Source organism: Apodemus sylvaticus, chromosome 5 (assembly GCF_947179515.1).
Source record: "Apodemus sylvaticus chromosome 5, mApoSyl1.1, whole genome shotgun sequence".
Classification (NCBI taxonomy): domain Eukaryota; kingdom Metazoa; phylum Chordata; class Mammalia; order Rodentia; family Muridae; genus Apodemus; species Apodemus sylvaticus.
The window spans coordinates 121,489,411-121,561,499 of NC_067476.1; positions in this window are offsets into that span (position 1 = coordinate 121,489,411).

Sequence of the window (72,089 nt, forward strand, 5' to 3'; positions counted from 1 at the left end):
AATGAGGATGAGAGGAAAAGGAGGATGGGACATACCTCATCACACTCAATCCTCATGAGTTGTTGCTATATGAAGGATATTGCACCAGATAATCCATGCAGAGCCTACAGTGCTTAATGCAAAAAAAAAAAAAAAAGATTCACTTGGGACCTGATCATTGAATGTCAGCTACAGTCTTCTTTATCACTTATTAAACTCACTTAGTTTTCAGAACAACTCCACAAAAGAGATGCTGTAATTATACATTTTTACAGACAAAGCAGCTAAGAACCTAGACGGTCAGTTGCTTATCCAAGGTCACAAAATTCCTAGCTAGACATTCTTCATTTAACTACTAGGTTCTTTCCCTCCTGTTTCTTATAGTTAATGATAATTAACTACTATTATTAGCTATCATTATTATTGTGTCTAATAATGCTTTGTGCCATTCCCAAACAATAACCATTAGTTATGAGAGTATTGGCATATTTGTGCAGCATGTAACAGTTTCAGATCTAGAACTCCCTCCTCAGCATTTGCATTTGCTTCTTCCAGGTTTGTGTGTGTGTGTGTGTGTTTAAGCACCTTCCTTAGTGACCTTCATTAATGACCTTCACCCATGACTTCATCTGGAGTGTCCTTCATTTATATTCAAGGCTATGGTCCCTGACACATTTCTTAGTTGTGTTTGCTGTCTCTCCTCCAGGGCTGCCTTAGTCTCTCAAGAGCACTTGTGGCCATATGACTTGCATTTGGCCAATAAAATGTGAATGTGAGGAATCAGTGTAACTTCCAAACAGATGCTCTAAAGAGCTGGTGAAACTATGCCCTCTCTGCATTGACAATCACAGAGAGGTCCCTGAGTGACCATACTTAGAACTGTCATGCAATACATGATGAGAAATGTAACACAACTAACACAGTTTAACTTATAAATTCAGGAATCCTACCCCAAATGAGCTGAGCTTCAGTGTAACTCAACCAGACAGTACCAGTCCAGTTATGTTTCAGGGGTTGGTGGTGGTGAGAAATAGCTTCATAATGATATTGTGTAGCTTACTCTGTATATAGCATGGGAGGAACTGGTGCTTTTCCCCATATCATTCTCATGCAGGGACCTTATATGACACATAAACTGCTATATTGAAATCTCCTGGTTGCAGAGAGCACATCAAACCAAGAGTGACCTCATAATGATCTCCCAAAGCTAATGCACACCAGCACTTAAGAACTCATCCAACCACAAGAGAGCAGAGAATAGAAATTCTACCTTCATTGCAGGGAGCTAGGAGCACACAGGGAGCAGTGTGAATGTGCTGCTTATAAAGTGCCACCTTTTCTTAGTTTCTCTTTATCTACATCATCTAGCAGGCAGAACATCTGTACTATTAACTTCAACTTTAAGTTTGCATTGAAAAATATCTTGAGTATGGAAGCAATCACTCAGAAATTGGTATTTTACTTACAATGTTTTATGTGGAAATATATGCACATACATGCTATCTATATCTGTGTGTGTGTGTGTGTGTATGTGTGTGTTATATAATAGTTAACCAGAAAAAAAATCGTTTGTAGCCTGATGGACTTTTCTCAACTTTTATAGAAAATGTTAAGTAAGGTGACCAGGAAACAGTAAAGAAGAGGAGGTGGGTAAGAGAAGAGATAACTAATACTAATGATTTTTGAAAAAGACATAGAATAACCTACAATTTCATAAGCCTTTTAGAGAATATATATGCATATAAAATAGTTTAGATTAGTTACACAACATGGGAAATAATTTTTCCAGGACCCATAGGTAATCAAATCTATAGTGAGTGTAAGGTATGGGATATATTCTTTCTGGTTATTGGTCAGAGGTATGCCAGAGGCCTCCCCAAAATAATACAAGCTATTTTCATTGATTTTGATGGTATATCATAACTTGATAGTAAGGTCCTTTTGCTTAAGACAACATACACATTATTCATAGGACCTGGAGAAGTCAACCTATTACTGGAATGAAAGCTTTCACAGTGCTGGATAGCTTTCTTAGTATCAGAAGGAACTGTACACCCTACTGGGGGAGAAAAAACAGAAAGAGTCTTACCCAGATGTGAACTAAGTGAGATATACTAGTGATTGGCATGGTAAATAGACTCATGTGTGCAATGGTAGCATAAAAGTTATATAGGTAACCAATCACTTTCTCATTGGATTTATGACCTGCTCCATAAGTAGAAATACATACTTGTAGTTGAAATCTGTCATGACCCATGACTATTGAATTCTGAGGTGTATACTCAGAGATTAGTACAGTACTAATCAGAGAAGTACGTTTTCACAATGGACAGAAATCAATAAAGAGACTCCAAGTAATGAAAGCATAGAAAACAAGTGCTTTTGGAGTAGCAACATGAATGGGACAGCTGTACCATACTCTTTCATCCCAACCCTTATAAAACATCATGAAAGATAGGGAAGAAAGATTATAAGAACCAGAGGTAGCGAGCACTGGGACTAAACAGGGCCTTCTGGACATGTCAGGATAGTGGTCCTCATGAATTCACAGTGTTTCTTGTTACTGGCCCAAGACCTTCACAAGATCAAGACCTTCACAAGAATACCAGAGCATGGGTAGGAGAATGAAACACCACCACATGCTCCGAGTTGAAAAACTACTTACAGAAGATTGGAGGGGCACTTGGTTTTCTTATGGGTATAGGCCATGGTAGGTTGATCATACTCTGGTGGGTGGGTGTATGTCTATGTGTATATGCAGCATGTGTTGGCCTCAGTGGGTAATTGAAAAAGGAGGAGATGAATTTTGGAGGAAGATATTTAAGGATGTTAAAGAAGATTGAAAGAGGGCTATGGTGGATAGATCAGATTAAATATATGATTTGCACATATGAAAGTCTCAAAGAACAAGTACAATTTTTTTTTAAAAAAAGAAACTTACATTGTAGAGCAAATGAGATTGTAATTTCTGTTTTCTGGAATACTTTGTCACCAAAATCCTTTTAAAAATGTTAAGCCTTGGGTATATTTTGTTTGGATCCAAGGGCATTCAAAGGGTTGCTACACATGATTTTTTATGTTTTTACTAATTTTCTCTTTTCCTCATCCTCAATAATCCATGATGTGCTCACAAGAATGAGGCTACAATGCAAGCCATAATCAGCTTATTCACTGCCTGTTACGTGCACCTGACTACTGTACAAAGAAATGACTGTATGTTTAGATTTTTAATTTACAAGATGTGATCAATTGAATGTTGTTTTACTTTTCAATATAAAGATCTGTGCTCAAACTGTTTAGTTGTTTATACATGCTGCATGGATACCATACTTTTGACTAAAGAAAACAGACTTGGATGACTAAATGGAACACTATAACTGGTACCATCTCCGTGATCTTTCATTTTGATAGTGAATTTCTCTAGTGTCTGAATGAGTTCCCATATGCAACATTCATCTGTAATTTTCAATAATGTTACCATGATGCTTACACATGGAGCTCTAAGCCAGTTGAAGGCCAACAGCCTGTCTTTATAGAAAATTGTATTCTGCTCTCTAGAAAACACGAGGAACATGCAGAATGTGAGAATCAATGTAAATCATTGGCATATTGCTTGAGACAAATTAAAGCAGACAGAAAGACTGTAATCTCTCAGGGTTAATCAGGACCTCTGCAGAACCAGACTTTAATTCTTTGCTGGTTTTAATGAAAATGGTCTTTGTAGGCTCATAGAGAGAATGGTACCTTTAAAGGCTTGGCCTTCTTGGGTAGGTGTGGTCTTGGAAGGAATGTACCACTAGGGTGGGCTTTGTGATTTTAGGTGCCCAAGCCAGGTCCCATGTGGGTCTCTTTTTCTGCGGTCTGTAGATCCAGATGTATAACTCTCCATTACCTTCCCAGCTCAAGCTCTGCCTGTGTGCCCCCATGCTTCCCTCTATGATGATAATGGACTAAACTTCTGAACTAAAAGCCAGCCCCAATTAAATGTTTTCCTTTATAAGATTTTGCTCTAGTCGTGGTGTTACTTCACAGCCATAGAAACCCTAAGTAAGACAATTCTCTTAAATTCAGTCCCTGTCCTTCCTGTCTGCAATGAAGACTTGGCTTATATAATCCTGTAGTAGACACAGATATAGCATGCAGAGTGTCTGTCTGTGCGATGAAGGTCTGTTCTGCATCGGAGTTATTAAAAGGGTATAGAATCCCTAAAACCAACCTTTTTAAAGTCTCCTTGTGTTCCTTAGATTTTAGTAAGTCAGAAGTTGTAGCAAAAGGTCACCAGTAGACTCAAGCTGTATAGTTACTGGATGTTTCCCTGGGACCATGCTGCTAAGAAGCTTAGAGTTGAGCCTGTGAACTTTGACTATTTCTGAAGACTCCACTCTTGGGCCTTGTGACTAATAGTAAGTACAATATTTCTTCAGGACTTACAAGGTTTTCTGGTACTGCCTAACTTTTGTTAGTCTCCTCTTACCTCATGCAGGGCTCCTGTGAAGGTGTGATTTATACAAACAGATTGAATGAAACTCTTAGGGCTGAATCCAAAAACCCTAAAATTATAGTGATGTGACAAAGATTTACCAAGTATGATAGGATTTTAAGAGGCAAACTGTCTCATAAGCTGCAGATCCATAACCTTTAGTAATTGATGAGACTGATGAAATGGAATCTACTGGGGTTGAAGGCTGTTTAGAACTGGAAAAGCACTAATTTCTTTGGGAAACATTACCAGGCCCTAGAGAACGAAAAAAAGGACAATTGCTTTTTATGTAAATTATCAGAAATTTAAAACAGGTTGAGATATAAGTGAGTTTTGGTTTGGTTTTCTTTTTTCTCTTGTGATCATCAACTTTGAAAGTAGAAACTAACACATTATTATGCAAAGAAATGGATATGTTTTTCAGGTCAGTAAACTCCTTGAATTTGTTAGGTAGCCCACAACTTCTGGGATTCTAGGAAAGCCCACTTAATAGGCTGGGTCTGGGGCAAAGTTGTGCTTGAGTTATGATATTGATGTCATCTCACATAAATTGTACTATAGAAAAATGGCAAATATACGTAGGTATTGTCTGCAGATCATAAAGCACAGCTAAGCTCCTGGGCTGGTCTTCTATCCACCTATTCATCAGCTGCTCATGGGTCATGGAATCATGGAGGAGCCTCAAGGCAGTTTGGGTGTTGATGCTTAGAAACAGAAAATAGACCCTGAAGTCTGGCTTGCAACCAATGGCTTGGAACTATATAGAAAAGACTATTTTAAAAGGATCAAATGGCCATGTCTGGAGAAAGCATATTTCCTGTGTGTGTGTGTGTGTGTGTGTGTGTGTGTACACGCACGCATGCGTGCTAGTATAGCCCTACATTAATATGGAATTGTGATTACAGAAGGCAGGTGCGGTTGTTACAGTCACTTGTAATAGTATCTTTTATGGTAAGGAATCAAAAGATGGTATAGCATCTGTCGGGCAAAATATTTTCGAGATTTATATGAGTTAACCTGAATTTTTGATGTTTCATGATGTCATTACTATTACTACAATCTATGTTTTAGCTGGAGAAGAAACCAAGACTTGAAACATAAGAGTGACTTTTCTACAGTCAAGCCCTAAGTCTGATGGCTAGGATTCAGAGCAAATCAGATGGACACAGCATATACCATCTGGGCGATTCTGAAGTCTGTGTAGCACCGCCAAGGCACACTTTGCTCTGCTATTAGGATAAACAGGATTAGAAGGGACAAAAGATGCCCCTGCAGCAACCATAGGCTATGTTCAAATTTCCATCATGTAATACCAAGACCTATTTTCACTCTTGAATTCCAAAGATAAAATTAAACCCCTTTCCTGAAAATGCAGGCATATTTCCTTCTCCATTCAGCATCCTTGCTTATGCTAATCAGAGTCATCTGTGAACTCCCTGACTTGGACTGTCCAGACTGGCTTTTGGTCTTTATGTTGGCCATTGCTTCCACAGTGAATGACTGGGTGACAGGTATGACAAGTTTTGTCAAGATTCTAAGAACAATAATAATAATAATAAAGATGACTTTCCCCTATTTTCCAGGACCCTGGGCCCATGATGATTCCCTTAAAATATCGAGCACAAGGAACTGCTCAAATGACCCTGAAGGGTAAATGAAGTTTAGATTTTTCTAGTTAAAATAAGGTTCAACGAAACACTGTACCCACTTCACTGACACACACTCAGAAGCTGGATTTGTCACAGCTCCTGAGTACTGGCATAGCCACCAGTCTTGTCAAGACTCTGAATGATGCATTTGTCACAGGAGATCATGAGTAGGCAATATCATCTCTTTGTAATAGCTTGTAAAGGCCATTTATAGCAACACACCTTCAATCACTGATTTTCAATAGGCTCCAATTACAACTGACAAACTGTCTGGAGAGAATCTACTGGCTGGGAGGAATATTGCTGGTGGGTGGTATAAGATGGGAAGTACTAACTTTACTTAACCATTAAAACATTTTTAACATAAATAGTTGAAGTCAAGTATGAAGTAAGAAGAAAATGAAAACACTATAGAGCCCTTTTCTCCTATTGTGTTAAATTGTCTCTCCCCTCTTCTCCCTTCCCCTGGGCACTCAGGACCACAATTAACAACAATGGGGAAGGACTTAAGTCATGCTAATTACCTAGGAATTCTGTTGGCCTTTACTGTTATCAGGAACGGTTTAAATTCCAACTGAAGGAAAACAAAACAAAACAAAAATTTAAAAGCTTGTGGTGACATTTTAAATTTGCTAACAAAACCCAAGCCAGATCCCATGAGTAATACCTTGCATGTTGAGAGACCTTTTAAAATAAATGTCACATTGAACAGACAGGGCCTCCATCAGTTTAGTAAGCCCAAGCACTTTGCAGAAGACAAGCTATAGCTCTGAGGAAGAGATTTCTGAATGAAATTTTTAAGTGCCATCAGAACCTAGGCAAATGGGATTAGAACCTTCTAGGTGGAGATCATAGAATGACCGGTCAGGGGATCAGCTAGCTGGTCTCAGATGATGTGGATGACCTCACCTCTGTACTAAAAAAAGATACCTAATTAGAGTGGAATCCTTCAACGAGAGGCTGAGAGGGCTATCTCACCTCTGTGGGTCCAAGGTGAAGCATCTGGTGGTGGGCCTGCTATGACCAGCAGGATCTGTAATGATAAAGAGAAGCAAGGATGGGAGCTGAAAAGTGAGGCGGTGGGGAGTAGTCTAGACTTTTCTGCTCATCCACATTAACAACTCCGCATTGTGACCTTGATGGAGCAATGGTGACATCTTTGTCTTTCCATTGGCCAAGTATGGCAGAGACAGGATATCAAGAAACACTGATGGGACTAGGTGACAGATCCAGATAAAAAACACACAATGGAATAGGTCTCATGTGGGAATTTTTTTGGGCTAAGGTGGGACACAGAGGCAGCCTCTGGGAGAGAGAGAGAAAGAGAAAGGAAAGAAGAGAGAATGGGAGCAGGGAGACCACCGGTGATTTTTATTGGGCTAGTGGCACATGTGCAAAGGGACACAGGAACAACACTGTTGCCTCTTGGGCAGCTAAAGATGACATATCTTGTCCCTGGGTCCTTTGAAAGCTGGCTATAAAGATGGTTGTGTTTCACTTTTAGCTGTCTGTGGATGTGCCTGATTAGCAATAAACACTATTTCTAGAGTAAGCCACCCTGACAGAACATGGACTAGCACATTGATTCTAATCTCTTTTCCTTAAGGGTTCTGGTATTTATTTATTCAACAAACACATATTAAAGTCTAATCACTATTCCAAACATTAGTATATCACAAAAGACTTTTTTTTAGACCTTTACAAGAGAAGCATTAGACTAGTTCACAGAAATAGATCTATGAATAAAATTAAAGATATGTGCATAGTGTTATTTGGGAATACTGAGGAAGGCTATCTAAGGGAGTTACAGAAGGCTGTCCTTGGCTAGAAAATTGTAGTTAATATGAACCAATAATTCAGACAATAGATATGTACAAAAAAGAAATGAAACATGGTCCTATAAAGGCATAGATAGAACAGCATTATAAATAATAGTCACAAACTGGAAGCAGTCTAGATGTTCACCAACTGGCAAATTAACAATTTGTTTAGTTTATTTATAAAAATGTATGGTATGCAACAACAAAAAAAAGATCGAACTACTGATATATGTGATTGTGGTGAGAATTTCAGTTTCTTTAAAAACCCAGTTACTTTATGTGAATATATTTTTGTTTTGTTTCAGTCTCAGGTGTGGGACATGGGGCTGCTTCAGATTGTCCACAGGAGCTGACTATGATTTGTCTTATGCTCTGGCAGGGGCGTGATTCTGCCACCTGAAGATAGTTTACATTGGGAATTCTGGGGACTCTTGAGAAGGTAGAACATGACCAGAGCCCCAAGAGAGACTTTGGCGGCTTCTCCTGCTGCTGCTGCCCTCACTTCTACTGGTCTCTGCTGTTGCATTTGTTGTTTTGCTGCTTTTGCTGAATTGCTGCTTTGCTGTCTGCTGGACTGCTGGTTGGAGATATCCTGACAACAAAGATTGGACCTGCCCCTAGGAACTTGATACCTCTAATCAGCATGAAATAGTCTAAAGAGATCTCTGCCCCTTTCCTCTCCAGCCTCCTGACTCTCCTACCTATTGTTGGGGGGGGGGTTGGGGGGGTTGGAAGGGACTGGGTTAAGAAGTGTGGAAGGTAAAACAACACAATAAAGTAACCCAAAAATACGGTTACATGTAATAAACTAGATTAACTTAAAAATGGCACAGTAAGTAATAAATGCCAGAAATACTACAAGAAGATTTGCACTGGCTTGGGATGAGCATAGAATATAGTTTGGTCTCAATAAGGAAAATGATTTTGAGGCTGACATAAGTGATCTATCTTTACAGCTGCATGAGTTGAGTAAAATTTACTGAACTGTATACTGACAGTGTGGTAGTTCTGTGATATATCCTATGCTTTCTATAAAATTTTAAAAACAGTTCTATTTTATCACTAAGCCAGAGATGTTTTTCTAATCTTATAAAATTACATTTGTGTGCATGCATGAGTGTGTGTGTGTGTGTGTGTGTGTGTGTGTCTGTCTGTCTGCCTGTGTCTGTGTGTGTATTTTACAAGTGTGTGTACTGTGGCCAAGTACACTGACTCTAAAGGTTGCAGATAACAGCTCAGAGAGGTGGCAATCACTGGACTCCATCCATTGGCAGGCAGACTTCCTTTGAACTGTGCAGGGAGCCAGGCCTCTGCTTTCTGTGTCTGTTGCATTCTGATGTAACTTCTAAAGTTATAACTTTTCATAACTGTAGTCTAAGGGAAGATCAGGGGAGCATAAAGAACCACGCATGGAGGTGCGTTAAAAGTCAGCCCTACCTGACTGCTGTCATTTATAGTTAAGATTTGAATGTAACGCAGTGTGCAGAAGGCAAGGAGCTCAGTCTCTTGGCATCCCTGGGAAAGGGAAGACAGATCTGATGGTATGCTAACTAGCAAATCAGTATAGCTTCTACTTTTATTCTTTTTTTTCCTTCTTTTTCATTTGAGGTTTGAAACTGAGAAGAGTATGCTTGAGTCACAGGAGGATGTTTCTCCAGCAATGGACTAATTCCATGGTACCCACTGGCCAACAGAAGAATGGTACTGAGGCAGCAATGGCTTCTTTCCCCAACCTGTCTATAGGTAGCAGTGCTCATAGCAAGATCACACTGGTAGATGAATTTTCCATACTTAATCAACCACTACAACAGGACTACGGAAAGCTGCCCTTAGGATATTTGCTGGCTCTTTGCAAACTTGAGAGCTAGTATGTTAGAATCACTTCTCTATTTTGACTGGGACAGTATAGGGTGCACATAGGCTTTGAAAAGTCTGAATCCAGAGATGGAGCAGGGTCTGTAATGGCAGAATTTGGTTTGCTAACTGCAATGATGTTTATGATTTACTGGTCTGAGCAGTCTCCATCCAAGCAAAAGAATGGCTGTTGTGTAGAAGGCAGATCAATGCAACCACACGATATCAATATTCTAGCTCATTAGAGCTTCCCACCTGGGAACCACTGGAAGAAGGTCATAAAAACAATGGTGGCCCATTTGTTGACAGATCCTAACCTATCTAGTGTTAGCTCATCTTATTCTCTGTCTCATAAAGGAATTATCTAAGAGTTTAATAAAGCTTTTAGCATTGCCATAAAACAGTCATGGGGTGGCAAGAAGAGGATATTGATGGATTTTTCCATTATCACCAATGTGTGGGATCTCAGAGAAGAGCGGGATGCTTGTTTGTGGCTGCTGTTGAAGGAGCAGAGGTGCTTAATTACATTGAAGCGCTATTAGCCCAGCAGTGTGTCTGTGATGGCTATAAACACTTGAGATCTTTAGGATGAACTGTTCTGACTCAATAGTGGTAATTGACTGGAAAGAACATCTCAAATGCTTCGATTCTGCATGTGCACTTGGCTTAGGGTTTGAAGTGTTCCTGCCCCAACCCTTGACATACTACCTGTCCACATTCAAGTACCCTGCCTGGTTCTCTATACCCAGCTCCCTGTACTTCCTTCTTTTCAATCATTTCCTCTCTCAGTTCTCCTTTTACTGCTTAAATGTCCTGATAGAACATTAGATTAATATGGCAGGGATCTTTTCATAACTCCTTTTGCATGATATTTTACCACCCAGAAGAGTATTGATTATATATAAGCACAGAAATATTTACTTCTGAAATGAAAAGGAATAAAGTGCATATTACTAGAGCTCAGTATGGCAAGAAAGTCAGGCTCCAATGTATACATTCAGGAAAGGCTCAATGGTGGGCAGAGGGGTAAGGACACATTCGGAACAGGGAGAGCTGTGGGTATCCTCTGTTTTGAGGCTATTGGCATGTTGAGTTGGAGGAATGAATAGGTGGGGCTCATGTTTGGCTTTATCCTGCTGCTTTTATGTTGGACAAAGCACAGATTAGGCAAGTTCTCAGTTATTGACCGAGTCCTAGGCATTTGTGGGACATTTGTTGAGTTTGTGCTTTGGTTTATTGGCTGCATGTTTTAGGGTGTTGATCAGCATTCTATTCTTATGCATGGCTTTGTTGGCCATGCCTGTAAATTCAAGTTCTCAATGCGGATCTGTCACGTTGGGGCATTTCTTGCATTGGGTTTTCTTCTGGTTTTCCTTTTCTATTCATTCTCACATTTTTCTTTCTCTTACTCAACTCCTTCCTGTTCTCTTGGGGTTCCTCCTCTTTACACTCTCATTGACCATAAATATCTTTATTCTTTGGCCACCTATAGAGTTTGTGCCCATACTTCCTGCCAGATTACTGCAATGTTTAAATGGAAATATGCACAGATATAACCTTGTCTCTACAATCAGCATTTCTAGCCCTCCCCTATTGTAACCCATTATTTGTGTGTGTGTGTGTGTGTGTGTGTGTGATATGTGTGTGCATATGCCATATGCCATAGCATATGTTGCAGAGAAGTAAAAAGGCAACTTAAGTAATTTTGTGGGTATCAGTTCTCTATACTCTGTGGATCCAACTTAGGCCCTCAGTCTTGTCAACAAAAGCTTTTATCCACTGAGCAACCAATCTTGTCTGCTCTCATATTTCATTTTAATTGCATTCAAGGATATATAGGATCATAATATCTTTTCCTCTGTTGCTTTATTGGAATCATATTCAATGTGGGGTGTTTTCTGTAATATTTAGGTGATATCATTGTTTTAATCATCTCCCTTCTGTACTACCCCCACATCCTTCTCTTCCTCATTCCTGTGTCTTCTTCCTTTGCTTCATATACCTCTACCTTCTCAGTGCACATTTATTGTATAAAGTGATGGATGGATGTCATAATGACAATTTTCTTCAAATATAACATGTACTTTAACAATATTCACTTCCTATACCTCCATTTCCTTTCCCCATCTTGGTCCTCATCTTTCTCTTCTAAAATTGTCTTCTGCAGCACACACACACACACACACACACACACACACACACACACAACCTAGGTGCCACATATGAATGAAAACATGGCATTTGCCAGTCTAATTCTGCTATATTTTGCTTCCTGTGCTGATCTACACTTCCATCAATTGCCTACAATTGACAGAATTTCATTTTTTTTACATCAAAATAAAGCACCATCATGTTTCTATGGCATTTTTTTTTTGTTCATGCATCTATTGATGGATGCGGCCTGGTTATACACCTTAGCTATTATAAAATTCTGCTGAACCAACAGTGAGGAGATTTGCCTGTAGTATGCTGATTTTGATTCTGTAGTTTGATTTTCAGTGTTTTGAGAAAGTTCCATACTTATTTACATAGTGGATTTGTCAAGTTACATCATCATAAGCAATGTATAAAGATTCCTTTCCCCTAATATTGTTGTCAGCATTTTGTTTTTTAACTGATAGCTATTCTGTCAGGAGTGAAAGAGAAACTCAATGGAGTTTTGATTGGCATTTTTTGATGGCTGAGGATGTTAAATTTGTTTTTATGAATCTATTGGCCATCTGTATTATGATATTTGAGATAGAACTGTTTGTCCTATTTGCCACTTTATTGACAGAATGTGCATGTTTGCGCAAATGTATGTATGTATGCATATATGTGTGTATGTATGTGTGTGTGCATGTATGTATATTTGTATGTGTGTAAACTTTTAGCTTCTTCACATATTCTAGGTACTAATAGTCTGTCACATGTTTGGCTGGCAAAGCTTTCTTGTTAGTCTGTAGTTGCCTCTTCAGTGTTAATTGGTTTTGTTGTTTGCTTGTTTTTGAAAATTATTTCTTTGAGCTATTAAAGACCTTTCAAACTTTGACTATGTTTGTATCTTTATGTTTTTCCCTGGTTATTTAAGAGTCCTGAGTCTTATACTAAGGCCTTTATTCAGGCTTCAAAGTCAGTATGTAGCTCTGAGGACAATGGTCCTCATACCCATTACCATCTTAATCTTCATAGCCTCAGAGGACTGGTCTTGTTTTCTCAAAGAAAGAGAGTTGGGAAGGGTCTAATTTAACTACCCATTTTTTTCAGTCTTCCCACTCCCAGGCAGCATATAATCCTGCTCCTAGACATGGCCTTGAAGTGTCTGCTAGATTATACAGGAGGTATAGAGCAGCTGAAGGAGGCTTCACATATGGGTATGTTATCACACATGCTGGATGAGACATTTCTGTAGCATAGCTGTTTGGGGGTCAGCCAGTGTCAGTGATCAATCTCCTGTAAGTAAATTCCAGAGGCACATTGTTTCACCATGATGGACTCAATATCATAATTTCTTGTCTCTTATCAATGGCCAGAGAAAAAGAGATGATTGCTCTTTTCTCCTCAGAAAAAAACAATGCAACAGTAGCCCAGGCTGGCCTTGAACTCCCATCCTCCTGCCTCACCCTGCAAAGTGCTGGGTTTGAGAACATGCACCATCACCTCCTACTCTTTCAACTTTTCTCTATCATGAAATCTTACCCCATCATTTGCTTCTTTCTCAACAGTTGACTAAAATCTACAGATTATGGGCAATTCCAAAGACCAACACTTTCTCCCTATTCTCTCAGCAACAAAAATAAGTAGAAAAGGGAGGCTTGCTTTTGTTCATTAAATTCCTTTTAGTTTCTACACTTGTATGAACTATCCATATGACATTAGCATAGCAAGAAGCCTCCATACTGAGCACAGACTCCTTTACTTGAGATCATCTCTTTGCAGCAGAGAATTTGAAGAAGAGCCAAGAAAAATAATATCCACACTATTAAAAGGTAAGAGCTTCAAATAAATAGAGGCCCAGAGAAAAAAACCTTGCAAAGAGAGCTTGGGGTCCACACACCAGGGCTCCTTTCTTCTGGTTTAAATGGCTTTTTACAAATGGGCTAAGCATCACTTGCTATAATTTTGATGAATACTGTATGTACACTCTCCCTTTGCCCTGGTTAGGATGTGGGAGGACAGGAAACAAGTGTGACATAGTGTATTTATAAAGCCAAGTCAGGCCTGGCTCACCAAGGACTCTTAAATGCTATTGATAAATAATGCATACAGTGAAGCTCGAGTTTGGAACTGTATTAAATCCAGAGTTCAAATGTGTCCTCTCTCTGGTTATATCTACCTCATATCCTAGAAAAATGTGTCAGTGGATTTCACTATCAGTGGCTTAGAAGAGTAAGAAACAAACCCTAGAAAATAGTGTGGGCTTCTGGAATTGCTGAGGCTTTGGCCTAGAAACAGATTTTCATCTTGCTATAGTGATGCTGCAGCAGGTACAACATTGTTCTTCAAGCTGATTTGAGAATGCTAAGATGGCCTCACAGAAGTGTTAATAACTGCATTTTAAACCTTTGTACAAGACTTAAGGGAGGTGCAGTATTCCATTAGCCCTGTAAACATGGGGTTTAATGGAAGTGTGGGGAAGTAGACATGCCATAATGAAAACTGTCTAGAGAACAGAAACTATCAAATACTGAAGAATCTGGTCTTATTGATGTAGGACACAAATCTACTTGAGACATACTAGAGCAAGTTTTATGAGAGTGAGCATTTGATAAAAATAATAGAGTGAAAAAATCTATGGGTTATTTCTTACCTCAGAAACAGACTTTTAGATAAAGAAAACTAAACTGGGCAGATTAAGTTACAGAGGGCACATGAGGGAGAAAGTCAAGATTCAGTCTATGGAGGGACAATCAGTCTCATGTGGGAGTTCACAGAAGCATCTATTCTCAGCACCATACCTGAACTCAGTCAAAATCTAAAGGACTGGGGCTGTTCATCTCTGTGTTAGTAAGTATAACACATCATTGTGATGCATGCTAACCCTTGAGAACATCTGTTATAGGATAGGTAGGATCAGCCAGAACTAAGCACCAGGGCCAGGAGTTGAACTGCTATGTTCCCCTTTCTGATTTTTCTGAGTTTATATTTCTTCAGGACACATCTCTCTGTATTCCCAGCCTGTTCCTCCTATAGTATCCTTCATAAGATGAGTTAATTGGAGTTAAAGAGATGACTCAGTAACTAAGAGCACTTGGTACTCTCATGGAGGTTCAAGCATCAGTTCCCAGCATCCACTTGGCTTACAATCAGCTGAATGAAACTCCAGGCCCAGGCTAGTGACACTTTGCAGGCCCGAGAATGCACGTGGCATACCTAGATACATACAGGCAAAATACTCACACACAAAATAAAAGTAAATAAATCTTAAGAAAACAATGAGGTAATTATCATTCATCAGAAGTCTGAATTCTAACATGATCTAAGTTCTGTATGTTTGAGGCATTTATATGATACAACAATTGGAAAATTCTAAGCCTGACTTCATGTGATATGATGCCAATTGAAATAACCTCTCTTTTCCTTTGATCTGCTAAGTCAGGCTTCTGAATTTGAACCTTTATCCACCCTGGTCTTCAGAAGCCATTTTTACTAATGCCTCTGGGTAGGTGACAGGGAGGAAGCTCAGGGCTTCCCCAGGCTTGACTTGAGCATCTCTCTACCATGAGGTCAGCAGACTCAAACCCGTGCTTCCGTTCATTCTAATTCACAGCATCTGGTGTGGAACCTGAAGTTCTCAGCTGGCAACAAAAGTCTGATTAGTGAATGAGTTTCTGACTCATATGCTCCAAATACTCTACAGCCTCTCAAGGTGTTTTTATTTCATGTCAAAATGGCCTGGAGTCAAACTGTACTTAACTGTCAATATGGTTGGAAGTGGAGAATTCCGAGTCAGTGATGACTATTTGAGTATGCTCAGAGATTTTTGCTTTTAGACATTTTGTGAGTTATAGAGTTGACTAGAGTGGGAAAAGGGAGTCCGGGAGGAGGGGGCGGTTTATTATTTGGAGGTGATCAAGTTTTCTCTTTACAGTGCAGATGACCAGACCAACTTGTTTTTTAAGTTAAGTTATTGTTTTTTTTTTTTTTTTTACATTCCAAATGTGTCCCTCCTCCTGGTCCCCCTCCCAGAATTTTTTCATCTCATCTTCCCTCCCCTTTGGCTCTGAGAAGGTGCTCCCCCCACCTACCCCCTTCCCCTCAGCATCTCCCTTCCATTAAATCTCTACAGGATTAGGCAGACAAGACAGTCCTCTGCTACATATAAGTTGAGGTGGGGTGGGGGTGTCACGGACTAGCCCAGGTATATTCTTTGTTTGGTGGCTTAGTCTCTGGGAGCTCTGAGGGGACTGGGTTAGTTGTTGTTCTTCCTATGGTGTTGCAATTCCCTTTAGGTCCTTCCATTCTTCCCCCAACTTTTCCATAGGGGTCAGTCCAATGGTTGCCTGTAAGTATCTGTATCTGTCTCTGTCAGCTGCTGGCAGATCCTCTCAGAGGACAGTTATGCTCTTGTCTGCAAGCACAATATGGCGTCAGTAATAGTGTCAGGGTTTGGTGCCTGTGCATGAGATGGATCCAAGTTGGGCCAGTGTCTGGATGATCTTTCCTTCATTCTCTGCTCCATTTTTGTCCCTGCATCTTTTTAAGATAGGAACAATTCTGGTATACCCAGCTTTTATTATTATTATTATTATTATTATGCATGTTAATAATGTAAATTAGTTAAGAGTCTTTTCTGAATTATTATGGTGGAGCAACAAATATTAAAACACTAGTTTTTCAAACCATATTTGTAAAATGAGGTAGGTATAAAGAACATCTAAATATTCAAATTGAATGATTTTGTAGTCAGGAATTCTGCTTAGCACTTTTGCGATGTGTGGAGTCCCAGTATTGTTAGAACATAATATCTGCTACTGAAATGGCAAGAATGGACAGAGTTAACCACAGTGACAAAAGACAAGGCATAGTCTTATTCTAAATAATATAGCATTTAATAGGGCTACAGACTAGCTAACAGGCAAGGAAGACATGGTATGAATACTGCCATGAGAAGAGAGTCAATGCTCTAGGGGCCCAGGATTTTGGGTTGAATAGCATGCACGTGTGTGTGTGTGTGTGTGTGTGTGTGTGTGTGTGTGTATGCAGGTGTTTGCCCATGCACATGTGTGTGTGTGTGGGCATATGCAGGGATACTTATTAACATCCCACAGTTCCATTACAACCAGGAACATCCTTTTGAAATGCATTCCCCTCAAGTACTGATCTGCATTGGGTTTTGAGACAAAGTTTCTTTTTCTTCTTCATTGGAAAGAAAATATTTGGAGGAATTTTTCTGTTTTACACCAACACAGATTAAATAATGAAATAATTTTTCTGGATCCAGAAAGTGTAAGTCAATGTAGTTGACAAGATTTCTGTTCAGTTTTGCTAGTTCAGATTCCCTTTCCCCTAAGTATTCATTTTATGCAAACTTCCTTTTTATTAACATTTGTTACCTTGTACATTTTTCCACGTCTCTATTTTATCAGTGCTCTTTTTTTTTTTATGTCAAATGCTACTGGCTTCTGTTTTTTTCTTTTTCTTAAGGATTGTAGTTCCTCTGTGGTCTGCCTTTACAATCTATAAAGCATCCTGGCCAGGTGGACTTTGCACAAGTCATCCCTTGTGGAAGAGGTGCTGTTACTGTTACCATTCTTGAGATGAACAGGATCAGGTATTCTAAGCAGCTTCCACTAGGCACAGCTATAAGTGAGCACAGACAGCTTCTGACCTACTGTGTGTGAGTTTAGCAGTGGTTGCTCTTAGCAATCCTAAAATATCTCAGATATCTGCATCTTAGACACACATAAATTATCTAGCTCTAGAATGCATTAATTTTCTTGTTCTGTTTTCAAATTCACTAATTGCTCTTTTTAGTTTTCCTTAAATTCATGTTAGTTTTCTTCACATTTCTCTTTTAGACAGTCCACGTGCAATGCTTCTTTCTCTTTTAGTTTCAAAACCAACGTTCCGTTAAATTTGGCACGAGGCCGCCTCCATATGAGCAAGCTGCAACCTAATCTAGTGTATAAATGAGCTGCAACTGAACTGCTTATATTCTTGCAATAAGTAGCCAAGTCTCTGCAAACCAAGCAGCTGGGCTCTCAGCTGATCACAGCCTACAGACTGTTCAGCATGTCCAAAGAACACTTTTCTCCATCCAACCATTTTTACATGTCACTTCCTGGTTCAGCTTGCTACCTGATTCGTGAATCTCCTCTCTGCTTATAAATAAACTGCTAAATGTAATCCATTTAAAGATGTTCTTGCAGCAGTAATGAGAGGTTTGAACACAAAACCAAGGGAAGCTTTCGGTGCCTCACTATAGCATATGAATGGCCTCTTGATTATTACTCTGCCCATATTCTCCGTTATAAGCATTGTCCTCTATTGTGACCAAGTAATTACTCAGAAGCTCACAGAGGCATTAATTTCCAAATAATTAGATTTTAAGTAGATTCAAATAATTAGTAATTTCTATTTTTACTGAATAATAATAAGAGAATGTGAATTCTACTGTATTCCACTCTTGGATCTGTTAAGATCTTTGGGGATCTCTTTCAATAGAGAAATAGGGTCTTTACTGAAAGGGAATTTTTTTTTAAGAATAAATGAAAACATTTAGGCATGCCCAATAAATATTTAAGACTTTGTTATTTAAATTAACAGTGAAAGAAAAGAGAAAAAAGAAAAATAATATCTGTATAGTGTGGATTAAAACCCATAATCAACTCCAGTTCCATTTGCATTAAACTTCATGTGTTTTCTTCTTCAGCAGTGCCTTTTCTCTAAATGTGGACTATATTTTATTGATGCTTATTCTGTAGTTTAGAAATGCATCTATTATACTTCCAACTAACCTTAAATTTGCAAAGGACACCTTCTCAGAGGACAAACGACCCCATCTCTCTGAGAAGAATGCACAGTCATTTCATTAGATATCCCCTCAATTCGCAATATAGTCTCTCACATTTATTAAAAACCAAGATTATGACTAATGAATCCCGGGTTTAACCACAACAGTCTTCATCTTTAGGAACTGTTTGCCTGACACAGTAAGTTTTGAAACTGTTTCCATATAGCTGTTCTTTCATTGATGTATCAGAGTTGTTTCTATATTTATTTATGTATTTCTCTCCTGCAATGGGATTCTCCTGAATTTGGGCCCTCTGTGTAATATTTTAGAAGATGAGTTAAACTCTCTGAGCTTAAAATGTCTTCATGTAATTTCATACCTTAGTTGTGCAATTTTGTTGAGTATGAAATAAAAATTTTGCAATTCAAAGTACACGGGCATTTATTTATGTGATACTTATTATAGTATAGGACTTAAAACATCAACCTGAGCATTTTATTGACTGTGCCCTCCCCCTTTTACTCCCCCTTTATTCTAGGAAGTAAATATCCAGTGCAGTCTCCACAGAGGGCCTTTTAAGCTCCCTAGCATTCTAACATTGCTTTCCTTCCGGACAGAAGTTTAGGGCTGCCTTCAGGCAGCCCTCATGAATCTATTTCAGTAACCCCTTTGCATTGTGCGTGGTTCTCTTGATTCCTCTGACTTGACACTAGCTTCTTCTACACAGAGGAATGATGATATAGTATAGATTTTATTGTGGGTTGTAGGCAATAGTTAATAGTTAAATATCTGAATGAAACTATTATAGCCTATATATTAAAGAAAAACAAAGGGGCGATTGGTGGGTTCAGGTGGTATCTTTTTGGGCTCTGCTTTCCTTCTCATGGAGTTGAGCCAGAGGTGGATCAAACATTCTCCTCACCCCATCTGATTTTCCTCTACCCTCACACCAATGTGATTGGCTCCAAAGCTCTTCCATGTTCTTTCTCACTCTATTCTCTCTTACAAAGTGTATCTTTGTTTAATCAAATATTTCAAGACATAAAATGTGACTCTAAGCCTTCTTTTCCTTATGCTGGCACCCTGAGTGCACGAAGCTGCAGTCTCCTAAGAATGCAGCAAGAGAGACTCCAACAGGATCTGGGATGGTTTGGAGAACTGTTGTGCTGACAAAGAGATTGATTCCTGAGCTTTTGAAATGTCCTTTTCTCAGGATGTAGTACAAAATTCAAGCATGAATCATTGTTTTTCTGTCTCCTTGGGGGGCCTGCTTTGAACTTGGTACATAGTAGATGCTGTGCAGAGAATAAAGTCCTTGATTCCATCCATCCGTCTCCATTGTCCTTCTCAGACATCCCACACATACATAATGTCTATTCCTAGAACTCCTGTTTGCATTATTAGCAATTCTTGTGCTCCTCCTCCTTTTCTTCTTCTCCTTGTTAACTTGTTTGAATTTTAGGGGCTTTAATAAAAGGTAGAGAATAAGTGTGGCTGTCTCAATTTCAATTGCATTGTTACCATTTAATTAAGGAAAATTGTGCACATACTCTAAGGGAAAACATTGTAGAAATGTTTAATGAAATACTAACAATATTACTGTGTGGGTTTCTCTTTGGATTTCCTATCAGTAACACAGAGGACACTACACTATAGCACAAATCTGTACTTTCCAGCCACCTAGTGAGCGACGCTTCATATGTTATGGACACACTGTTCTACTTACAGTTCATTTATGCAGGTTGAGTACCTCAGATCCAAAATGCCTGTATTTAAAAATATTTTGCATATGAGATTAGTTTCTTCTTTTGAAATTAGGAATATTTGCATATATAAAGTAAGGTATCTTGGGAATGGAACCCCAAGATTTCTATAACATGAAATTCATTGTATATATCTTAAAGACAGCTTGAAGAATTTTTTTTGTAGTATTTTTAAAATTTTATCTCTATTTTGATTGAAATCTGTCATATGAGGTCAAATATAAATTTTTCCTACTTTGTCAAAATTCACTGATTGGGACTATTTTAGAGTTGCAGATTAGGGATGTTTAACTAGTGACTGTCTAAAGATTTTAGCCTCAGTCTCAGGGAATAGGAATTCTTGGGAACATAGAGGTGAAATGTAGTTTCTTGCACAGACCCTTCAGCCAGATCTCCCCTAAACCTACATTCTAGTGTTGTTACCTACAAACTGCTCCACTGTTCTGGTTCCTAAACACCTGCATTTTCCATCACAGAAAGGAGAACATGAAAACATACCTTCGGTGGATAGACACTGTGATGGTAGAATACAGGTAATGTAAGACAATTAACACAGTAAAACCTGACAGGGATATCTGACATCTTATAAATATTCAATGAATGCTCTTCGCTTTTCTTAAAAGAACCAGCTTTCCCTCTTGAATATTTTAAAAATTATATACAACTTAAAGCCCAATTAAGCGCCTTTTGTCTAGAATGCCTTCACCACTCACTATTCTTCATATTCCAGGCAAATTGTTGCCTAGGATATTCCTAAGGTTTTATTTTTTTAAATTTTGATATCTGCCAGAGTTGCTCAGGCGACCGGGGGAGCTGTGTGACTTTTGCTTCTCTCCACTGTGTTGTGGGAGTAATGTTATTGACTATAAAGTTTTTATGAAATTGCTCACCGTCATTTCCAGGACACCCACGGCAGTGATTAACCCAGCGTGAAGAGTGCATCGCCAAATATCATGATGAGTTGTGTGCAAAACTTGAAAATAGCTTGCTTTCTCATCTCCAACCAATGCTCCCATTAGGCAGAGTGGGCTACAACCTTGCTGGGGAGTGGGTGGTGCAGAAATGCTTGAAAGATGCTCTATTGGAAGGATTCCTCATTCTCACCTGATGGCTGTGATTCAGAGATGGCCTTTCAGTCTGGCTCATTTAATACACAGCTGTCGAGCAAGAGGGCTGTTGGGAAGGTAGTTCAGTCTACTCTCCAGCACTCCTCGTGGGTGAGCATAGTTGTCCTTAGGATTCTGGGAAGAACAGGCTAGAGTCCTGATCTAGATGGTTGACAGGGTTATTGACTGACCTGGTTGGAGCAATGTCTTCCTTTTAGCGCTGGGAACTTTGACACCCTGGGCACTTCCTCAGACCTGAGTAATCTGGGACAGGTGGAGACCATACATAAAATTAAACTTCTATTTTCTCTTGATGACCAGGTCTATGAACTTAGAAAAGTATTCTGCCTGCTCTGGGCAGATATCCATTTGATGATATGATAATATCTTCTTCACAGTGTGTTAGGAATAAGATGCTATATTGTTATCAAGACTAGGCATGGTATAGACTAGGGAGGCAGAGGCAAGAGGATCATGAATGTAAGGCCAGCCTGGGGTGCACATTGAGATTCTATTTTATATTTAAAAGATTAAAACAAACACACAAAAACCACTACTAACTAACCAAGGAAACATGATGCTTGGTGCTCTGTGAGACACTGTGTCTCACAGATTTCGTCATGAAAGCTCTTATTCTTTTGGCCCCATCAGACTAGTTTACAGGGGGAAATTTAAAAGAAGTTGTAGTTTTTAACACAGCTAGTTCCCAAATAATTGAAATGAAGACCTAATTTTTTTTCAATAAGTTTTAAAAATGTCCCTACCCCGCCATGCTCTCTTAGGTATCTTCCAGCCGTGTGCCCTGAGTGGCTTGCACTTAGTGGCTCTGCTTGCTCTGCTGTAGCTGCCCTCATGCTCAACCTCATCATCAGGACTGTCTTCTTGTTTCTCTGCCTAGTGGGCCTTCTCCTGGACCCTCACCTGTCTCATAACTAACTCATTGTCCCTGGTCTTCTCCCTGGGACCCCTGCCTGGGATCAGAAGTTCAAACTTTCTATCTTCTCTGCCCAGTCATTGGCTGTTCATCCTTTTATTAACCAATCAGAGTCTAATTGGGGGAATTGGGAAAGAGACTAATTCTTTTTTTTTATTATTTCTTTTTTTATTATTGAATATAATCTTCATTTACATTTGCAATGGTAAAACCTTTCCTGATTTCCCCCTCCCCAAAACCCCAACCCCTCCTCCCATGTATATGCCCCTCCACCTGACTCACTCCCACCAACACCCCCCCACCCCCCACCCCCGATTTCCCTTTGTTGGGGCATCTATTGAGCCTTTACCTGGCCAAGGACCTCTCCTCCCACTGATGCCTGACAAGGCATTCCTCTGCCACATTTTTGGCTGGAGCCATGCGTACCCCTTGGTTGATGGTTTAGTCCCTGGGAGTCCTGGGGCATCTGGGTGGCCGACATCATTGCTCTTTTGGGGGAGCATACTTTATACCACATCGATTCTTCAATATTCATGACAGTGCCTATGTCTGGACTGTAACTAGATCTCAAGGCACAGAAATCAGCACATGAATACACAATGCACAAGACCTTCCTCCAACACTTCTCTGATGATTCCAGAATAGAGATAATTTTTCAAGACTTAAACTCTATATTCTAAAGTCTTCAAAACAGTAGCAAACATGACTTCAAAAGTAAACTGCCTAGGAATTGGCAGAAGATGTGAACTTGGGACTCCGAGTTCTTGCTTGTGCTTTGGGTGTAGGTGCCCATTCAGACCTTTCAGTGTGGTCTTACTCAAACCTGCTGTTCTAATCTGCAGACTGAAGGCCCATTTTCCACAGAATCGGTGTGGTTTGACTCCTGGCTGTAAGCCGCAGTGCAGTTCAGGTATTATCACTCTGTGGCAAGGGAGGTAGTTCCCGGAGCTTGATCCTTTTCAGGCCTTTTGTAATTTCTTTTTGGCCACCTGATGTATTTCTTCCATTTAATTAGTACGCTATGTAATGATCTTGTTTTTATATTTCTGTGCCCTCATTTCCATATTTTCTCTAAGAATAGTAAGTTCAATAACAAATGTGAAACCTGCCTGTGTTGTTAACTGCTTTAGCTGTACTCTAGCATGGAAGATTCTCTTTTTTTAATTTTTTTAAATTTCAATATTAAAAATTACCCCTTTTTAAAACACTGCACTATAAATTAATTATTTTATTTTTATTGATTATTTTATTTATTTGCATTTCAAATGTTGTCCCCCTTCCCTATCTCCCCTCCACAAACCCCCATCCCCTTCCCCTTTGTCTCTAAGAGGGTGTTCCCACTCCTAACCTTCTGCTCTAGCATTCCCATGTGCTGGGGCATCAAGTCTCCACAGGACCAACAGCCTCCCCTCCCATTCTCAATCAACAGGTACAAATTGAAAAAGCAAACTGACACTCAGAGATATAGTCTATTCGTCACAAAACACAATTATTTTCTATTTTCTAAATGAAAAATAAGCAATTAAATCAGATGATCCAAGTATAGATAACATAAACTTGACATTAATATTTTTTTTAAATCAATTTTTTTTGTTTTGTTTTTTGGATTTGGTTTGTTTCAAGACAGGGTTTTTCTGTATAGCCCTGGCTATGCTGGTACTCACTCTGTAGACCACGCTGGCCTCGAACTCAGAAATCTGCCTACCTCTGCCTCCCAGAGTGCTGGGATTACAGGTGTGTGCCACCACTGCCTGGCTAATTTTTTTTTTTTTTTTTTTTTTACAGTTCATAATGGGGAAAACCAAAGATCAGAACAACATTGTGTTAGCTATCACTAATCTAGGAGGTTGTAGACTTTTAGAAATGATGTCGAGGGAGGGATGTTAGATCAAAGAGGAGGCTGATTCTAGGGAGGGTAAACTAATCTGAACATATATTGGGTATAACAGCTCAACTTTAGGTAGTGCTCACAAACTGATTTTTATCTTACAGAGTTGATAAAACTAAAGTAAAAGATGTAGTGGATTTCAGTTTCTCCATGATAGTAAGATGTTTGTGTGCCTCCTTATTTATTTTATGTTTTCTGACTTCAGGTCTAACTGAACTGTGGGGATGTTGCCTGGCACTAACAGATATGGAACAGTGGGTCCGGCAACAGAAGGACAGAGAAGGGGAGGAGACGGGTGGGTAACTCCTGAGTTGGGTCTGCTCCTTCACATGGTCTGCAGCAGATGTTATCTGCTAAACTCAGACAGCTGATCCTTGATTTAAGGATAATTTGTTTATTATTATAGTAACCAGAGTCTGTAAATCTCCATTATACACTGAGGAGAGATGAAGAAAACAGAACATCTCAAAGCACCAAAACACTCACATTTTTCTAGCTTCTCCCATAAGATGAAAGAGTGACAAGATGTATTGACATTCTCAGAAACTTATAAGCAACAAACAGTCCAAGTTCTGTGTATTAAATGCATCTTGAGTTAGAGTTACAAGTGGAAATTGGCTTCTGCTTTAATCACCACCAGCAATAGGTTCTGCCTTGCCCCGAAGTCTTTGTTCACTCAAGCAGCTTGTGAGCATCTGAAATCACCAGCTTCCTATTCCCCTGAAGACAATTAGGTGTGTGGAGTTTGCATAAGGCCTCTGCAAGCCCTCGTATAGCTATTTACACAGCTGCAATCATTGTAAATAAATTACTTCATAAATTTCAACAAATGAAATCATGTTATTTTATTCTGTCTGCCTTGTCTCTTCTTTGTGTTGCCAAACCACCAGTAAGTCATTTATTTTTGCTTATTTGCTGAAATGAGATTTAAAGAACTCAATTAGTAACCAGGGGCCACAGCTCTCTCCATCCCATACTTTTGTTTTGCATCTGGAGAGAAAACATTTTCAGAAAATAAAAACAGAGAAGGCACTACTATAAAAGAACAGTGTGTGGTAAATTTTTGAATCACATTTTTCTTTTGGCAGGTAAGATTAACAAATAATTTTTATGAAATAAAAACTTGATTTTATAAGAATGATATTCTTCGAGTCTGGGCACATGTGAATGCTGTCAATATCATGCATGGCTTGATAGAATATTCAGAATATTTTCTTCCTGTCTGTTTAAGTTACTGTTCTACTGCTTTGAAGAGTCATCATGACCAAGGCAACTATTACAAAAGAAAGCATTTAATTGTGGACTTGCTGAGAGTCTTGGAGGCCTAGTCCATTATCATGATGGAGAACATGGTGGAAGAAAGGCATGGAACTGGGGAAAGGCTGAAGAGCTGTATCCTGATCCTCAAGTAGAGAGGGAGACACTGCGTTTGGCCTGAACATTTGAAACTTCAGATTCAAGTCCCAGGGACACATCCTTCTGAAGGCGATACCTCCTAATCCTTTCAAATAATGCCATACCCTAGTGATTATCTATTAAAATATGACTATGTGACCATTCTTATTCAAACCACTTCTCTGTCCTTCAGAGTCATCAGCCCAATATAGTCTTTCCTACCTCCAACTATTATTTCCTAATGCCCAATCAGAAAGTGTGGACGTGTTTATGTTCTTATAGCAACCTATTGCCTTTGCAGTTCATCCCTTTTGGTGCTTATATCAGAAGAGTACATGTCTGCCTGAACATGTATGTGAATGGGGAGTCTGAGGCAGTGACCAGATTCTCGAGAGTGTGGCTTGACCCCGCCAAAGAGTTAGATTGCCACCGCTGCCATAGACCTGAGATTAACACAGCAGCAGTGGCAAGAACCCTGCTTAGCAGGCTAGTTGTTGGTCTGTCCTGCAAATATGGCCAGCACAAGAATGTGTTGGGACGTTTTTTAAATTATACCCACAACAGATGCAGCCACACTCCCTTGGGCTTAATATCCATGAGTAAGACTTCTGTTTGATGTGGCTAGAAGAAGTTCAAGTTTGTAAGAAATGACAGATTGTTTCCAAGATATAGATGTCATTTTACATTCCTAGCAATGGATAAGAAACATAGTCATGTCTATCTTCTGTCCAGAACTTGATTTTGCACATTTCTTTTTCTAAAGACTTTTTTTTTTGCAGTTGTAAAGAGCCATCTGGCAGTGGATTTTATTTGTGTTCTCTTTGTGACAAGAGATTTGAGCCACTGTATGTCATTATTAGTTATTGGATATTTAGATTTTCTTAGTGGAGATAGGACACTTTATATTTTTTGCTCTGCTTCCACAGAAAAGAAATTGAATCATTCTATGGTCTCAGTGTTTTATTCCATGTACACATTGAAGAGAGCTAAACACCAATGTTCATAACAGTTGTACAGCGTTCAGACCAGTATTATCATAACAGATAATAGATGGATAGAGTCAAACCAATAATTAACAAATAAGCAAAAATGCGGCATATGCATGGAATGCAATATCATTCACTCTTCAAAAGAAATGTAACTCTGGCACATACCCTAACATGGTGAATGTGAAAGGCATTATACTAAATTAAATAAGCAAGAAACAGAAGGACAAGCACTATGTGATTGCACTTACATGAGGTATACAAAAGAAGAAAGTTTAGAACATACTGTCTAAGTTAGTGAATGCTAGTGAAAGCAAAGAATAGGAATTAATCATTTAATGAGCACAGAGTTTCTGTTTGGAGTCATAGAAATATTCTGGAAATGAATAGCAATGATTGTAACATTGAGAATATATTCATTACCAATGAATCAACCATCTTTAAAGGGGATACAATACTAATTACATGCCATTACATGGCTATCTTACTACCATCAAACAGTAAGCCCCTGACCAATTTCAAATTTAGATAGTTTTGATCTGAATGAGTTCTTTGTATACTCGAGATTCTAGACTCTTGTCAAAAGCAGTCGTCCATCATTTAAACATTGGGAACCATTCTGAGAAAAGTGTCAATATGTGTTTTTATTGTGTAAGTATAGTATATATACTAAGTAAATATAAACTAAGGTGGCTGTAGTGTTAGTAGGCAGTCTTATTACTCTGAGTGAGTATTGTGTGTGCAGCCCATCAATGGCTAAAATGGCATTATTTAGTACAAACCTGTAATGTAATTACTAATAGAGTAAAATTATATAGACACTTTAATAGTGTTTTCTATATGTCTGATGCTCCCTTTACTTTTTTGAAATTCCTCCAGTCTCCCACTATTGCCTTCATTTGAGATATTTTGAAAGAATGCCATACCAATTTAACTCTTTCATTAATAATTTTTCTGTTTACTTTTTAGCTGTTTTCTAAATGATCATGCTGGGGAGTATCATTAACTACTAAGATAATACCAATTTATCTATACTGATTTTATCATCCACCATTATTTTAGAGACATTCAAAACTCTGCAATGTTCTTTATACCTTATGCAGGTTCTATAACAAATTACACATGTGTCCACCTCCCTAGACTTACAGTTACTGATTTATCTAGTTAGTTTACTGTTGCGAAGTAGAAGAAACAAGAGATCCAAATAGGAAACACATTAAACTACTCTTCACATTTACCTACATTGTTAGTTTTAGTGTGCTTTTTATTCCTTTTAGGTAGATTTGTGCTTCTGTGTCAAGCTGTTTGATTGTAGCCTGAAGAACTTGCTTTAATATTTGCAACAGGTCATCAATTCTAAGGCCAAGATTTCTTTATTACCTTAGAACATCTTAGGTTTTCTTTTTAATTTTAAGGATATTTTCTCACAGACAATGCTTCTTTATCAATATATTTTTAGATTTTCATTAAAAATTTTTTATTATACAATGTGATTTTGATCATACCACCTCAATGCCTCCCTATCTCTCTACCCAACTTTATGTTCTTTCTCCTCCAAAAATAAAAAAGCCACAAATAGAAACAAACAACAACAAAAAATCAAGAAACCAAAAAGGCCAACAAAAACACAAAAATGAAAAGGAAAACAAACAGACAAATAAGAAAAAAATACCCGAACAAAGTAAAATTAGCCGATCAATATCTTGCTTAACCCACATCAGAGAAATATCTTGCCGTTGACAGGAATTAACAGAGAGACACAACTGGTCAGTGTATTGATAGTGAGTGGCTTTGGAGCACTCAACCCTAAATAAGATGGCTTCATTAAACCTTTCAACTTGAGGCTCAAGAATCTATACAGAAGAGATTGTTCCAATCCTAAGAGCCAGAGGTGATGGATGACCCCATGGAAATGGTGTCTTCTATGAATAATAGGGCTGGTGCACATATAAATTTACAGACTAGGGCAGCACACAGGAGACCTGCATAGCTTCAAGGCATATGGGATCCTATTATGAGAGAGGGATGTCGACATGGGCTCCCACCCTAACCAAGACACTCTCAGCCAACCATTGAACTAAGCGCAGGGTCCCCAATGGAGGAGCTAGAGAAAGGACCCAAGGAGCTGAAGGGGTTTGCAGCACCATAGGAGGAACAACAATATGAGCCACCCAGTACCTTCAGAGCTCCCATGGAATAAACCACCATCCAAAGAGTCCACATGGAGGGACCCATGGCTCCAGGTGCATATGCAGCAGAGGATGGCCTTGTTGGACATCGAAGAAAGGAGAGGTCCATGGTCCTGAGAAGGTCTGATAACCCAGTATAGTGGAATGTCAGGACAGGGAAGTGGGAGTGGGTGGATTGATGAGCAGGGGAAGTGGGGGTAGTTTAGGGGGTTTTCATGGGGGAAACCAGGAAAGGGGACAACATTTGAAATGTAAATAAAGAATATATCTAATAAAAAAAGAAGTTATTTGCAATTGATAGCTACTGGCAAGGGGAAAATCCGTTTTCCCCAATTGAGCGTCTCTCCGTGCACCAGCCACACTAGGCCAGGTCACATGCTGAGGAGTAGTTGGTCAACACAAGACAATCTATCTTGATCATTTTGAAATGAACTAGCCGTTAATCTATTTTTCAAAAGAATGGTTTTAAATACGTTATTGATGTTAGCATGCAGAATAATGGGCTTTTTGAGGAACTTTCTTTAATGAGATGAGTGAGGTGAGAGAACCTTGAGAGAATGTGTAAGAGGCAGATGAAGCGCTGAGTGAATGTGTCTTATGGGCACGATCATGGCCATGACATTAACCCAAAGCCTGAGACTCATGGGAATAACTCAGCCTTCCATTGTCTGTGTGTAAAACTAATCTATTGTCTGGGACGACTCCCCTACTGAGATTTCCTGGACACAACATTTCTCTGAAGTTTCTTTCAAGATTTGTAGTCTTTAGATATCGATAGCCTTTTGTATGTCTTTTTTTCTATATTCTTTGTTTACATTCCAAATGATTTTCCCTTTCCCAGTTACTCCCTCCCCATAAGTCCCATAAGCTCTCTTCCCTCCACCCATTCCTCAATCAACCCCCTCCTACTTCTCTGTCCTGGCAATCCCCTACAAAGCTACATCAAGCCTTTCCAGGACCAGGGCCCTCTCCTTCCTTCTTCTTGGGAATGATTTGATATGTGACTTGTGTCTTAGATATTCAGAGCTTCTGGGCTAATATCTACTTATCAGTGACTGCATTCCATGTGTGTTCTTTTGTGAATGAGTAACCTCACTTAGGATGACATTTTCTAGTTCCAACCATTTCCTTAAGAATTTCATGTCTTAATGTGCTTATTTTGGGGCTCATTCTGGGAGTTTTATTGGTGTTTAGATTTCAGCATTTTTCACATTTGTGAAGTTTCTCATCAGTTTTTTAATTGTCTTATTAAAAGTAGGGTTACTTTCACATTTAGTTTTTTTTTTCTTAAATGTTCCACTATCTTTGCATACCTAAGATAAAACCTTACTTGTTTCTGTGATACAAGCAAGAAAAGCTCCTTTATATATTGGTGGATTCAATTTGCTAATTATTTTGTTCTGGATTTTTGCTTCTCTACTCAGGGGAGACATCAGGCCTTAGTTTTCTTCATCTTACTTTGATAACAGAAGTGACGAAGTTTCACAAAATGCGTTAGGAAGTGTTTCTTCTGTTATTGTCTGGGTGGATAATATAGGACTGATACAGATTTTTCCTTGCACCTTAGTTAAATTCATCAGTGAGCCCAAGTGAAAAAGATGTCTGTTTTTAGAGATCTTCTCCTCCTCTTCGTCCTCTTCCTCCTCCTCCTCTTCATCATCATCAAGATCATCTTCATCACTATCATCATCATCATCACCCTTGCACCATGGCAAGTCATATCATTAAACTGCCTCCAAAGCCCTCCTGAATGATTATTAGTTATTTATTTAATTTTCTTAAAAATAGCCCTGCTAAAATTATCTTGTTCTTGGGTTTGGTTTCACTAATTTTGTCTTTCAAGAAAGTCATTTACATTATCTGTGTTATCAAATTCCTTGGAAATGGATATTAGCATTTTCTTTATGCTTTTAATACCTTAGGTACACATGCCTGGGCATGTGCATTTACAGCTCCAAGTAATTTATAGATAGGTAAAAACTCTCTTGGCTTCACCTATGCTTCTAAAATCTTATTTTAAATCAAAGTCTCTTAACAAGACTGACTTATTCTACACCATTTACAAACATGTAAAACTCAAGCATGCCCCTGGAAGCCTTACCCTAGAAGGAATGGTAGCTACCTGGAAAGGGGAGGTAGAGATAGCTCTGAGAATGACTTAGACATAAATGTCTGAGACATTTATGAAACAATGACTCTTCCTATCTGTTCCGTCAATTGAATGAGCTTAAACTCTGATTAACCCAGACATGGATAAATTACATTCATCTTGACTCCAGATGGCAAATGTACTTATGAATTCTGGTACTTGACTACATGGCTGTTCTATTGAAATTGTCCACAGCTGTTAAGTGGTGATGCTATGTTATATACAAGGAAGACATACAAAATGCCTGCAATGTGAAAAATTGTTTTGGGTATAATATGTTCTATGTATATTTCTACTGATATCTAGCCCTGAAATAGGATAATACTGTTAAATTTGATTCAATAATTATCCCTACTTGAAAAACTAAGCTTTATGAATACATAAATTATATAAAATATTATTCCCCTGTGGCTACATAAATTACAAAAATCTCTTGATTTTTAAAAAACAATTTGAGGCAAATCTCTAGCTCTGGCTGGGTTGAAATTGTTAATAACCAAGGATCACTGTGAACTACTGACTGTCCTAACTTTTCCCCCAAAAGGTGATGTTACAGGTATGTATCTATATATTCATTTGCAAAATGTTCTGAATTAAGTAAAATCATATTATGCACAAGAAACTTAAAATATGCCCCATTAATTAATTGTTTCCTTAATGAATATCCTTAAATCATACTGCATGCAAAATTTGCCCCCATGTAAAAGGCAGAAGCAGCAATATTGAGGATCAATAAACAAAGTTTTATCTGTTTTCATTTTAATTTAAAAATCATAGTATATTTTTCCCTCCCATATCAACTCCCCACCTACTCAACTCTAAGGCTCATTCTCTCTCTCTCTCTCATTTTCTCTCTCTCTCATTGCCTCTCTGTCTCCCATTCTCTCGTTCTCTCTCTCTTTCTCTTTCTCAAAGCAAACAAATCTGTGAGAATTAAAACAAAATTAAGCAATAAAAGCACTAGTCACATAAGCACAAAATAGATCCCATAAAAACACAAAATCAGAAGTCATAATATACAAGCAAAAGAACAGAAGGACAAAAACAAAAAACAGACAAAAAGCACAACAAAACAACATGAGACAAAAAGTATCTACAAAATTATGATTAAGTTTGTTTTGAGTTGGACATATACTGTTGGGCAGAGGGCCTACCCTTAAGTATGATTAGCATACCCTGTGAGACTCCACTGGAGAAAGCTAATGCTTTTTTGTAAGTGGCTATCAATTGGAGATAATTTCTTAGTTATTATTGGGAGCCTTGTTCCCTTCCCTCTTTCCACACTAAGATCCTGTTTTGCTTTAGCTAGTGTTTAAATCTTTATCTTCTATTTATATCTAAGCTCATAGAAAAATTATAAACACAGTTTAGAACCAGTATCTATAGATAGATTAATGAGCCAAACTTACTAGAATTGTCCTAAAAGTTTGTGCAATATGGAGGCTATTAGTCACATGGCTTGAACTTTAAAGCGATATGCTAAAATATTAAATATCACTTTTTCAGCCACATACAACTTCTTCTTTTTAGTATTCAGTAGCCATGTGACTCGAGTGACTACCAAACTGGGCCTCAAGAATGTGGAAGAATTTGACTGTCACACAAAATTCCATTAACCTCTGGTCTAGAAGTTGGACTCATTAAGTAAAAAATTAATTTCAGGTACATTTTATAGCTATTTTTTGTTACAATAGACATATTTATGAATGGAGAAACAAAACAAAACAAAACAAAGCAAAGCTTAAATGTAGCCTTTACCAACTTTAAGGTCAACACAAAAACTTGAAGTTTATTTGAAATTTTCTTCCCTTAGGTGTCCTCCTCTTCGTTATAGTGAATGCTAGGGAAGCAAGGGCCAACACAAAGGAATGGGAAGGGTTAGGTCATGATCTTCTGACTCTTCACAAAGTTCATTTCCCTCAATTAATTTTTTTCAGTACGACACAGTTAATACTGTGTAGCTCATCCATCTGAATACACAGTACTGATCAGTCCCTACTACAGGTGGCCATGGCATCTAGATTATTGTACAAAGGAAAGTACAATGAAGTATCAGGACCTTCCACAGGTTGTATGCTTACTTACCTTCTGTTTTCACTAAAAATAGACTTCTGTTCCATAGCTTCTAATGTGCAGAAGAGAGCACCCCACCCCAATGACACATATCATGAGGAAAACTGAGAAAACCTTAAGTCACTGGAAGAGTATGCACACTGAAATGGCTTAGTCACTAGCCTGAAGCTGCATTTGATGCTTCCTTGTTACAGCAGTTAACAGTAACCCAACACATATGAGAACAGATGCAGACATAATTTTGCATAGGACTTTCAGATTTAGATGTCAGAAACAGGACTTTTGATTTGTCCTTTATTAGGTTGTAAATATCTTATAACTATTGACTATTATTTAGAAAACTAAATTTATAACGTTTTCCCAGAATAAACATTCAATTTTATCTCCAATAAAACTGCTTTTTGCTTTTCATGCATCTCTTGCCTTTGAGGGATTCCCTGGAAATAGATCTGAGCTACTGAGTGTGTACATTGATCGAGAAGTTTCAAGAGAGAAGTGTAAACTGCTTGGGAAAGCTGACTAGGGAGGGGGGAATAAGTCAAGAGCATTATGGATTCTGCTGTAATCTAGCTTTGGTTTCACTTCCCAGGGAGCTCTAGAGTAGAAAGCATCCATCTGGCTGAGCCACCCAGGAAGGTGCCTATAGGATTTGAGTTTGGACAACCCTCAATTGGTGAGTGATGGGACTTTCCGGGCATTTCCAGGAGACTAGGCTTTACTCCAGTGGTGCAAAGCTCTGCAGTAGGGAGCAACTGTACCTGAGAGTAGCTGATACCACCATAGATGAAACAAGAGCAGTCATCTATATAGTATACTAGTGTCCATTAAAGCCTTTACCTTTACATATGTGAATGTACACTCCCAAGTTCCCATTGGATGAGGTTGGTGAACAGTGTTTCACAGAGAAATGCCTTTTGATTTTTTAAACTTCAAATATGGTCAATAATTTCCCAAAAGAATTCTCTAGTGGAAAGGCCATTGGTCTGAAAGTTGAGTTTTGATTCAATATAAAATATTTGGGGAGTTACTCTGCACAATATAAAGTAGAAGGACAAAGGGTTCTAGAAACAATTGTTCTCAGAAACAGCACAAAAAGGAGTCTCAATTCAGGCAGGGGATTCAATGTGTGGTACAAGGATGGATGGCTTTGAATCAAAGTTTCTCAAGGACATCCCAAGTAACAAGGAGAAAGATTCTGGGCTTCCCTGTTTTTATTGTGGTTACACAGGGATAATGAAGGACAAGTGTACCTATTAGTTATCAACTGGCCAAATACTACTATGAATGCATAGTTCTTTAGAATATGACTGGGACACAATGGGATACACAGTGTGACTCTTTGTATTAAAGCAAAGCTAAGTCCTGAAATGGGAGGCAAGGAATGCTAGGCACAGAACAGGAGAATATGACAATAAGAAAGCCTTCAGTCAAGCATTTCAGAATGAAATCTTATTTCTAACAGTAGATGTGTTAGATCTACTTGGCTTAAAATCTTTGTGCCTCAGGGGAAAAGTTCCTGAACAGATCACCAATAGCTTTTGCTTTAAGATCAAGAATTGACAAATAGGACCTCATAAAATTACAAAGTTTCTGTAAGGCAAAGGACACTGTTAAAAGGACAAAACGGCAACCATCAAATTGGGAAAGGATATTCACCAACCCCACATCTGATAGAGGGCTAATATCCAATATATACAAAGAACTCAAGAAGTTAGACCCCAGGGAACCAAATAACCCTATTAAAAATGGGGTACAGATCTTAACAAAGAATTTTCACCTGAAGAAATTTGGATGGCTGAGAGGCACCTTAAGAAGTGCTCAACATCATTAGTCATTAGGGAAATGCAGATCAAAACAACCCTGAGATTTCACCCTACACCAGTCAGAATGGCTAAGGTCAAAAACTCAGGAGACAGCAGGTGTTGGTGAGGATGTGGAGAAAGAGGAACACTCCTCCACTGCTGGTGGGGCTGTAAGGTGGTACAACCAGTGTGGAAATCAGTCTGGAGGTTCCTCAGAAAACTGGACATGAGACTTCCAGAGGATCCTGCTATACCTCTCCTGGGCATATACCCAAAGGATTCCCCGGCATGCAATAAAGACACATGCTCCACTATGTTCATAGCAGCCTTATTTATAATAGCCAGAAGCTGGAAAGAACCCAGATGCCCCTCAAAGTAGGAATGGATTCAGAAAATGTGGTATATTTACACAATGGAATACTACTCAGCAATTAGAAACAATGAATTCACAAAATTTTTAGGCAAATGGTTTGATCTGGAAAATATCACCCTAAGTGAGGTAACCCAATCACAAAAGAATACACATGGAATGCAATCTCTGATAAGTGGATATTAATTAGCCCAGAAGCTCTGAATCCCCAAGGCACAAATTGCATAACAAATGACTCCCATGAAGAAGTATGGAGAGGGTCCTGATCCTGGAAAGGATTGATCTAGCATTGGAAGGGAATATAAGGACAGAGAAAAAGGAGGGAAGTGATTGGAGAAGGGATGGAGAGAAGAAGGTTTATGGGACATATAGGGAGGAGGGATCCGGGAAAGGGGAAATCATTTGGAATGTAAACAAAGAATATAGAAAATAAAAATATTAAAAAAGAAAAAAATTCTTTGTGCCTCAGTTTTCTCATATTTAAATTTAGAATAATAATTGTTTCTCACAGAATTGAGCTGAAGATTAAATAACATACTACTTAAAAGACTGTTACTGGTCCCTATGTCATACTATATAGTTTCAATAAAATATTTTGTTAATATTCTATATTAAAGAACATGGGGCTTTCTCACAGATTAAGAGCATTTCATTGGGATTGGTCCATTGCTAGTTTTATGTTATAAGTGCAAAAATATAGAGATATATAAATGTTGAGATGGAAAATTGCTACTGTGTAAAAGTAATCTGATTTACCTTGTTCCTGTAGGCAGCATAGATGCACTGAATATTGAATGTTTCCCAGAATAAGAACATAGCATCAGTTAGCTCACACTGTATGACAAAGTAACCTTAAATTAGTGCCTTAAAACAAAACCCACTGGGCTGGCTCAACACTGAGTAGTCTGAAGATTTTGGCTTGCATAAGCTGATAAGTATGATAAATTCTTCACGTGTCACATAAGCTCTTTCAAGACCATGTGTATTCTTCCTATTCCTACCGGCAGCTCTGCTGCAGAGGATTGGCTGGTGTGGGTTTGCAGCTCTCTGCTCCTCACATGATCTCATCCACTAGTAGGCTATCCCCAAACATGCTTGTCCAATAGAGGGAGGGAAAGGATAAAAACATAATAGTAGAGCTATTGTGACCCTAGGATTAAAGTTACACAGCCTTACTGGAGAAGCATTTTGTTATAGAATGTGACTAACTGGAGCCCATGGTATAAAGAACCTAGTAAACTCATTCAGCAGGAGTTGCTTCATCCACAGGAGTGGCAAGACACTGAAGTTATAGCATTGGCCCTCAGGACAGGGATCAGTGTGTAAGGTCCTGATGAAGCTGTTGTGACAGAAGCAAGGTAAAGAAGTTCTCCCAGGAAATGTTGTATATTGTGCAAAGTCCAAAATAACAGCTGCCTAGGCCTCACATCTCTTTTCTACGTGCCGACTTCATTCTTGTAGATATTTCCCTTTGTAACTGGACCCGTGAGTCAATACGACTGGAAAAAGTCTGAGTGATTTATTAGGTAAAGAAAACTTGTTATTTATGTATATTTAAAAGAGTTACAAGGTACCAGGACAAAATTTGCTGCTGAAATGAAAAAGTAATTTTAGTATATAAAATTGGAACATTCTAAACAGCAACATGACCAAACAAAACCCTTATAGTATTATATTTTATTTAGGAAGCCAAAACGTAGGACAGTGGTGATGCAAATATATTTTAATAATTCCTTTAAAATAAAAAGAAAGCCAAACAATTGATAGAATCCCAATGGATGCACTAAAGTAAATACATTACATTGACAGCTATTGTACTTTTGATAAAGTAAAAAGTAGTTTTAAGCTTTACATTACATAATATTTTTGATATGATTTATATAAATATTAATTTCTAGATAACTACTTTTAGTATAGGAAATATATTTTATCAAAGCCCACTAAACTATCAGACAGTAATTGATTGAAAATCCTATGTTAAAAAGAGACTAATGGTGATTTTTGAACCGAGGAGCCAAACTTTATTTAGGTGTTCTGGTTTCATTCTTTTATAGTGATACAACACTTGACCAAAGACAGAAGGAAAAGGTCTATTTGATTTACCCTTCCAGGTCACAAAACATCATTGAGGGGGCCAGGGCTGAAAGCATGACTTTCTGGCCCACTCTCTGGATCATGGGTGGATAACTTTTATACACACTCCAGGAATATGTGTTCAAGGAATGACACTGCTCACAGCTGCCTGAGCCTTCCTATATCAACCAAGATGATCAAGACATTCTCTCATAGAAATATTCACACACCAATCTGATACAGGCAATATTCAATTGAGACCTGTTTTTCAGGTAGTTCTATGGTGGGATAAAATGACAGTTAATGCTATGAAGGAAACTAGGTTTTTAGATCAATTCCTGTGTTCAAATCCAGATATGTAGATACAGCCATATCAGGTTATAACCAACACGATCTCCATAAGATGTACAAAAATCATGAGAGCAGTGGTGAAGCTTTACAAATGTGCCTGAGTCCTTAACGTTAGCTTGAGAAAAGCTGGGCCTGTTCTAAGAAAAAGTCTTTGTTTGTTTTCAAGACAGGGTTTCCTTGTGCAGCTTTGACTGTCTTTAGAACTCACTTTATAGACTAGGCTAGCTTTGAACTCACAGAAATCTGCCTGCCTCTGCCTTCTCCAGTGCTATGGTTCGAAGGTGTGTGCCACCACTGTCTAGCAAAAGTCACCCTTATCCTGACCTCTTTATATTCTGCTCTTTTTATTCCCCTCTGGATCCAAATTATAAGATCCATCAGTCTTATCTTTTGCTAGGAATGTATAGCACTTGTGAGCCCACCAGCATGTACCACAGCCTTGGGTCTGTTCCCCCTTTTTTCAGTCTTATGTCATCTTGGGGATCATTTTCATATCCTGAGACATGACTGGTCTAGAATACCTTGCCTGGGTTCCTTAAATTATTCACCTCAGTTCTTTGGGCAACAGATTACTCAATTGATAAATAGAAATTTTGCATAATTCATTTATTGTTCCACGAGAATTTACCTATAATTTTCTAGGAGCTTGGTAAGAAGTATTTTTTAATCACTAAAAATAATGAATTCATTTATCTTTAAAGTGGAAGAACAACATAAAATTTAAAGATCTGATTCTGGCTTCTTCCCCCAGTTTGGCCAACTATTGTTGATCTGTGAAACAAATAAAATTGAACTATGTGGGGGTTTTGGGCTGCCCAGAGATTGAATCTGAGAAAAAAATTTGAGCATTAGGTTCATCTAGGAAAGAAGCCAAGTTCTACAGTGTTAGGGAAGGGAAGGAGGCAGCTTCCTGTGAACAGCTACAGAGAAGACTGCAGTAAGGTGAAAAGTAGGCCCACTCTCTCCTATCTAAGAGAAGAGGGACCTGAGGACTTTAACACTCACTGCCATGAGTCTTAGGTCAAGGACCACCCCTAGGAGATGCTGCCTTTCTGACACATCTCAGAGCTTGTATGTCAGGACAGGCTTCTACAACCAGGCAAAGATACACAAATGGTATCCATGGAAACAGCAAATGCTAAGGAGATATGATCTGTGACTTAAAGCATCTGCTGTGGACTTCTTTTCTATAAACGTTTGTACTCCAGAAACTCTTACTCTGTAGTGCAGCCTGGCCTGAGTTGTTCAGTACTTCCCTTTGAATGAAGGCATTCCCACTGAATTGAAGTGTTTCCTCATGAGCTTCAGGAGATGAAGCAAAACTCACATTGTTAGAACATACATTTGAAAGATTCTTGAGAACCCCTATCTAGTAGTATAAAAAAGGATAAACATCTGCAAAGGGAAGGGGGAGGCGGAGAGGGGATTTGAACCAGCCAAACTGCTGAGCAAAGAGATATCCAGAATGGAGCTGCCAAAAGGCTGTGCAGAAAGCGTCAGAGCTGTATCTTTAGTGAGTCTTCATTATAGACTCACTTGGGGTGGGCTTCTCAGTGATTTAGCTGCTTTTAAGTACTCCATGTACCTGTAAATAACCCCTCTTCCATATTCCTGTTGTAACCCCCCCCCAAAAAAAACTCATTGGTTCACAAAGTTGGTCTTGGTGCAGCCATTCCTTTGGTCTGTTATGCGTTCCCTTTCCTGGGTAAATAGCCATGTGTATTATATCTTCCTAGGAAAGGTCTGTCACACGACAGCCAGCCTACAACTTGAAATCATCCAGCCCCAGCCTCCAGAGTGCTACCCTGGGCTTGCAAGTGACTACCATGTCAGGCAGGCTTGTAAATGTGATTTTGTCGTTGCGGTTGTCTTTACTAACTGTTTATATTCTATAATGGTCCATAAGACAAGTTGTTGGACAGATTTTGTATGGGGTGGGAGAGATGGCTCAGCAGTTAAGAATATATCTGATTTTACAGAGGGTCTGACTTCTCTCTGCACCCACATCTGGTAGCTCCAGCTCCAGGGCCTCTGATAGCCTCTTCTGTCCTCTGATGACAGAATCTCCGCAGAGTCATACACAAATGGACATATTAAAAATACATAAACCAGTCTTTGAAAATGAGGATCATGTCATTTCTAGGGCTGGGAGCATATGCATGGCTTAGTATTCGCTCTCTTTCTCTTTTTTTTTTCCTGTGTCTCTGACTACCAGCCTGGAAAACCTCTCAGAAACCAAAAGGGCTCTGGTAAAACAGGATAGGTACAGGTTATTTAGATCTTTGTGGATCATTACAGTTGTAGTATATGGCTGCCAGTTTTGCATCTAGCTGCTTCCTGCCTTCTGCCTTCTGCTGGGGCCTTTTCTTTTTAACTGGAATACCCAAAACATAATCCACGCATCAAATGAGGTACAAAAAGAAAGGAGGAGTGGCCCCTGGTTCTGGAAAGACTCAGTGAAACAGTATTCGGCAAAACCAGAACGGGGAAGTGGGAAGGGGTGGGTGGGAGGACAGGGGAAGAGAAGGGGGCTTATGGGACTTTCAGGGAGTGGGGGGGCTAGAAAAGGGAAATCATTTGAAATGTAAATAAATTATATCGAATAAAAAAAAGCAAATATTTTAAAAATCATAAAAAAAAGTTGAATTTCAGCAGTGACAAGAGGAGAGTGGGTAGGGAAGTCTGATGGGGGCGGGGAAGCACAACAAAGTGTTACCCAACAGTGCATTGGAAGGCTATTTAAAACCCACAGTGGCCATCCAGAGTAGGGTAGTCATAGCAACAAACCAGAATATCGTCGCTGTGTGTGAGGACCCACTGGAGAAGGACAGACAGTGCTGAGGACAGGGGTCTCCAGCAAGTCCGCTTTCCAGGCACAGCTCTGCAGCAGAGACTGGAAAGGAGCAGCTCTAGCTGAAGCTGCGAGTCCCCTCAATGAACACAGAGTATATCTATAGCTTTGGCAACCTCCTTGGAGAACTGAAAGTTGGCTTCCTCAGAGATAACCTAGAATGAAGCATATTTTTAAAAATATCTTTGATCGATTTCCCATTTCGAGGCATTAAAAAACAAAAAAACAAAAAGCAGACAGAAGACCACATGGAAGCTGTGGGAGGGAGCTGTGATTGTTCCTTTTCAAGCAATTCCTTCGACTGTTATGCATTAGGGCTCTGATCCTGTGATATTCACATGAAGTGACGGGAGATGCATGGAGCCAGTTTGGTGCCTTGCCTGGCCCCTTCTGTCCGGCTGGTGTACCAGCTGCACTGGGGGTGGAGGCTGGTGCCTTCCAGCTGCTCTTTGTAGAGATATGCCTCTCCAGGAAATGCTTATGAAGTCCTACTGTGATTCTATGACTGGGGCATAAAAACTTGGCCTCTTGCCTCAATTCCAGGACACAACCTGGTGCCCAACAAACTTTCCTGTGATATCAGCCTCAAACCAGATTATAAGAAAATGTTTTCTGTCTTGTTTTCCTCTGTGCTATTTTATCTTCCCCATTTCCATAAAGACTCTTTTAAGTATTTTTAATCAGCAAAATGCCTATAGGATGATCACACTCTGAAGACTGGCTCCTAGGTAATCCAATCTCAAACTGACATCTTAAGATTCATCCTTGAAACAAGACTGAGCTAATCAGGTTTCCATCTGTGGTCCATTACCGAGGAACTAGTGACTTGTACTCTCAGGGAAAACGTTACACAATGGTAGAGTTGCTGGTTTATGACTGAATATGATTTTTAACATCTGAACATATACTTCTACTCAGTTAATATTCCCACTCCCATTTCATTTCCCTTTGTAGATCACACAATCAATGCATTTCACCAACCATCAAAGATTACTTTCTTGGTAACCCGATCAAAGCCATAGGGAGAATGAAGATGTCTCTTGTAATTTTATGGAATGCACCCAAGTCTATTGATATCTGTCCCCAGTCACTCCAAGTCACTTGCAAAAGATTACTGGTGACAGAGATCTCCTTGATACTACGATCTGAATCATCTCATCTGTTGGACTAAATTACCTATAATACAGATGCCAATTCAGCTGTCTTTAAAGAGCTATCTCTACCATTCACCATATGCTCTGATTTGGGAATGAATGAAAATAGACCAAAGACTAAAGAATTTATGTTTGGGAGGGGATGGTTTAGGCATCATTACAAAACTTTTAAGATTATGTCTCTAAAAGAGGGAGTTAATTGTGTGTGTGTGTGTGTGTGTGTGTCTGTGTGTCTGTGTGTGTGTGTGTGTGTGTGTGTGTGTGTGTGTGAGAGAGAGAGAGAGAGAGAGAGAGAGAGAGAGAGACTTTGAGGGCACTTCCCTTAAAGCTCTGACCCTTCATGTTGAATAGATCTGACCTTGGGCATCTGATTCCTATGTCCTTTTCAATGTCCTTTGCTGATAGGGCCATCACAACTAATGGTAAAAGTTGATAGGAGATTATCCCTTTGTCTCCTAACCTCTCAGAGGCAGTCATGGACAACTAATGATGTTGGAATTACAAAGCTTACACACTGGCCTCTAGCTGAAACCATCCTGTGGAGAAATTCATTGTGTAGCTGAGGAGTCTGAAAGGAGCCAGATTCCAGCTGAGACCTCACTGGTGATCAGTTCCTTTCCTGCTCTCTCTGGCTTCCCCTACTCTTGCCAGTTTGCTCTGGCACCACTCCCTCAATGAATTCTTTGAAAGGAGCTTGCTTGTGAGGCTTTGTACTAACAGCCATTGTCATACTGGCATCTTAGCAAGTGAAGGTAACTTACAAAGAGAAGGTAGGCCTGGGAAATGACTACCATTGCTAATTCATTCCACAGTAGGCAACTGAAGGTTCTTGGTGTAGGAAGAATTGGATTTCTGTCTGTTTTCCAGTCTCCCAAATATGTCTTCAGTATGTGGGAACAAAGAGAAAAGCTACTAGTGCTTTCTTTTTCAAGAAGTTGGAGAAATGGTTTCATTCCCAGCTGTATTCTGAGTGTTTGAGACAGGGAGTCCTTAAGTATTTGTTGAATGTAGTTGAACAAATACATCATTGGTAGACTTTTCTATTTCTGAGCACGCTTGGGATACAATAAAGATATTAAAATGGCAGGCTTAAGGGACAAAAAAGGAGATTAACCTACTTTTAGCTTTATTAACTTTGCTTCTGCAATCTTTCCAGTGAAGTGGGGCAAGTCTTATTAAATGCTAATTATCTTCACTATTCTTTTGCATTTTGCTTGTTTTGTTCATGAGAATGTGTTTCCCACAAAGAATTCAACTTAACCAACTCAAATATTTATCATACGTAAGTTCAAAACTACAATTTTTAGCACTTCACCTAACTGAATTTTAAATGCCATATCAAAAGCTGGTTTTGACATTTATTCAGATCAACTGAGTTGTACTTTATTGAAAGGACTGTGTAGCACTAAGACACCTAAGGGGTCCAGCAGCCTCTGAGTGATATGACGGGCAGGGTAGGATCTCAGGATCTTTGGATTTTACATGAGGTTATGTCTGGCAACAGCTTTTGCTAATATCTTTCTTTATTAGTAATAAAGTCTAATTTTTTATGTTTCACAGATGAGAATTGAATGAAAGTGAATTTGGAAGGAAAGTGCCAGGGTTTTGTGCCCAGATGTGTGTCTTCTGGTTTCCTTTGCATTGCCTTAGTTAACTGTCAAGGATGGACCTTAGAGCCAAGTTCAACATTTGAATGCCAAAGACCTCAGGGATGTTCTAACTCCATTTGTGTTTTCTTTAAACCATATCTTTTGTGTATTTTAAGGGTATGATAAGTAGTGGTAGATATGCGCAGAGCTCTAGAGCTATTATTGTTTTATGAATCTACCACCCTGTCCACACCCCTGCAGCCACATCAGTTTACAGCCTCACCAATGCTACAAACACTTCTGTATTTTGCCACATCTGTGTGATTTTCCTTATATCTATCCTAATGAGCATGGGGCGATACCTGGCTTTGGTTGTGATTTTGCATTTGGTTGATTGTTAGTATTACTGTGCATATATATATATATATATATATATATATATATATATATATATATATACATTCATATATTGATACTATGTATGTGTCTGCAGAGAAACAACTATTCAAGTCCTTTACACACTTTTAATTGGATTGTTTTATTGGGGGGGATAGGTGGGTAAAAAAACTTTGTTCACACATTCTAGATTTATCCCTTATTAAATATATAATTTGAAAATACTTTCTTCCATTTTGTAAGCTTTTTTGTCCCACTGTGTTGCTTGTGTTTTTGAAACTCTATTTCTTTACATTTGATATATAGTCTTACTTGTCTAGTTTTGCTTTTCCTGTGTGTATGTATGTGTGTGTGTGTTCATGTATATACAGGTACACATGTGTGAACAAGCCAGAGGACAATCTTAGTATTCATTTTTGAAGTGCATCCACCTTGTGAAGACAGAGTCCCACATTATACTGAGACTCAACAACTAGAAGTTAGATTTTCACCAAGTATTATGAAATATAATGCAGTGGCTGGTGGGGCACCTGGTGGGCCCATGCCAAGGTATCCCCCTGAGAAATCATGCCATGTGACATACCTGGTATAAGGGATGTGTCTTTGGAAGGGAGGTGAGTGAGGGACCTGGAGAAGGGGAAGAGGCAAACAGACAGAGCCATGAGGGCAGAACAGGAGACAGAAGGACAGAAATAAAGAGAGGCAAGCCAGCTGGAAACTTGTGGGAACAGAGATAAAAAGGAGGTGGGAAGGGGAGGGCTGGGGTAGCAAGAAATCCTCTTAGAGGCTGCCTGGACATCTGTATGTGATGGAGATTCAGATGATGATGCAGGTTGTTGCTTGGTCGTCCCTGGGAGGAGCCTAGTGGAATCTCTTGCAATCCAAGAGCAAGTTCTATGGATTTGCCTGTCTTGGTTTTAGCTATGTGATTATAAACAGAAGCTGCCACAAGCAGTCTATTTTATATTTAAGCTCAAAAAGTTGTTATGGAGGTTTTAAATCAATATTTTCTTCTAGTTTTTCTTTTCTTTTCTTGGATTTTTTTTTTTTTTTGAGACAGGGTTTTTCTGTATAGCCCTGGCTGTCCTAGAACTCACTCTGTAGACCAGACTGACCTCGAACTCAGAAATCCGCCTGCCTCTGCCTCCCAGAGTGCTGGGATTGTAGGCATGCGCCATAGCTTTAGGTCCACTCTAAGGTCTTTCATTCATGTCGACTTAATTTTTAAATGTGTTGGTCAGTAATAGTCTCAACTCATTATCTTTCCCATGGCTGTCCAGTTTTCCCAGTACCAATTCTACAGACATCTTCCTTCTCTGAAAAAGTTATCTTGAAACCTTTGACAGAGAGCAGCTTGACCATGCACATAAAAGTGTTTTCCCCTGGGATTCTGCTGTTTCCTTGCCTGTCTCCGTGCCAGTACTGTGCTGTATTAATTACTGTCACTTGAAATATGTTTTGAAGAAAGGGAATGTGATACTACCACTTTTGATCTTTTTTCAACATTAATGTATGCATTTGAAATTCCATATTAATTTTGAGATGGTTGTTTCAATTTCAACCACAAAATATTACTGGTATGAATTCAGCAGTGGTGTATTTAACAATAAATGTTGTGGCCCAACATTGCTTTTTTTCCCTGCTTAGGATTGTTTTGGTTATCTGAGACTTTTGTGCTCCATCTGAATTTTAGGATCTTTTCTTTTCTTTTCTTTTCTTTTCTTTTCTTTTCTTTTCTTTTCTTTTCTTTTTTTTCTTTTCTTTTCTTTTCTTTTTTAACTTCTATGAAGAATGACATTGGAATTTTGATGGTTATTTCATTGAATCTGCATGTATTCATTTTGTAATATTAATTGTCCTCATCTGTGAGTATTGAGTAGTGGTGAAATTGCTGTTTTCCTTGATTTCTTACTACAGTGTTTTGAAGTTTGAATTATGTAGGTCTTTAAATTCCTTGGTAATGTTTTATTCATACACACACACACACACACACACACACACACACACACACACCCATAGTTACATATATTTATTTATTTTAAGCTTTATCATTTGCCTGTTTCTTTCTTATCACCTTTCTTACAGGTATATGGGAAAAAAATAACTTGATCTTATTTAGGGATCAGCTTTCCATGGTCTCTTGTTCTCGGAACTTTTATCTGTTGTGGGTCTCTCTGTTATATCCTAAAAGATAATTGTTTTTCTGATGAGGCTTGATAGATGCACTAATCTATGGTTATAGGAATAAGTCATTAAAAGTTGGCTTGATATTATATCCATTTAGCAGAATAAATGTTTTCTTTTCCTCTAGGGTCTACATCCTGTCTAGGTTCTTGCTCCTAATGATGTTTCCAGGTATGAGTTATATTATGTGGAGTCAATCCTTAAAGCTAAGCAAAAAGTGACTTCTAGGTTGCTATTGTACTGCTGGGTATATCTTGCCAGGCCAGTCTTTGCATCCCTAGCCCTTAGAAAACGTGCATTAATACTTTGAGATTTCATCTTAACCTAGGTAAGATCAGAATGGGTAAGATTAAAAAATATATATATACAGTAAATGCATGCATGGGTGTGGGAGAAAGGAACTAATCAATCCCTGTTGACAGGAGTGCAAAGTGGATAATGTTGGCAATTAGGCACCTCCACCGGCAGCCCAAGAGAACCCTGTGACACTGGGGCCATCGGGCATCCCCAGGGCCATGCCTAGGGACCTGCTGACAGTAGAACCATCAGGTACCTCCATGGTCAGCTCCAAGGGACCAGGTAACAGGACACATCAGCACTAGCTGCCTAGATGGGCACATTCCCATTGTCGCTTCCGTTGCATTGCCTCCTGCACAATGCACCACAGCCCTAATAAAAGGCTGTGCTTTTCCTCTCTTCTTCTGTTCTTCCCGTCCTCCACCCAGAGGTAGCCTCTGTGTCCCCTTACTCCCCTCTTTTAATAAACCTCCTCCATGAGACCTGTTGCATGCTGTGATTTTTGTAGGATTCTACTGCTTTGTTCTATCAGAAGCCACAATAGAAATTGTGTATTTAAAATGAAAAAAAAAAATCTGGAAATAACAAATGATCAGTCTGTAACATGCTTGGACAAAAACTCAAAGGACTCTTTATATCCTACTACAGACATAACTGTCCATATTCATTGTTGCTCTATTCATAATAGCCTAGAAATGGAAACAATCAAGATTCCCATCAACTATCCAATAAATAATAAAAATAAGTATTATTGATGTAATAGAGTATTATTCAGCTATTAAGAAAAACAAGAAATTGGCAAATTTAAATGGGTGGAACTGGAAACTATCATCTGCTTAGGGTAACTAAGACCCAAAAAGATAAATACTGCATATTAGCTTGAATATTCAGATAGGTGTGCTTCATTTGGAATAGGCATAGAGGTCAGGCAATTACTGAAGGGTCATAGAAGCAGTGTGTCAGGGCTTAAAGTAAGGAGAAACTGGGAATAATGGGGCAGGTTTAATGGTCTGGGCTATGGGAGGACTGGGCAGTGTAGGAAGTATGGGGTGACTTAAGTAACACTAAATACTTTTCTGAAAATATCTTAAGGAAACCCATTAGCACATCAGCTTTCTAAAATATACGTGACACTTCCACTAGTTCATGCTATTTGTTTTTTTTTTTAGATTTATTTATTATTATATGTAAGAACCTTGAGGCTGTTTTCAGACACACCAGAAGAGGGTCTGAATCAGATCTCATTACAGATGTTTTTGAGCCACCATGTGGTTGCTGGGGTTTGGACTCAGGACCTCTGGAAGAGCAGTCAGTGTTCTTAACTACTGAGCCATCACCCTAGCCCATATACAGGGAAACACTTTCACCAATTAGCGTGCCCATAAATGATCTACCTCTCAATCACGTTTTGATCTCATACACCTTGGAAACATAGTTTTCACATGCTGTTTGTGTCTATTTGTAGCTGCTTCCAAATTCTGGTGCCCAGGGTATCAAGGATCTGAGTCAAACCAGCTAGAACTCAAGTCTTTCAGACTGCTCTCAAGCAGGAGAATTAACCCTTACTCTTTTTTTTTTTTTTTTTTTTTTTTTGTGCCTCCTGAGAAAAGAGCCCTGATAAGCGAGATTTATTCACGTCCTCCTGTGGCCTGCTGAACGTGGGAAACGTGTCAAATTCTGTGGATTTTCCTTTCCTTTGTTCTGGAATTTGATTGTGGTGTTACAATAGCCTATAGCTTTATCCTAAATTCTAGAGTTCTCAGATGTTTGAATATAAACACTTAATTTTTCTGTTTCTGTTAATATGTGGATCTCATTTTGTGTGATATTTTTAGAAATCAAAGCAAATGAAGAAATTCGTTTATAATGTTGAATAAGAGCCAAATCAGAAAGTTTATTGTATTTTCCATTTGTTACATGGAATGAATACTTAATGCTAGAGGAAAAAGTTACATTGTGACTAGCTGAAACTCATGAACCAAGATGGTGCTAACTACTCGAGGATAGAAAAGATTTGTGTTATAACCACTACCTTGAAAATAGGGGTCCTAGTAGGGTAGGATGAAAAAAGTAATGTGAAGATATAGGAGAAATTCTTACAGAAATGCCAAAGGTATTCTTGTTGCAAAAGATTCAGGTCCAAAATGTGCAGTTGGTATAAAAAACATGCTAAGGGGGAGACAGGATTTTGTTATTATTGTTGTTGTTGCTTTTGTTTTGATTCTGTTTTCCTTTGTATTTTCTTAATCAAAAGTGGAATTTAAATCATGGAACAACAGACATATTTATTTATTTATTTATTCTGCAAAAGCAACTTTTGAGTAACACATGGTAGCTAAAGATTTTAAATCTTTAGATAATCTTTAATCTAAAATCTTTAGAGTAAAACTACAAATTTTGCTAAAATTGTGCCTTTAAATTATTTTTCCATGAGTAGCCAAAGCTGAATTTTCACACACACACACACACACACACACACACACACACACACACACACACGAACACACCTCGAGACTCTTAGGTCTCTTTTCCCTGGTACAGGTTTCCTTGCACCTGCTTAGCTCATTCTTACTCAAATCTGTTCTCAGATTGAATTCCTCTCAGTAAGACTGTAAGCCATTCCTCTTCCAGGCTCGTGACTTTGCAACCTTCATGTTATTAGAGTCACAGTCTAACAGGTATCTGAAGTGGAAACTTAAGGGATCTTTGGAAAGTTGGTTGGATGCTGTTTTGCTGGGGCAAACACATGAAGGAACATTTTGCCTAAGCAGACACAGAAGAGAGGATGCTCTGCTGAAGCAAGCACGTGAGAGGACAGGTAATGAAATATTCTTTGCTAACAACACACATGTATTGGTCTGTCTTACATTGCATAGTTGAGTGCATTTATCTGGACTCCATAGAGAGAAACACACCAAAAATCTTCTGTTAGTGTACTGCAGTTTGTTGCCATTTCTGCAGGCTCAGGCTGAGGTAAGACACAAGGTGAGGCAAGGCACATGGAGGAAAAGCGATGTTTGGAGGGTGTAACTAGGGCTCCACAGAGTGACGGAGACAGTTTGGTTTGCTGGTTCGATGCTTGTGGGTCCCTCATCTTCACTGATCTTCGCTTTCCTGAGAGAGGCACTGCTGAAAACTTCTCCCTGTCTTCCTGCTGGTCTCTCCTGCTGACTGGAACCAAAAGCTGAGGCCTGGCTGTCTGCTAGGTCCTGTCATCATTGTTGCTAATCTGACTGTACTGAAGTGGACTGCTGTGTATCCATGAAGTGTTTGCGAGTTCACTGCCTGCTAACTTGTGAACTGAACTGCCGGTTTCCAGGCAATGCAAATGGAATTTGCTCAAAAGAACCTTTCTAAAGAGGTCCACTTCACCCATATCCTTTCTTTCTCACTACCTCTGGAGGGTTTTGGACTGGAAATGAGGTTAAAGCATTTAAGAACCATCATTAAAAATTGGATTTTCAAAAAATTAAAGTTACAGGTATCTATGTCTAGATTTCAGCCCTAGTGGAAATGGCTGTTGGGGAAGTTGTGAGGTGTCACACTATCAATTTTATTCATGCAAATGCTGGTACTCAGTTGTTTGGAGAGAGTCCCTTAATTGAGATAACATAGAAAACTGATTTGAGGTTCCTTTCTACCATGGGAGCTTAATAATTATGTGCCACCCATGCCTTTATTTGCTTATTTATTTTTAATTATTTTTAGACAAGGTTTTACTGGTAGCTCAGGATGATCCCAAATCCATGATTCTCCTGCCTTTGCCCTGCTAGTGCTGGGGCCATAATGGTGTGCTACTCTCTCACTATTTCCCATAGTTTTGCCCTAAATAGACTGAGGAAGGTGAGCCATGGTTATTTGTGAAGAACCAGTCATAGTGTTTTATGAGAACAGAGCAAGTAAACTTAACAGATCTTCCACGAAACTAATGCTCTCACCTCTAGTAAAAACTAGTTCTTTAAAATATTTCATGAACGTATTGATTGCTTGCTTCCTTCCACACGTATACATGGCCAGCCTTGTTCTAGGCACCTGATTGACAGAAGTAACAAAACAGATAAGACACTTTTCTTCTTGGAGCTTAGATTCTAGGGGTGAGAGAAGAGACAAAGAGAGGAAACATGACTAAGAAGTCTGTTTAATTGTATACTAGAAGATGAAAAGTATTAAGAAGATGAAAATAGACTATGACAAAAGATATTGGAAGTACAGAAAGCAGGGTGAACCAATCACTCTTCAAACATTGTACTTTAGCACAGCAGTTTTTGAATAACCCTGTCTGGGCCTTTTTTTTCTTTTTTTTTCTTTTTTTCTTTCTTTTTTTTTTTTTTTTAGTGGTTGCTTAAAGTTCCACTGAATAAATATTTTAAGTTTGGGTGTTTGTTTGCAACTTTCTTGGCTGCCCCTTTCTTGTTTGGTTGGTTTTATATAACATTTTAAAATATGAAAAAGCTTTGCTACCTTGCAGGCTCTCTAAGAACTGAGAGCAGAGTGGATTTTGTCACTTGGAAGTGGTTTGCCAGGCTCGCTCCTGAAGCATATCAAACTGAAAAGTTTACTTTCAGGGCATAGGCTTGTGTGCACATGGAGGAATGTACAATATCCTGAGGGTTCTCTGTGTTTCCTTCCTTTCTTTCCCTTTCAAGAAGACCTATCAGAAGACAAATAAGATTGATATGAGTAATAGGAATGCATTTTAATCAGCCTTCATACAGTCTTAGTACTAATGATGACTTAGCTATGGTTGGCCGGTTTCTCTGTATACAATGCTAGAATACAGCATGAAGCGCCATATTGCTTCCTCACCAGCAGTCAGCACAGAAGCTAGGGTTATGCCTTGATAGTAAATCCTGACTCTGCTACAAAGCTTCCCACACCTGGTGTTCCATCACTAGCTCACCAGTTACAGGAGTTTGCACAAAGATCCAGAATGACAAAGACCCTGCACCCCCTGTCTAATCTCTCTTTATTCCTGTCTCCTCCTTCCCTGAGGCAAAGAGGTGTGTCTTTGATATACAAAAGGGGAAAAGTATCTAAAGTCGCCATGACTTAATAAAGAGTCAGTGGTTACAATAAATATATGAAAACTGAGACTCTCAATAAAACTCAGAAGCTGGTTTTGCATAGCTATGCCCAGAGCAAAGCCCAATCTGAACCAGGTTGCTTGGGAGCCTCATTGCCCATTCTTGACAAGCACATGAATATCTGCTTCATTTGTAAATATTCACAATATACAATGCACCAGGAAAGGTTAGTGATTACTAGTATGGCTATTGTCATATTTTAGGCATTCTGAGGAATGTGATTTTAGACTTTTTGTATCTATGGATACCAACATGGCCTACGTGGGTTGCTTCCATGGTTGCCTTTTAAGCCAGTCTTTGGAGAAAGCCCTACCTGATTGATAACTTCTCTTGGCATGTGGAATGTTTTGCTTTACCTTTGAGACATGTTACAGATGTAAGACAGGAAACAGAGACCCAGACATGGGTGACACCTAGGTCCTCCCTGAATATTTGTTCAATTATATACTACCCATGCAACCATACAATCACTTCCATTTCTGTTTTTAGCTTATCCTAAAATCATCCTACATTGTTTTTCCTTTTGTCCCAAGCCTGTTCTTCTCAAAGACAATCAAGTGCATTGTTATGCCAATTGTTTATCTAGTCAGTTGTCAATTCCATAGTAAGCCTCTGTTGTATGGTTCCTCTTACATACTCTGTTTTCTCTATAGCCCTTTATTTTGTGGAGACTTGCTTTTTGAAGCCTGAGAAAACACATGCCTCTCCTGTCCCCACTGGCCTAGGACAGAACCACAAACAGTATATAGAGCCACTGCTTGGGGAAACGTTATTGAATGATAAGATAAAAACCAGCAGAGACACACTGTAGTTACATGGGGACATTCTTAAAATACACATGCCACCTCAGTACATCACAGGGGAAGACTGTAGTTTTACTAAAAGTTCATTGATATAAACTGAAGCAAACATAGGGAGCTTCTAGAAAGAATGCAGTTCAGTGTGCGCAACTTCTGAGAGCTATTTTATCTGCTCATAGCAGTTGGAAATCTTGCTTAGCTGGCAATTGATTTTCCAAACAATGATGATTAACACAAGCTACAAAAATACCCTCTGAATCATCAAAGAAAATTAGAGTCTATTTAACAGAGAACCTGTGAGTCCCCATCAGATGCATCTCTTAATTATTTCAAAATCTATGATTCGCTGTTAATCAGGCCGCATGAGTAAGGAGAGGAGTTTATTTCCTAGTCTAGCAGGGTAACACTGGGTTTACTGTGATGTGATCACTCAAAGACAGTGTGTCTGCAAAAATGTCTGGGAAGAAGCAGAAAACAAATATACTTTAATACTTCCTAGTTTGCTATACAATTCCACTGTATGGAAAATTGAAACTAAGAAAAAATGAAAATATGAAGAGTCAGACTGTTGGGGTTTTGTCTAAGCTCCACCCCATACCTACCTGGCAATAGCCAGGTATGCCCCGCCCCAGAGATCTGGCCCACTATAAGAGGGGCTACTTGCTCCTCCTCTCTCTCTTTGCTCACTGCTCTCCCACATACTCTCACCTCTCTGCCCCTGGGGCTCTTCCCCCCCCTCCACGTGGTCATGGCTGGCCTCCACTCTCTCTCTCTCTCTCCTCTCTCTCTCCCTCCCTCCCTCTCTCTCTCTCTCTCTCTCTCTCTCTCTCTCTCTCTCTCTCTCTCTCTACCTCTCTCTCTCTCTACCACTAACTCCCATCCCCTATTCTGAATAAACTCTATTCTATACCATGTCTGTGTGTGTGTGTGGTCCCTTAGGGGCAGAGGTGCCCAGGCAAAGGCCCGCCTGGACACCTTCCCCCACGCCGCCTAGCCACACTCACCTAACCCCTATACCCCCCACCTTTAAGCCTCATCATCCTAGTAACCCTGACTCCTTCATTAACTCCTTCACAGACTAGTCCTCAATAGTCTATGGCACCGATGGCATGCCAGTGAGTCCTTGACTTACTTGCCCAGGACACCTGCACCTAGATTTCAGACCTTCCTCTGGTGCATTAATTGGAGCTTCACCTGGGAAGAGTGGGGTTTGGAGGGAGAGACCAAACAGATTGACATTGCTCCAGGCTGTGGAGAAATAACAAAATAAAACATCTAGCTCACCGGGTGGTAAGCCAATCATTATCTTTTTAGTTCAAAGTCCTAAAAATTAGAATACAGAAGCTGTTCTGTGAGAGATGGGCCAGCTGGGGATATACAAACAGCAGGTATCGCGGTTCAAACGGCCATGGTAATCTGCTCATGTTTTTTTATTATTATTTTTAATATCCCATGATTGCAACATATGCCTCATAAGTCTTCAGCACGATGCGAGGTGGTATATCACTGTATGTGCAAAGAATTCTTAATAACTACAAGCCACTGTGGCCAGCTTTCTAAGTGGAGTGAAGGGAACATTTGAGATGTAATAATGAGTTTTAGGCTCAATTCACTCAGGGTAGAGGGAGTTAATAACCATGGGGAGGAATGTATTAGTGAAAGAAGCCACTTTTAATCAGAACTGTAGCAAAGCCTTCAGTTGGGAACATGGAGAACAGGAGTAGAAGTGAGGGCTCAGGGGAGAAAATAGAGCACCCGCCTGCCCTCCTTACTGTAGGAACTCCAAATACATTTTTTGTTTTGTTTTTGTTTTTAAGATATTTTCTTTATTTATATTTCAAATGTTATCCCCTTTTCTGGTTTCCCCTCCGATAACCCCTTATCCCATCCTCCCTCCTCCTGCTCACTAACCCTCCCAATCCTGCATTCCTGTCCTGGCATTCCCCTACACAGGGAAGGCATCAAGCCTTCTCAGGACCAAGGGCCTCTCACTAGCAATTGAGGATTTAGGATGTCTTTCACCATAACAAGAAGTAAAAAGCTGAAAACTGAAAATCAACAGTTCTTCTTGGATCTTAAGATCACAGGCCAAGCCACGGCCCTACAAACCAAAGGTGGACAAGTGGATGCAGTGGTTCCCAGTTCCTGTGAGCAGAAACCTCAATGTCAACCCCAGCCAGGATCCAAATGTGGAACTGATGCATGGCTAGAGGCACAATGTGGATAAAGTTGAAAGATGGTCTTGATGGGGAATGGGGAGGCAATGCCAATGAATTTTGTTTGCACAATGAAGATCAGAGAAATCAAGGGTAGGAAAGGCTGGGGAAGCCGGGGTGAATCTGTGAAGAATTGGGGTGTGGAGTATAGGGGATTTGGTCAAAATACGTTGTGTGAAATTCTCAAATAATTAATAAAATATTATCTTTTAAAATTCATTTACAATCCAGCCATTGGCCTCCCCTCCTGATCCCCCTCTCACAATTCCTCATCTCATTGCTTCTTCCCCTGTCTCCAAGAGGATGGTCCCCCACCACCTAGCCTCTCTCATCCCTTGAGCTTCAAGCCTCACAAGGATTAGGCACATCTCCTACTGAGGCCAGACCAGGCAGTCCTCTGCTATATATGTGTCAGGGGCCTCAGGCCAGCTTCTGTATGCTGCCCGGTTGGTGGCTCAATGTCTCAGAGCTCCCAGGAGTCTAGGTTAGTTGAGACTGCTGTTCCTCCTATGGGGTCACCCTCCTCTTCAGCTTCTTCCATCCTTCCCATAATTCAACCATAGGGTTCCCTGGGCTCAGTCCAGTGGTTGGGTGTAAGTATCTGTGTTTGTCTCAGTCAGCTGCTGATTGGGCCTCGTAGAGGACAGCCATGCTAGGCTCCTGTCTACAAGCACACTATAGCATCAATAATAGTGTCAAGCCTTACTGTCTCTCCATGTGATGGGTCCCCAATTAGGCTGATCACTGAACTGCCTTTCCCTCAGTCTCTTCTCCATTTTTGTCCCTGCAGTTCTTTTAGACTAGAACACTTCTTGATCAGACATCACTCCTCTTGAGGCCCTGTCTGTGACTCTTTGAGTTCCCTCTCTTCACTGTTGGGCATTTCATATAAGGTATAGTGAATTTTGCAGGCAAATGGATGGAACTGCAAAAATACCATCCTGAGTGAGGTAACTCAGACCCAAATGGACATACGTGGTATGTACTCACTAACAAATGGATATTAGCCAAAAAGTACCAAAAACTTAGGATACAATCCACAGAATTTAAGAACTTTAGCAAGCAGAAAGGCCAATGGGAGTGAAAAAGGGAAGCAGGATTAGATGTTGGGAAGGGGAAAGGAGAGAAGCCCAGAGGGTCAGCAGAATGAATGGAAATATTCAGCTTCTAAAGGTGGGAGGTGGGGAACCCTCTAGAAAGTCGCAGAAACCCGAGAGGTGAGACACTCTCTGGACATAATGGGTGTGACCTTAGATGAGATAGTATTTTAAAAAAAGAAAGATCAGTGAAAAATAACTTATGCTTCCAGCAGGCATAAAAGTTGTTGAGGTTTGGTTTTGCTAAGCATTGTAATGCTAATTATGTAGGAAAAGGTCTAAGCCTACTAGTGTGAATGAGTGAATTCTCAGATTCACAGGCTTTTGTTGTGTAAACCTTATTCCTTGATTTAAAACTATTGTTTAAATAAAACTGGCTACAGCCAGTTACTGGAGGGATTAGAGGTAGGCAGGTTTGGATTGATCTGGTAGAGGGAGAGAAAGGAGAGGAGGAGAGAAAGAGTGAGGGAATGGGAGCAACTGATCCATGAGCCCATGGCCAGGAGAAACAGTAAGTATCCATGTACCCCTGGAGAGGTAGGCTGGTCAGGAGGCAGAAGAGTAGATTAGGGATGGCCCTGCAGTGATCGTCAAGGCCAAATAAATAACCATAGTTCGAGTCTCATTTATTTGTAAGCTAGTTGGGGATAAGTTTAAATTGATTGAACCACAAAAGGAGGAATATAGGTGTTTTTCAGTATGCCAAAACGTGCTGTTCATAACGAATCCTGACTTAACCTGTCCAACCAGAGTCCCTAAATGATTCACACGGCTCTGGAATGCACTGTGTACAGAAGAAGCTGAGGATGATGGTGGGAGAGCGGCAGATGCCCTTAGTCACTTGGCTGACATCAAAACGTGATTTGACCACATCTCCTTTGTCCAATCTACTTACACCTTTGAACCTTTCTTCTTACAGGTGTGATCCCATGCACGTAAAATATGTAGTAGCCATTTCTTTAATGAGTTTCAGAGTAAAGTGTTCTGATAGGTATGGTTAAGCACTACCTGGGCTAGTATGTAAAGAATTAGATTCTTTTTGTGGAAGGTGGAGCCCAAGAAAGAGAATGCCATAGCCAGCCTACCCCTTGTTTGTCAACTGGGCCTAACTCCAGCCAATAGAGCTTTGGCAGTGATGGAAATGTTTGTGCTGCCCAACACAGCAGCCCCTTGCCACATATAACTGTAGAACATTTGAAATATGTCTAGTTCAACATAGAACCTTGAATCTTTAATTGTATGTAATATTAATCGAGCTATTGAAGGGTCCTTTCTAATATTGAAATGGAGAAACAGAAGATGTATTGAATATGGTCACACTGAGAAGAGAAAGAGATCCAGTGACCTTTCCCCTCCCATGTCTATCTTCAGGGACGCAACATGAAGGGAAGGTTTAAGGAGACGTTGAGAAATATGCACACGTAAGCAGTGCAGCCATCGTGTTGTTCCCTACTTATTACTGTTCGAATGTTTCCTCAGTGAGTAGAGCCTAATTCTTGAATTTATTGAAGTTGTGGGGACAAGGAAAAGAAGCACAGCCTCTTTAAAGGGATTAAGCATGCTGTTTTCGTGTGCTGCCTGGTTGAGTCAAAGGTACCTGAAAACCAGCAAGTGCAGCGAGATCCCTTTGACCTTTGTGCAGCCTCTTTGAGAACAACAGAGGAAATCCTCACATGTGAGAGCCTTTCTCTGTACCAGAAGGGGCGACTACATCCTTGTCTTCAGGGTAGAGCTGTTGAGAGGGAAATCCGAACAGATTTTGTTAGAAGAACCCTCATTCTTCAAGCCTTCTTCCCACATCCACTCATGTGTTCGCAGCTCCCTCTTCTCGTTCCACTTTGATGTAGTAGAAACAACTCTACCTTCTCCTGGCGGCCTTTGTTTCCTGAAGTATGTCTCCATGATATGTAAAACTTATATATTACCCTGATTGGTTGGGCAATGCTAGCCAATTGACTTCCTGGATCCAGCCTAGACTCTTATTGTCAGAAACTATTGTTATGCTGCTTGAATGGAGTTTTAGACTTCAAAGTACCATTTTGAACCTAAAAATGTCTAAAGAGAAAGTAACTAAAGCCATGGTTATTAAATACACATTGGACGATACTGAGATACCCTCTGCCCCAGAGAATCTTGATCTGAATGAAGATTTCTCTGACAGCCAACATATAGGTGAGGCTCTGAACAGCTTGTGACATCAGGGACATGTTTTGCCAGCAAAGGCTTTGTTAATGGAGAAGGCATTTTGTGAATGGTTCCGATTTTGTCCTGCTGAGACCTGAAAAACCATGATAACCTTAAAATTGTCCCCAATAGTAGGGGACACAAGGGTACTTATACACCTGCTCCCATCTTCATCTGAGACTTTACTCTGTGGATGGTCATTGTCATTCTGTAACTTTCAGTTCCTGTGGCCAGGTTACTATTGAGCCGTATATAACTCCGAGAAAAGCATATATCAGTATAAGTGTAGGGTTATTGGGTTTCGCTTCTACTGGGTTCCGCATCTACTCTGCCACATGGCTCAGTTGCTCAGGGAGGCAGGATGCTGGTAGTTGACCAACTGAGCTTACCCCACAATGTTGCCCCAGCAGGTGCTGGGCTGTAGGGCAACCCTTTGGACTATCTGGTTCTCAGACTCTCAGACACTCAGGTGCCCCAGAGAGCCACAGAAGAGCTGAGAATGGAGTCAGGCCTGTGGACTGGATCTAGTCCTGGTCGGAGCAGGAGGTGGGGTAGGGGAAGCTACGGTGATAGTCCCACAGTGATAGTCCTTGGTTTGTAGGTGGTAGTGGGCTTGAGCTTGGGCTTGGTAGCAGCCATGGCTGGGAGCACAGAGAAGCCTTCTATGGCTCTGTAGGCAAAGGACTTCTCCATGGCTCCCCACAATGGTTTCCGAGTGAAAAGAGGCAGTCTATTTTTTAAGGCATTTGTTTTCATGGAGGAAAGTAGATAAGTAAAACTATATCCCACTTCTTAGGGTGGGTCTGAGGTTTTGCAGGGAGGAGTATCTGGGAAAGAATGCTTATTGGCAAAGTTCTCCAGGCCTTTAGGTACCTCATTAAAATAGAGATCTGTCTTGATCCTATGTGACCACAAATCACATCTTCTACATGTGGATGGGCTTGGGGTATTGCCCATATATGACTGATGGCCACAAATCTACGGGGGTGGGACTGTGGCTAATGACAGGGACCTGGTGCCTGGGAACAGGAGAAGTACCTACATTTAGGGTTCCCAGAGTTTCAAGCCTTAGCTCAGCTGGAATCAGGCTACCTTTCTTGGTCCCACAAGCAAGAATCTTCATGTATGGTTCACAACTCTCTCCACAAGCTTCCAATGACCTCTAGGATGAGCTAGGAAGATGTCATCAATGTACCAAGTGTTCATTTCTCAATTATTCAAAAACATCATCAAATTCATCCTAGATACCACTGTAGGGGCTGTCCTACATACAGAAGTGCTCATACCTAACCAGAATCAAAGGAAATTATGAGATAATAAGTTCAGAAATAGAGGACAAATATGAACTAGGCACTTCATTATTTTAGGGTCTCAACATCTACTTGACCTCTTGTTTCCTCTTTTCACAATGCGAGTTTCTTATCTTCATGTCTCAGAATCTTCCAGTCCCTTCAGCCACTATTAGCTACTGTGCATGCTACTTGGTTCTCTGAGCCCTTCTCAGAGGGTCCACGTCCATGCGTGTTACTCCAAAAAGGTGTCTTGTTTGCACATCCCATTGGGATAGAATTTTGATAGTGGATATGAGGATATTGGTTTGCTAAGCAGTATCTATTACAGCTGGATATACCGTATACTACGAAGATTTTCTTACTTGTGACAGGCGATCCTGAACTACATAGAAATATTCTATAAAAAGAGAGAAAAGGAAAAGGAAACAACTGAATATGGTGGTAATCACTTGTATTTAGGTGTCCAAGAGTTCAAGGTCATCTCTGGCATCATTATGAGTTTAAAGTCAGACTGGGACATATGAGACCCTATTTCAATACAAAAACAAAAAATTGAAAAAGAGTAAGATAATTCGTAGTTCTGAAAACCCAGACACAGGCAAATCTACAAATCATGAAAATATGCACATAGTACTAGATCAGTGGAGTTGCTAGTTGAAGCCTGGAATAAACAGTATTTCTCTCCTTCATGACATCTGTCATTGTCTATCTTTTCAAGTTAACACATTCAAGATGTCTTAAGAGAGAAGTTGACACATAAGGACATGCAAAATGTAAGTTCCCATTCACCTTCCAGAGAGCTACCTGATTGACCTTGATATGTTCCTGTCTAATACACAGGTACTTGTTGCTATAGCCCCAGAGCATTTGAGACATTATTATTTCTCATTGATTCCTGTGTCAAAAAATAAGAACAAGAAATGCATATAATACCTTAGTTTTATATCGATTGCATATGAAACCACTAATATTTGAAATATACATGGGAAATAATATGTGTGTTACTAGCATCTCTTATATTTTAATATTGTACATATGGCTATCACAAAATTTCTCATGACAGTACTAGGGCTAAAGAAATCATGGTAGCTTCCAGTCCCCTGGCTACTCTTTATTTTCAGGCTAATGATGTAACCTAGTCCTAGTGAATAGGATGGATAAGGATTTTGAGTTCCTATTAAAATAGTCCTTGTTAGGTCACCATTTTCTCTTTTATTCATTTCTCTTCTTCGGTTCAGAACTCAGATGAGATGCCAACCTCAGTGTGGTTGTGCACCAATGAATTACTGAAATCACAGAATTGGAGTAAGTAGCCTGCTGAGAAGGGCATGTTTTTGTTTTACAGTTTTACTTTGGTGCACTGTTTGTACGTGTGGTATGAATGGTTTGAACTTGTTCACACATGTGTGCTAATATGTGTCTGTGTACCTGCATGTGAAGGCCAGAGGCCAACCTCAGGCTTCTTCTTTGAGGACTCTTCATCTTATATATTGCACAGAGTCTCTCACTTAAGCTCAGAATTACCTGATTTGGCCAATCTAATTAGCACCTTGCTCCAAGTATCTACTGTCTCTGACACCCCAGTGCTAGGATCATGGACAGGCAGCCAGGTATCTGGCTTTTACATGGGTGCCTGGAATCTGTACTCTATTCCTCACATTTCCTTGGCAAGTGTTTTATCCACTGAGCCATAGTCCCAGCTCCTGGAACATATGTTATAAATGATTCTATAGAGTGCTGGCAGTAACATGGGATTCTATTTATCTTTAGGCTTTGTCCAAATGTCTTCATTTAAAATTGTGAAGTTTTTGGTTAGGTACAAAGAAATGCAAACTGAGAGAAAGAGATTCTGCCTCCAGTATCACTCATCCCAGTTGGGGCAGTGGTCCCCTGGAATGTTGGCTTGAAGTAAGTTTGAAGAAGTTTTAATATTTTAAAATGCTATTCCTACTCCACAATAGAGGCAGTACAATTCTCCTATGAGTAATTGACTCTTGAATTTGTATTTCTCTAACATGTAAAATAATGCCAGACATAGCCTATTCTTCAATGACAGCACAGTAGAAAATATTCCTGTCTTCCATCCACATGTTTACTTCAGACGTATCTTACTTAAACAAGAGCTGACAGAAGATAAAATTAAGCATCCAGAGCTATTTACCTCTATCTTCAAAGAATTTCCTTTTGCCCACGACAGTAGCCTGGCCAGGAAAAACTTAAAGGTTTTCTGTTCTGCTCCTGGAATAGTATATGCCTTGCCTTTGTAAGCTGTCCACAGCAAATGGTAGACCACAAAAGAAAGGAAAAGTCCAGTACTATTGCTCTATATCGAACAAGTCAATGGAGCAATGTGTGCTTCAGAGTCCCTTGCAGGGTCTGGGCTAGACTTAGACCAAGCCCAATCATTCTTGGACTCCTTGCCTGATCTGTCCCTTTCATGTTTCTTTTCTTTCTTCTTTTTTTCTTTTTCTAAGAATGCCTTTTTCAGTAAGACAGATTGACCAAAATCTCATTCTCAGGCTTTATGACTGAGGAAGCTGATAAATGGAAGACCCACTAAAGGAATCCATCATAATTTCAATTTTTTAAGTCACTGAGAAACTTTCTAAGTACAATTAGTTTTATTAGTGGTTTTACTAGTATCTCTAAATATGAACCAGCTTTAAATGAATTGGTGAAATTTCTATTTTTGTTTGACTACATTCATAATGCTAATATTTACAGTGGAAGGGAGCCTATTGGACCGTATGATACTCTATCAGATGATATGAGAAATCCAGCACAGTGTCATGTTGCTCTCTAAATCTCGATTTCACTTAAACCTTCAAACCACTTAGAAATAGAATGCCCCAACTAAGTAAAATATCTTTTCCTTAAGATTAATTTTTACTACTACATCAATGAACAGAATCAAGGAACCACAGATGGAAAAGTGGTTTGGGATTGTCATAAAATTGATTTCAGGCTCAACAGGGGCACGAACTCACTGAGAAGGTTCTCTGCAATTTCAGCCAGGTGCCCAAAGGAAATTAATATGTAGATATCAGAAATATAACGAAACTCCTAATAGTAAGTCAGCCCCAGAATTCTGGTGACAGAGTGACTGACAAAGAGATTCTAATTAGGCAAAGCGAAGAAGACAGAATGAGTGCACTCCCAGAAGGATCTGGCTGGAAGGGGTTCCATTCTTTGGCTTGGGTATTGTACTCAAGGTTTGCTTTGTTCATTTTGTCCAGAGAGATAGAAAAGGGATTGGTAGAGCTGTGTATTTTTGTGATATTATCTGTGTTCTTTCTTCTTCACATTTTATAAATTCATGGGGAGCTGAAATATAAATGGAGACTATTGATCACAGTTTTAGATTTACTAGAAAAACTGCCTATGTGGAGTAAGGGGATGCCGCTGTTCATCTTCCCTGTCATCAGGCTTCTGGGAGTTGGGTGAGTCTGTACGTGAGCTGGCAACCACACACGGTATATTTCCTAAATCTTTCACCGATTTCTCTCTGCTCAGTCTCTTTCTGGGAATCTTAATCCTTTCAGCAAATATTTTAAAGCATTCATTATATCTAAGGACAGGTGAGAATGTAAGCTCTGGCAAGGAACAAAATGTATAAACAGAACTTCAAATCCAAATGGAGAGAAATGGGTGTTAAAAGACATGTACGTGAAAGGCCATGTTTTAAAAGGAACAAAATCGTCTTTAACTACAGTGATCCTTAGAGGGAAAGGTGGTAGCCATTTCAAATTAATATTCATTATGGTCCTATGGACAGAATTGTGTAAGCTCATGTTATAGAGTGAAAAACCTATGTCTTTATGCACCACATCCACTATTCTAGTACCTTCGGACACTAAAAACGTTTCATAGGGACTTTGGGCATCCAAGCGACATTTTATAGAAGCACCCAAAGATTTCAAAAAACAATGAGTTAAATGGAAAATATCCTTCCTCACCCTGTAGGGGAAAGCCCCAAAGATATGTGATGCTATCTATTTATTAAACAAACACCGTTGAAAGTGAAGAATCACATTTTAAGAGGTCAAAGCTGTCAGGGTCATGGTTTTCAAAAACTGTCAAAAGCAAACAGGGAGAAAGGCAGAAAATGTCTAATTACATTTACTGTCTTGGTCTCTGAGACTGAGAAATAGAAAGGAAGAAGAAAAGATGACGATGAAGAGAGATATGCATAAATAAAGAAGGGCCAGGAAAGAAAGAAAAGAGAGGATTTCTTAATTTACTACGGGCCATATGTTGTTATGTGTTTGACTACATTTTCAAGTAGAAAAGCAGAAACTTCCATCAATTTCAAGGTGAAAGCAAGGTAGGTATTCAAGAAACCAAAAGGCATAACAAATGCCAGAATGTTTTCTTTCAGTCTTCTGTTTGAAATTGGTAGCAGACTTCAAGAATTTGGATTTATTTATAGATGTACAATGTTTTAAAGCATTTAAAAAAAAAGCACTAGGAACGGGTCTAAACATGCTCTGTTTACCAGATATTTATTTGTAGTCAACTTTGTAGCCTCAGTGTTCAAAACACTGTGTGAGGCATCAAGTATACCAGATATATGTCCATATACAAAAATTTGTAATCTAGTTAAACAGAGAAGCAATTGAATATCTCTTATAGATGCTAATAAGAGTTACTATTCTTCCAAGCTCTCTATATGTTCTTATTACTGTTAAAGTGAACAAATAGGTAACAGAAGTTAAATAAGTTGTCCAAGTTTTCTCCATCTGAGGGCTGCTGACCACTACAGTATCTATGCCTCATCAAGAGCTGGCAAGCAGAATGCATTTCTCAAGACTTACAGCATCGGGAAAGTTTTAGATAATCATGAAGGGTAAATGGATGGAATAATACCAGGTGTGCAGAAGGGCAGCAGCACATGTGAGTCACAATCACTCGGTATGAGACACCAAGCAAGTTGGCAGAAGGCAAGAGGGAACTGAAAAGAGAGCAAGCTCTAGTCTGAGAAGTCTGGCCAGTCTTCATAAGACATTATGATTGACAGAAGACATGGCTGCACAATCTAGGTCCCACAGAAACAGTCCTTGATAAGCTTTCGGAAGAAAATGATGTAGTAAGAAAATACTTCCAGGAAAACCAGTGGAGGAAGAGGAAAGAATGAGAGTAGACAATGTAAGTTTTCAGAAAAAGTCCTGGTTTTGCTCTCATTTCATGGGGAACACTGGAGCTTAAATTATGTCTTGGAGTCTCTTTTGCATCAAGGCATCAAACCATCTGGGTTTCCTATTTGCACCCCTGTGAACAAAGAGCTGCCTGCTGCCCTGGGGAAATGGAAATTCCCAGAGATTTGTAGTTCTCTGTGGCTATGGGAAAATAACTCTGGATCAGTGCAGAGCTAAATCAGTGTTAGAAAAGTGGGCAGATCCGGTGAATAATATACACTACAAAGACTGAGGCCAGCATTAACTTCTACACTTCAATGCATAACTGTTGTCATCTGAAATGCACCTCTCAGACATTGAAATGCATGAATTTAACAACATTAAAGTCTCTGGATATGAGTATAGGACATGATAGCACCATAAGCAGAGATGAAAGATGCATAGAAACACAGAATATCAAAGAGAAATCAGTACAATTAGAAATTATGAAAATGATGACTATAGATATTTATACATGCCTATGCAAGCAGCATGGCCAATCCAGAATCTTCTTTTTATGACTCCAAATAGACTCTGCTTTCTATCTTCTCAGTTTTCACCCCACACTTGCAATGTAAGTGCCATACTCTAGCCCAAAGATGAATAAAAGCTAGTTCTTAATCACTAAGATTTTAATTTTTTTGTTTATGTGAGTATGTCTTCTTTGAAGCCAGCTGTGAGTGGGAAACTAGAACCAAAGGTCTAAGTAGAGGTTCCTCACTTAGAAACCTGTAGCATGAAGACACGTAGAGGACTGTCATTGTTCTCACTTTACAGATGCTGGCCCGAATAGGAAGGAGGCAAAGGAAACAGTAAACTGTAAACAAATGAATGGAAATGTCCTGGATCACAGGATGACCATGTGCTCGACTCCACCCTTCCCTGTCCCACCCATCAATTCCAGGATAACATCAACAGGAAAGGATCCTGTAGTTTGACCTAATTTAAACAATTATTTCCTCCAGCACTCTATCCTGGAAAAAAAATATGTAAAATTGTTACTCAAACTTCATCTAGTGCTTTGAAAACATTATTTTTAAAAATTTCAAACTGATAAATCATAGTTTTGTTTATTTATGGAGAATAGCACAGTGCTATGCTTCCAGAAGACAAAATTTACTCTCCACACAACAACATGAACTGGGGCCAAGAGGGGCATTCTTACTCAAACTGCCACATCCCACTCTCTGGCTCCCACTGACTTGGGCCACATCATGACACAAAATGCATACAGCCCAACCTCAAATGTTCTCAGGCTTTTACGGTCTCAACACTGTTTACAAGCCCAAAATCCACAGTCTCTTCTGAGTCTCAAGGCAATCTCTTAGTTGTGACTTCTGGTAAAATAAAAAAAAAAAAAAATCAAGCCGCACACTTCTAACATACCATGACACAGAATATACATTATCATTTCAAAATGGAAGAATAGGGCCATAGCTCAGAAATTCTGTACCAAAGATCTCTCTGTCAAGTATCAAAGTGCTTAGATGACTTCACTCCTCCAGTCTTGCTGTCTGCAACATTCATCTCTCTCCTTGACTAGTTCCACTCTTTTTATGTGACAATCATTGACAGATATTCCACGGCTCTGGTGTCTACATCCGTGGTCTCTGCTACAAACAAACTTCACTTTCAGAATTTCACAAAATGACCTCTCAGGACCTCCTATGCTTTGTTCTACTTTAAAAAGGGTCTCCGTGCCATGCATGGTGTGACCTCAGTGGCCCTCTGGAATTGTGGGAAAAAGAATCCACACCTCCTTCACTACTGTATTTCTGCATATCTCCAAAGCCATCACCTTGTGTATGATCTTGTCAAGTTTGTCTACCAGCTTTGGATGACATTAGCAAAAGGCTTATATTCAATTGCTTTCTAGGAGCAGAAAAGGCTCTTGAACAAAGAAACCTAGCTGGGTGGATTCTTGCTCCAACAGTACACTTCCCTCTATCCCAGTTCAGAGCAGAAATGGCTCTTCCTAATGGCACTTACCTTATTATATCTTTCAACACAAGCAGTGACTACAGCATTGCATTTTATAGTATTGTTTTCTTTTCCCTTTACTGTTCATTTTGTATTTTCATTTAGGTTCTACTTGCTCTTTTTCTTTGCAAGCCTGCACAAGGGTTATTAATAATAACTGTAAAACTAAAGCTCAAATATTTTACTGCCTTGAAATTGTCTCACCAAAGAAATTAGTCCATTAGTTTTAAACTGAGCTTCAAGCAAGTTCTTAGGAAAAGAACAGAAGGTAATCAGATGCTTTGGTAAAACATCACAGAAATGGCCTCTCCCCAGTTGTCAATATTGTTCCTCTCTTGAAACCTCTAGAGCTGAGGCCTCACTGTGTGAGTTGCCCTCAGTACTATCATCATGCAGGATTCTACTATAATTGTCCTTTAAGATTCAACTGCTTTTGTATTCCAAAATTTCAAAACTTCTATATTCCTAACACAAAAAAACAACAAACCAAAACAGAAAACCCAGAGTCAGTTTGTTCACCGCAATAGCCTTCATTCTGATACCAATGCCTATGTTAGCACCATTTCTGTTGTTGTTATAAAACACCATGACCAAGGCAACTTATAGAAGACACAGTTAATTTTGGTACATGTTTCCATGGTGACAAGATCTATCACAGCACAGAGGCCTGGTGGCAAACAGCAGGCACAGTGGCAGCAACAAGAAGTTGAGGGTTCAGACCTTCAATCGCAAACAGGAAGCAGAGGAGCAAGCTAGAATTGGTATGAGCAGTGACAGCCTTCTTCCAACAATGCTCTAGGACCTAAACCTCACCAAATACTGCCACCAACTGGTAACTGTTACCTGAGAAAACCAGGACAAATAAATGACTGTATGAGATGCCTATTAAACATATCAAAGCGGATGTTGGCCAGCTCTCCAAGGACCTATAGGTGCCTGTGACTCTTATCACCCCACCCCCACCAATGTAAAGTCTTCCCCCCTGAAGCTGGGCGTCGTCTTCCCTTAACCCAGCCTGATCCTTATATAACTCAACCATTTTGTCTACGCTGGTCTTTTGACTTCTTGGTCTAGGCCACCTTGGTTGGTGACTCTTCTCTGACTCTCTCCCTGTCTCTTCATTAATGATCCAGTTTAGTCTGCTCTCCTACTTTCTCCCTTACATCTACAGTAAAAATCTCTATAGTTTAGGAGTAGTCCTGTCCTCATTTTTTTCATTTTTTTTTCATTCAGGAGCCAATTAATCAAATATCTGAGCCTATATTAGACACTCTCACTGAAACTACTGTAAGAATTTTGATCTCCCCACTACCTTTTCCTGTCCCCTTACTGGTTCATTTCTTTTTCTAAGTTAGATCCTCTTCTATTGTATTTATTTGCATGAAAAATGATGATAAGAAACCAGCAGCACTGTGGGGGTATCATGTATATAAAGTATGGTTGGCAGGAACTGTTATATAATAACTTCTCTCCCTATGTATGTTACTTGCTATCATGTCAACTTAATGGATTAAGTGAAGTGACAGTGCTCCCAAATGTGTCCCCAGGAGGTAGAAGTTATTTGGGTTGCTGAGACATGTTGGAGGCTCAATAGGCCCTTTGCCTTCAACTGTTGTTGATCACAATTCAGATCCTTCTTATTTTGACATCTCTAAAGAACGCAAGACCGAAAATTAGCCAGGAGAAAGTTAAACAGAAAAGAAAGATTTTATTCCAGGCCACTAAATTTAGGAAGAAATAAATTTGAGCTCTATTACATTAAACAGAAAGTGGTAAGGTATCAAGGAGCACTGCATAGCTTACCCCATGGAGCCTCTTTTTATTCATTACAGATAAAGAAGACAAAGATAGTGCAAAGAAAGGACTCTGTTTTCATCCAGTTTAATGATACTGTGTATTTATTGGAGTCATTTATAGTATCCTGGGCAACTTGGAGGGCAAGTCCACCACCTAAGAGCTACAATGCAAACCTATGAATAGCTGCACCATCACCACCTAGTTTCCTCTTTTCAGAAATTGCTTTCTGTCTATATTCTCTGAGAAAAGGCAGCTTTAATTGTCCTTGCCGCCCTCTCCCCCCCCCCCCCCCACCTTTTGTAAGTAGTTTAATACATGTGATCCCAGTACTGGGTTCTGACTCAGGATCACACCAGTTATGTCCAACCCAATGAGAGCTGGTACATAGCAAAGAGATAAGACAGTTTGGACTCCAAAGGCCAGTGCATTGAAGGCTATGTCTCTAGCTTTGGTACTCTTTTGAGTGGTACACATTAGGAGGAAGACTTAGGTCATTTTGGGACATGATTTTGAAGATCTCTTTCTCTCTCTCCTTGCTTTCTAGTGGTTTCACAGATAAGGTCCCCCCCTCCCCAGTGTGCTAAGCATGATGTGTTGCCTCATCATGGGTCCATAACGAGCATCTCCTACTGACCATGGACTAAACTCCACAAAAATATACATCAAGATAAACCTTACCTCCCTTTAAGATGATTAGTTCAGGTATTTTGTTATAGTAATGTAAGCCTGACATAGATTAAGTGTATTTACCTAAAAAGAGGTTGGGGGAAAAAGAAAAACAGTCTATTTTCAAATGCAAGCAAATATTCCCAGTCTCCATGGCTCTATGGCAGAAGGTAGTCTTACAAACTGGAAGTCAAGTTGCTATTCCCCCTATATAAGCTGGATCCTGACATACTTGAGAAAGATTTTCCAGGCTGGAAAACTGGCAAGAGGCTTTAAAATAGAAGAATAGCTCAAAGGGAAAGGATTTACAATGATAAGTTGTACTCAGAAACGGAAGGTCAGCGGATTAGAGTCAGGAAGAAGTGTGTACAAGTTCAGCTAGATTGATGGGGCATTAAGCTTCCCTGGCCAATGCAATCTTAGAGATGCACGTTGAACTGTTTCTGTATAGGAACTAACAAACAGGATTCAGTAGCTAGCCAGTCAGAAACTTTGCATGTAAGAGGATTTCTAGTAGGGTGTTGAGACTGTACTGAGTTACTACTTTAGACACTAAATAGTACCCTAGTGAACATTCAAAATGCCTACCTCACAGCTATAGATACAGTAAACAAAAAGTTTTCCATGAATCAAGAGAGGGACATTTAAAATGTTTAGAGCAAATAACATCAGTCAATTAGCCCCAGGCAAACACAGGCTTCTTAAATCCCTGCAACATATTTTATGTTTAGGCTTGTATGCATCTATACATTCCTCTCTCAGAATAACATGCTTCTTGGAATGTATTTTTATTTGGATCTGGTAGTGCAGATGGTGTAGGGAAGTGTGAGTCCCTTAAGGGATTGAGAAAATGTGGGAGTTGGGACTGGAATAAAAAAACAAGGAAGAAAGACCTATGTAGATAGTTAAATAAAATTAAAATATTGTTGGCAATAGAATCTGAAAGACAGAAGAGAAAAATAGAATATATACACACACACATGTGAACATATAGATATACATGCATACATATATATATATGTGTGTACACATATATATATGTGTACACAGACATCCATGCACACATTTGTACATATGTACATACACACTTGTGTATGTATGTGTGTATGTGTGTGTGTATACACATATATCCATACATACAGAAAGCACAAATACACAGATTTATCTTGATAAACCTCCTGCACACTTCATTTGGGAAATGCAATGCTGTCTCCTCTTTTGGATAACACTTAATCTCTCTTGTCTATAAAATATTTTAGTCGACACATTACATAGAAGACTTGATTCTGCTGGGAGGTTGAATGTCTGGACAGGCATATCTCAACCCAGCATAGCTGACAATGTGGGTCAACACAAGACCATAAACCTTATTAACACCTATGATTCTTTTGCAGTTTGTTTTGAATTGCATGGTTCTATAATGTGAACTTTTCACATAAATATGCCCTATTGCAGTATCAAAGGGTTGGACATGCCTGCAGGGCCTAAATCCACCTAGCCCTGGTGGCTAACAGTTAATAAAAGATGGTGGGTGAGATTTGGTAGAGTGAAAAACTATCCTGGTTTACCCAAAGCAAAATGATTACTAAGCACTAACACTTCAAGTCAGACACTTTCAACCTATGGGTCATGGCACTTTTGCAAACCTCTATCTCCAAGAATATTTTCATTAAAATTCATAAAAGTAGCAAAATTACAGTTATGAAGTAGATCCAAAAATAATTCTATGGTTGTGGAGTCACCATAACATAAAGAACTGTGTTAAAGGGTCTCAATATTCAGGAGGTTGAGAACCACTGTTTCCAGGGCTAGCATTCAGGCAGGCCAAGGAAACCGATGAACATGGGTCAAAACAACATTTTGTGGGGGCTACTGTAAAAAACAAAACAAAACAAAAATTCCCACAACCAAATGACCTTGCTTTTCATGTAACTCAGACAGACTTATTCTGGGATAAGAAACGAGTACAGCCAAGTTATTCAGCTTTCAAAATGAAAATTGCCTCATCTGAAACTGGGAGAGATTTTTGTCTTAACACCTTGCAAGAAGTCCAATTAGTTAAGACAAGAATATGAATTGAGATTCCAAATGAGAAATTTGTACCTTTCCAAAATCCAAAGGGAGTATGTAATATCACCTGTAAAAAATAAAGACTCTCAGAGATTCACCCATTTAAAAATAAAATCACTTCTCAAAATAACTAGGCCACATCACATTGTTCTATCTCAAATTTTCAGGTATGGGTAAATAGCTATTTGGGAGCTATTACAGAAAATTGTAGATAAACAACAGAATGGGTCAATTGTAAGAGCATTATCATTGCTAATGTGTTATATGCCATCCGCTTCAGATAGTAACACTTCTCAAAGATGTAAGTCTTGGTTTTGGCTTTTCAAAAGAACAGAGCCTAAGGCAGGGATATTAGCAGCGATAGTTTTCTGATGTGGCATCCTGGGAAACACAGACTTGGCAACGGGCAATGTTGGATATGGAAGAAGGAAAACCAGTGGGGTATGGGAACGAGCCAGTTACTGCTGTGGAAAACTGGGGCTCACTTCATTGTGAATCAGATGCGTCATGTACAAATTCTCCTGCACGTTTTTTGATTCACAATGAGGATGATGTAATTTGAGTTTAAGTGGCTTCCTTCTTGAACTGACTAAGATGTTGAAAAGGGACTGATAGGCTGTGCTTTGGGGTTTCTAGCTGGGTAACCACACGTGGCTGAGATGGTGGGTTTCATTCCTCACTGGGTAAGATCTGCAGAAGTCAGGAGACCCAAGGCAACCGTCTACAGTGCATTACAAGTATCCGCCGAGGCATTCTGGCAGTTCTGCATGGAAAGTATCTACTATGGGATATAAAAGATCTTTTTAAATGATGAACGGTTAAGAACTACATTTTTAGAACCCCAGAGCAGTTGCAGAGTGACTTTGAATTTCATGGATTCTTATAAGGCCGAGAACAGCAGTTATGATTCCTTCCATCCATCCAAGAGCACAGCTGTCCACACTGAAGGTGCCAGTATAGTCAACTGACTTTCGGTGTGAGAGTGCTTCATACTGCTTTAATATTAGTGTGGGAATTATGCACAACTGCTACCTGCTCATGCTTGGAACGCAACTTTAACTTGCTTTAACTTAAGAATTTCTTTATAGAAACCTAAAACATGGAAGTAGAGATGGTGAATTTGGACATCATACCAGTTTAATTGAAATCTTCAGGAGATTAAAGAACTGAAACTTTGTTTTTTAATCTACGAAAGTAGTATAGCAATCACTATTTCAGAAAATTTGGGGTAAATTCAAATGAAGATGAGAGAATACTTTGAATCATAGGTACTAATCCTTAGTTGTCGATGTAATTGAACGTCAAACAAACAAACATTTCCCAATGGTACACTTGGGAAGGAGGGTGATGAGCTGGCATGTCAAGAATTTGTGTTTTCCCATACCTACTCCCCCACGCAGGAAAGGATAACTACGGATATATGTAATGTGATTGGAAATCCACAAAATTTGATTGTCTGAGA